Raw genomic sequence first — 71,919 nt, 5'->3', positions numbered from 1 at the left:
GGTCCAGAGCTAGGACAGAGGGGACACCAATTAGCACTGTGCCAGCTCCCCCTGGACCACCTCTGCCCTCAAACCCACCAAGGGAGCCCCAAGGAGGGACTCACCCTGAAGGGACCTGGAGGAAGGGCCTGAGCACCTTCGTTACGGTCTCATGAGGGTCCCACACTCTTCCCAGTCTCAGAGTCCAGATGTCCATTGAGCGTCCAGGGTAGACTGAGGTGCTTCTCCGGCTCCCCTCAGCTTCCCTGAACTGCCCTGGCCATCCCCCGAGCCTCCGCCCTGGCCCTCCGAGCATCATCGGGCTGTTCCCCAGACAGCTCTGTGTGCTGAGAAGCACACGCGCCAGGATCTCACTTCAGTTGGCAAAAGTAGCAATTAACATCTAATGAGCCTTCTTGCTTTATTTTTAGGTAACCTCTGAGGCCCTGCCCGTGGAATTCAGCCCGCCATTGCTGGCACATAATTAAAGCATGTCACCATAATTTGCCTTTTTTTTTTCTTACAAAGCCCATAATTATGTTTTTATTGCAAGTGAAGGGGGAAAGGAGGGAAAGGGAAACAAAGCCAGGCGGGGCTGGGGCAGGGACCGGGGCTTGGCTTCCTTAGCGAGTCAGGCCCCCCTGCCTTCTGGGTGCCACTGCCCCCAGAACACCCTGAGCTTCCCTGGGAACTCCCTGCCCTAGCCCTTCCCGATGGCTTCCCCCAGCCGCTTCTTCCCCCTTTCTTCACAGGCTTGCTTCTGATTTTTCCAGCCCACCCAGGGGAGAGCAGAAATGGCTGTGTCCGAACTGATGATTCTTGAGTTGGGAGTGGGCATGTGGGAGTTCCTGCCAAGTTTCTTCCGCAGATGTTGGAGATTTTCCATAATAAAAAGTTAAATAAATCTCTGCTCCCAGGAAGGAGTCTGCTGGCTGCTCTGGGGGCCGTTGTCTCTCTAACTATGTGGTGAGGGGTGGTCTTTTCCCATCACTAACTAGTGCTGCTGAGTTGGGGTGGGTGGCTCCTCCTGATGGGACGGCTCCCACCCCCCAACAACTTCTCGGATGCTGCCTTTGGCGCCCCCCCCCCCCCCCCCCCGAAGCCCATTCACCCAAAACACACTGATCATTTGACAACTATGGAGTCCAGCATGGAGCCATCAGCCCTGAGGGCGAGGGACAGGAAACAGGTATGTTTTAGGGCATTCCAGGGACATTCCTTCCTTCTAAGGGTTCCTATGGGATATGATGGGGAGCTGGGGAAAGCATGGAACAGCAGCACACTGCCCAATCCCCTCCTGGGATGACAGGCACCTTGCGTGTCAGGAGACCTGGATTCCAGCTGAGGCTCTGTCATGGACTTTGCTGTGTGTCCCTGGACAAGTTGCTATCCCTTTCTGGGCTGGTTTCTTCACCCTTAAGACCAAAGTGAGTTCTGAGTGCAGAGCAGAGTAAGCATATAGAGTTCCTGCTCTGGTGGAAAGGGGAGGAAGAGATGCAGAGAAGAGGCTTCAGGGACAGTTGCTATGGCAACTGTGCCCCTAATAAAGGGCAGGGAGGAGCCTGAGTATGCAAATTAGGCCGTCCTTGCTCAGCTTTGGTGGTCTGGCTGAGACCAGAGAGGCCTTTACCATGTGGGGGAGCCGTGGAAGGGGATAGAAGAAGGGAATGAGTTAGCTAGCTTTGAGGCCAAGAGGAGATCTGCGCGAGGTGCTGTCCCGCTGGCTGAGGAGGCTGAGCTGGACGGGGCTGCTGGGACCATCCACTGCCCCATCTCATGCAGGAATAAGACGGGGGGGGGGGGGGGGGGGGGGGGGGGGGGCCTCAGAGGCCTGTCCTCGGCCTGCCACCTGAGGGTGAGGAGTTCTGGGAGCCTCTCCTTTCTGAGTCCTCAGCTCTTGAGCATTCCAGCCGTGCCGTACACCCTGACCTCTCCGAAACCCCTGTTCTGTTTGAGAGATGTGTGATGGTTTTAATTGTCAACTCGACACAACCTAGAACTACCTGGGGAGCATCCCAGTGAAGGGTTGTTTAGAACAGGCAGACTGTGTGCACAGCTGTGGTGAGGGGGTGGCCTAGATCGCCTCGTCTGACAAGACCCGGCCTGCCATTGGGTAGATCCATTCCCTAGTTTTGGACCTGGCTTTAGACTGTCTGGAGTAGAGAAAGTTGGCTGAGCAAGACACACAATCATCCAGGTCTCCGCCCTTGACTGATGTGTGAGACCAGCTTCAGGTTCCCACCACCTTGACCCCCCCACGATGGACGACAACCTGGAATTCTGAGTTACACGCAACCCAGCAACCCGTTCTCCTGTAAGACGCTTCTCGTCAGGGTATCTCCTCACAGCAGTGAAACCAGGACACGGGGACTCTGATGTAGCCCTGCTGCCCTGTGCTCACAATCCTCCTGCCTCGGCGTGTACCCCTGCACCTGGCTTTGAATTTCACTTTCTACATCTGTGAAACAGATCAATCTAGACACAGAAGGTGATTTGGACACCCAGCTGCTGGGGGAGGATGTGAGTGTCTCCGAGTCAGGCCGCATGCCCTCAGGTCCCTTTGTCTCCTGGCCCTCCTCGGGTAACAGGACCCCAGGCCTCTGCCCACCTTTTGTCTTTTTCTTCCATTTTAAAGTTCTGGGTGCCTGAGCTGGCTAGGGGCAAAGGTGCTTGGCACCCAGTGTGAAGACCTGAGTGCCATGTCTGGGATTCACATGATGAAGGGACAGACTTAAGTTGTCCTCTGATCTAATATATGCACGTGCAGTGCAAACCCATATGAGCATGCACACGTACATCAGATGAATGTGAAAATAAAAATAAAATACAGTCCATAACTTCAGCACTTGGCGACTTGTCCACACTTACCTGCCTTTCCCAGCCTGCCGTGTGGTCGGGTTAAGTCATGTGACTTGTGGGACAGTAACTGTGGGCCGAGATGACACAGTGGCTTCAGTCTGATGCATCTCTTCATGCTGAACCCACTTTGGCAGTCACCGGTCCTGATGACACTTGAGAGGAAAAACGTCTGGACCCTGGGTCAGGGCGGGGAGGGAGCCTCTGCCAACCCATGACCAGCTGTCCGTGAGCGAGGAATGAACTGCCAGGGCAGGGGGGTTGGCTTGATGGTTAAGAGAGCTTGCTGCTCTGCTAGAGGGCCTGAGCCCTGTTCTCAGCCCACCCTGGATGACTCACAAACTGCACCTCCAGGGGAATGTGACGCCTTCTCTGGCTTCTGAGGTCACCTGTAGTCATGTGCACACATACACACACACACACACACACACACACACACACACACACACACACACACACACCCCACACACAATTAAAAAGAAAGAAACTTCCACACTAAGAAGCTGCAGCTTTAGGGCTTCTTAGCAAGTAACTGCATTTCCCAGCATATCTGGTGCACTCTGGACCAGTGCCTGAGTCACACAGTGTCCCCACTGTCCTGGTCACTCCATCAGTCACACAGACTCGCCCACAGCATAGTCCACATTCTCTCCTAACTGCACTTTTCCTATCCCATCCCTCCCTCTGCTACCATCCTTGTCTGTGTCTGTCATTTCTGTCTGTTTTTGTTTGTTTGTTTGTTTTGGTTTTTTAAGACAGGGTTTCAGCCAGGCGGTGGTGGAGCACGCCTTTAATCCCAGCACTCGGGAGGCAGAGGCAGGCGGATCTCTGTGACTTTGAGGCCAGCCTGGTCTACAGAATAAGTTCCAGGACAGGCACCAAAACAGCACAGAGAAACCCTGTCTCGAAAACAAACAAACAAACAAATAAACAAAGACAGGGTTTCTCTGTGTAGCCCTGGCTGTCCTGGAACTCAGAGATCCACCTGGCTCTGCATCTGCTGGGATTAAAGGCATGCGCCACCATTGCCCGGCTCCCCTCCGCTCCGCCCCCGTGTTTCTTACCGCTGGTGGTGTGCCCCTCTTGTTTTGAAGAGTTTGATGGTGTGCCATGGGGCAGCATTCTTCTTGTGTTTGTGTTTGCCAAGTTTCTAGGACATTTTCAAATAAACTTTATTGTGTGTGCACAGCACATGTGTGGAGGTCAGAGGACAACTTTGTGGAATTGTTTGTCTTTACCCACCTTTAATGTAGTTCTGGGCATCAACTCAGGTTGCCGGCCTGCACAGCAAGCTCCTTTACCCCATAAGCCGTCTGGCCAGCCTGATCTCTTTATAGCGGCCATTCCACTTGAAGAGCCTGGGACCATTATTTCTTCAAAAATGTTTTAGTTGTCTCTTTCATGCCCTCTGTTCTGTTCTGGAGATTTCTGTCACACACGGATCCCAGGCTATGGTTGTCCCCCAGCTCCACGGCGCGCCTTTCTTCTTTAAAAGTTTTTCTTCTTGTTACATTTTATTTGTTTTGGGGGGTTCTTGTGAAGATGAGAGGACAGCATATGGGGGTCTGCTCTCTACCTCTGTTCTGTGGGTTCCAGGATCAACCTCGGGGGTTTGAGCTTGGCAGCAGGAACCCTTACCTAACTGAGCCATCTTGACGGCCTCCTCTTCTCGCTTCTTGTTTCGTTTATCTGTCTGTGTTTAGTCTGTCAGTCTGTCTATTTATCTATCTGTCCGTATCTCAGACACAGTCTCATGTAGCCCAGGCTGGACTCCTACTCAGTATGTAGGAGTATAACCTTGAAATCCTCCTTCCTTTTGTCATCCTGTGGCTGTCCTCAGGTTCACTAACCGCTGTGCTCTGGCCCCCACCCCCCAACCCCCACCCCCGTCCGCTGTGGGTCACACCCAGCACTCTGACAGCTTCAGCGGAGGAACGTCCCCACCCAGGAGCTTGGTGGGGCCTTTCAGTGTCTTCTGTGGCTCTAGCTACAGATTCAGCTCTCCGGCCGTCTTGAATGCACGTGTGTGATGATGAGCCTGTTTGGATATCCTTGGTATCTCTGCTGTCCGGTCACTCTGGGCTGGACTCTCATCACGACCAAGCCTTCCCTCTCTTTGTCTCCCAAAGCCTGACATGACCCCAGATCCCGACTCCAGACACAGTGGATGGCCTCCTGGGGTACCAGGTATTTTTGTCTACGAAGGAGTCATCTGACTTCATGGATATGAGCTGTTACTTGGAAACAGCCAGATGCTTTCAAGTCTGGCTTCAGAACTCCGGAAGATGCTGGGAGCGGCAGTCTGCCCAGGGTCCTGTGCACCCACAGGGACGCCAGGCCTTGCTTGATGGAGGATCATGGTAGTGGGAGTGTGGGGATGCTGGTCACACTGCACCCCCAGTCAGGAAGCAGGTACAGTCTGATGCTGCTGCTCACCTGGCTTCCTTCTCTCCATTCAGTCTAGGACCCTGGTCCACGGGGTGCTGCCCACATTCAGGGCTGGTCCTCTCAGTTAAACTCACTGGAAATGCTTTCACGATAAACTGAGATGGATCTCCTAGGTGACTCCTGGGTTGATAGAGGTAAAGCATCTCTCTAGGCAAATATGAAAAGGAACCAAGAGACTCAGAAATGGAAATAACGTTGAAACTGAAAACCCAGCAAAAGGGTTAGACTGCATGTTAGATACAGCTGAAGAGATAGCTGGTGAACTGGAAAACAGATCTGAAGAAATCATTAGCCACAATAGAGCACACAGAGAGAAATGGAGACAAGGAGGAGGCATGAGGCAGAGAATGGGGAGTTCTGAGACATGAAGAGAATTGGAGAGGTAATATTGGATGATATATATTGATGAGGAATTTTTCAGAAGTGATTTTAAAAAACACACTGAGAAGGAGGTGGAGGGATTCTAAGAGTAAACTAAAGAAGCCCAGAGCAAACATCATCACTGTGAGCTGCAGAAACCCAAGGAGATGCTCTCTCTCTTTTTATCAATTTTATGTGTGTGTGTGTGTGTGTGTGTGTGTGTGTGTGTGTGTGTGTGTGTGTGCGCGTGTGTGTGTGCGTGTGTGCACGTGTGCGCACGCACATGTAGAGGTCAGAGGACATTCTCTGCCTTCACTATATGGGTCCTAGGTATTGAACTCAGGTTGTTAGGTTTAGCTGCAAGCCTCTCTACCCACTGAGCCATCTCACTGGCCCCCAAGAAGGCTCTCTTGGTCAGACAAACCAGGCAGTGAGGCACACGAGAAGGCAGGGGTCAGAAGTTTAAGATCTTCCTTGTCTACTAGTTTCCAAATCAGTGCACACAGGGCACAATCACCCGGTGCAGAGGCAGGTCACCGATGTGACACCAGTGTGGGCTCTGGGGGACAGAGAAGGCCTGAGTCCTATCTCCAGGACCTTAGGCCTCTGATGTCCAGGCTGGATGGGGGGCTGCCTGCCTTACCCTGGAAGGCTCTGAGGAGAGGGGTGGTGGAGAGTGGAGGGTGGGGGATGGAAGAGGCTGAGAAGGGAGCATGAGGACAGATGACCTAGGGCATTCTTTTATAGTCTATCCTGAACACAGGCGCATGTGTACGCCTGCACGCACACACTTCTCACGCACACACACTCATGAACATACCCCCTCCCCCCCCCACATGCACACACAGGCACACACACGTGCACACACAGGCACACACACGTGCACACACACGTGCACACACACACGTGCACACACACACGTGCACACACAGGCACACCACCCTCTTCTCCATTCTTGCTATGAGTTTCTCACCAAACAAGCTCCATTAATCGTCTAATAACCGGATTAATTAAGGACGCTGAAAGTAAACAGCAAGAAGGTAATTTGCTCCTGATTACTGTGTAATTGCGGGAGGATGAACTCATTTGCATATGCAAAGAAGGCTGCAGGCAGAGTGGGACAATGGAGGAAGGAAGTGCACGTCTGACCTCACTGCTGCGGAGGGAGCTTCCGTCCTGGCTGGCGGGCCTCAGCCTCAGGCTCCCAGGACAGCCGAGAGGCGGTTTTGCTCCCCATGGGTAGCAGTCAGCCATCTGGCCCAGGCAGCTCCTCCAGAAGAGGGGGATCTCAAAATATGGACCAGAGAGTCCCGCCTTTGCCCTGTCTGGTCGGCTCTGGGCAACAGGTGCCCCAAACACAGGGTGATGTGCCACCAGGACCTGACTGCACATCTACTACGAAATTAAACGTAGCAGAGGCCGCCTTCTGCAAACTCTGGGGGAGTCGAGACGCGCTTACTGGGGGTCATTTCCCAAAGGCTTTCAGGCTCTGCCAACTCCGGGGTGCCTTCCAGAACTGTCCCGGGAACCTGCTTTCTTCTGGATGGGAAGTTTGCTCGCTTCTGTAGCAGACTGTCCACGACTCTGCTACACTGACCTCGCGGACTGGGGGTGTGGGGGGGAGTGTGACCTAACGGCCCTCCGTGCCCCCAGCCCCCCACGAAGGAAGCTCCAGCTTGCGGGGGCGTTGCCCATGCTGGGCGTCCTGGCCCACTGGGCCTTCTGACGCCAAATTGTTTTCTGATGGCGGCGGCTGTCTCTCTTGAACTCAATTTGCGTTTTCAAAGCAGCTAATAGACGTATTAAAAAATCCATTTTCGCTCGGGATTGAATCTGACTGAGCCGGATCAATCTGCAGACGCTCCCACAGCCCTTGCACGTAGCCCTGGTGCTGGCGACTCCGCTTGCCCAAGCCCACTGCAGCCCCTGCTGGGCGGGGTTCCACCCAGGGAGGACCCCAATTCCCCCCTCACAGAGTGACCCTCGTCCACACCGGTGGCTTGGCTCATCTACAGCTCATATGCATTCTCTTCCCCTGATCCTCAAGGCTCCCAAGGCCGGAAGGAGCGCACATGGGTCAGTGTCCGCTGCGCATGCTCAGCTGGTGCATATACTTGGCCACTGTATGTGAGAAGGGACCGTAAGGCCTGGGTTCAAATTCCCACTCTGCTTTTGTGGCCGAGCGCAACATCTTTGTAGCTGGGCTCTGTAAACAAAATACTGACACCTCCCTGTAGGGCTGGGGGAAGCTGGGAGGTCCCCCTCAGATTGGCAGAGATCCACACTTCAGCTCTGGCTTCTTTGGGGAGACTCACTTTACATGAACCCCTGCAAGGCAGTGGCTTCCCCACCTCAGCATCGGGAGCCCCCGACACCAAGCCCCAGGAGACAGGAAGTTTGCCTGGTGTCTGCAGATTTCCAGCGTGGGCCTCTAGCAGCAGCTCCCTAGAGGGAAGGCAGATTGAAGTCCATGATAAGACACCCCTGGGCTAGTAGTCAGGGATGGGGGGGGGGGCGCAGCAGGCCTCCGGACCCCCTTCTTTACAACTTGCTACTGTGGTCCCGGAGTGAACAACCTCAGCTGTTTCAGCTGACAGATGGTCCTAGGGACTGTCAATCATGGGATTTGAAGGAGAGGCTCTGGTGGCATTAAGGGGTTTAGAAAGAAGCTGGCATGAGGGGCTAGACAATAGGGTGTTAAAAACATCAGGACTATCCGAGAAATGGAAAAGGAACACATGTTGAATCATTTATTTATTGGCAGGGTCTTAGGTATCCTGGGCTGGCCCCAAACTCTCTACGTAGGCCCTCCGACTCTCCTGTTTCCACCTCCCAAGTCTGGGATTACAGGCCTGCACTTCCGCTCAGGTTTCTGTGGTGCTGGGAACGGAACCCAGCCGCCTTGCTGGCCTTTCTGTGGTTGTCTTGACTCTGAGGCCCTGTCCACTTTCAGGTGTGTTCGAGTATGCAGCCCCATCCCCTCGCTAAGCGCTTGGTGTCGTCCCCCCCCCCCCCCCCCCCCCCGCCCCAGCCCAGACGTCAGAGCAGGTGCCCAGTCTACACAGGGCCTCAGTCCTTAGCCTTGGCTGACCTGGAACATGTAGCGATCCTTTTGCCTCAGCTCCCAGAGTGCTGGGGTCGCAGGCGCCATTCCTGGCTACAGATCCTTTTAGAGAACACTGTCAATACTGACTCTTCTGGTCCAGGGGAATGGTCAAGCCCTCTTTCTTTTCCCTTCTCTCGTTCTGCTCTCCCCTCCCTCCCTCCCTCCCTCCCTCCCTCCCTCCCTCCCTCCCTCCCTCCATCCCTCCCTCTCCCTCCTCCCCCTCCCTCCCTCCCCTCTCCCTCCTCCCTCCCTTCCTCCCTCCCTCCTCCCTCCCTCCCTCCTGTTTTGTTTGAGACTGAATCTCACTCTGTCAACCAAGTTGGCCTGCTGGAATTTTGGACATGCACTACCGTAACTTACATTTAAAAAAAAAGTTTTAAATCATTTTTATTTTGTGTTTGTGGAGGTCAGAGGCCAGCTTGCAGGATTTGGTTCTTTCTGCCCATCACAGAGGACCTGGGGATGGGCATCAAGCTTGCCTTTACCCACGGGGCCATTTCACCACGCCCCACCCCCGCCCTTTCTTTTCCTTTTGGATTTTTTGAGATAGCTTCTTGCCGTGTAGCCCAAGCTCATCTAGAGTTCATCATGTAGCCCACGCCTCGAACTCCCATGATCCTCCTGCCTGTGCCTCCTGAGCTGTGGGATGACAGGTGTAAGCCGCCACTGCCGTGCTAGCTGCCTAGCGGCTGTCTTTAAGCCGCTGCTGCTGTCCTCCCAGCAGCCTGGCTTTTCTCTGTCTCCTTTGCCACCTGACCTTGGTCAACCATGCCGTAAACTGTGTCAGGCCAGCAGGCCAGGGCTGAGACCATTGGCCCCCAACCCCACAACTTCCGCAGCCTGGGAGGGCCAGGCCTGGGGTGGGGTGAGATGGGATGGTACCACTGGTGCCCCCAGTTAGGGCCACCTGCTCAGGCTTCCTGGCTGGCTCATTAAATCCTTGGCCACTCCAGCGCTGTCGCCTAATCTTTGGCTTTGTGCTGACAAAGCAGTTTCTTCTCAGTCATTCTTAAAGGGGGCAGGCCCTTTCCTAGGGAACATTTTAAATACAATTACACGGACGACAGTGATTCTAAAATACACTTTACTAAGCACTTTCCTTTTTATTTAAAAACACTTGGATGGCGCTTGTCAGGGGCTAAGCACCTTGCAGATCTCATCGCATTTAATTCTCACACTAACCAGGTCACTGTCACTACGGGCACATGGGTGACAGGCACTCAGAAATGATGGGGCCCAACTGAGTGGCTTGACTCTGCTGGAGGCCTGGGCACCTTAGGCCGCCCTGGGCTTCACTGGGATGCTCACACTGCAGGCTCTCCGCATTGGTCAGCTGCAGGGCAGAGGTAAGCAAGGTCCTCCACTACCACTCCTTCTGAGGGCAACCCCAGCCTCAGATCCAAGCTCAGGCAAGTCTGGCATTGTTTAGTTTTGGGGTCAGCACTCTGGGGACTTGGTTAAGAAATGCAATGGTGTTCTGGGGTCCTGGTTACCTGCTAAGCAGAAAAGTTCCTGGCGTGGTATGTGTGTGTAAGTTGGGAACCTGCAAGAGGAGCGTTAAATCTGATCCAACAATGTACTTCTTCCATGGTGCTGGGAGGGACTTGGAAAAAGAGGGAAAGAGGGGGGACCCCCCACCCCGCTCTCTCTTACAGCCTAAGACTCACCTCCTCTGGATATCCCTTCCAAGACAGCACACACTCCCCAACTCCTGAACTCTGGTTACCTTAGTAAGCATAGGAAAAATGTCATTTATCTGTTGTTCTTTTATTTCCGGTTGTCTCCCTCATAGACCATAAGGGTGAGGCTTTGACGGTACTGTGCCCTCAGTACTTTCCACATGGCCAGTGTGTGCTAAGTGCTTAGAAGGAACTGATGGGGGGGGGTGCCTCCAGGCCTGTGTGCGGCCATGACTCCATGGCTCTCTGTGGCCAACTCTGCTGTTGCCCTCACTGGCCTAAGGGGTTCCTTGAATCTTTGGGACCTCAACTCAGGAAAATAGGGATTCATGGCTTTGATGAAGAAAAGAATTCCAGGCATACCCTGTTTGAAGCAGAGTTGGAGATTTCATTAAAGGTAATAAAAATGGAGCCACATCCTCAGTTGCCCACTCTCTCCAACTCCTCGCTGCTTCCAGCCTCTAATGCTGGGCCCATGCCCACCTTTAAGAATCCAGTTCATCTTTCAAGACGTCACCAGGACCCCAGCAGAGCCTCAGCACCCTCTTCTGTGGAGAGTGGGTCACCACAAGGGCCACCTAGAAAGGTGGCCTGGGAGGTGCTGGGACGAGAACAGAGAACTCAAAAGGAACACAGGTAGAGGCGGGGTATTCTGTGATGGCCTGTCTTCATGGTCAGTGTGACTGGATTTAGAGTCACTAGGCAATTGGAGAGTGTACCTCTGAGTGTGTTTGTGAGGGTGTTCCCTCAGGATGAGCTGAGTGGAAATACCGTCCTGAATGTGGGCAGCAGCATCCCTGAGACCATCAGTGTAAAAAGAGGAGAGATTTGATTTGTCTGGGCTCACAGCTTGGACGGCTTCAATTGAAAGTCTGCTGGTCCATTTGGGGCCTGTGGCAGGGCAGCAGATCACGGTGGGAGCTTTCGGGAGAGAAAGCTGCTCACTTTATGGCTGGCAGGAAGCAGAGAAATGGAGGAAGGACCATGGCCCCAATCTCCCCCTCAAGGACACCCCCAACTCTAATTTCTTCCCACTGCCTCCCCCACCCAGCAGCACCGATGACTGGGGATTGCACCTGAACACATGCACCGTTGGAGAATGTTTGGGAGTCAAACTCTGCAGACCTGATCCTGTTCATGGGCAGCGGAGTGTAGGGGAGAGATGGGCAGAGGCAGAGGGCCAGCCTCCACTCAGAGACTGGGGTAGCTCCACTGCCGCAGCCTGGGGCTACAGTCTAGGGCTCTCTCAGTGGAGGAACAAGTCGTGCACTAGGCACATGATGCTCCTGTAAGACAAAGATGGCCTGTGTACTGTACTTAACACCACAACCCCTGCCACTAGGACACCAGAGGCTGGAGGGAGATGGAGAGACCGGGAGACAGAGACAGACAGAGGGACAGAAGGGAGACAGGGAAACAGTTCTTTCCCAAACTCATTTTGCTATGCAAATTTTCAAACATCAAGGGAAGCGAAGAGAGCTGGATAGAGAAGCCACCCTCTGGCCCGTGAGGTTTTCCCACTCTGGTTTTTGATGAAGTTCACAGTGAGCCCCAAACATCAGCATGAGCATTGGTAACAGGGCTTAGTATTTGCTTATGGTTCTTTGTGTGCGTGTTTGTTTAGAGCTGTGTTTACACAAGGGAAATGCAGATCTTGCGTGGATTGTTCTGGAAGCTCTGAAGAATGACACATCTGTATAATCCAACCTCAATAAAAATACAGATTATCCACATTCTAGAAATTTCTTTCATGCCACTTCCTAAGGAATTGTTCCTGTGCATCTTGTGTGCATGTGTGTATGTGTGTGTTCATGCATGTGTGTATCCCTGTGTGTGCATACATGCCATGGGGCACATATGGGGGTAAGAGGACAGCTGTGAGAGTCAGTTCCCCCCTTTCACCACCTAGGTTCTGGGGACTGAGCTCAGGGAGGTCAGGCTCGACCACAAGTGTGCCTTAGGGTTTCTGTTGCTGTGAAGAGACACCACGACCACAGCAGCTCTTATAAGGAAAACATTCATTGTGGTGATTTGCTTACAGTTCAGAGGTTCAGTCCATTATCATCACGGTGCGACATGGTGGCACATGGTGCTGGGGAGGTAGCTGAGAGTTCTGTACAACAGGAAGTAGTCTGAAACACTGGGCATCTTGAGCATATGAGACCTCAAAGCCTGCCTCCACAGTGACACACTTCCTCCAACGAGACCACACCTACTCCACAAGGCCACACCCCCTAGAGGTGCCACTTCCTTTGGCGGCCATTCTCTTTCAAACCCTCACACAGTGCCTTTACCCACTGAGCCATCTCAAGAGCTCCACGTTGCCTTTTGAGTCAGGATCTCTCACTGAACCTGGAGTTTGCCAATTAGGCAAGACTTTGCCTACATCAAGCCTGATGCCTGGAGTTCATTCCCTAGGACTCACATGGAGGAAGGAGAGAACCAACTTCCACAAATCGTATTCTAATTTCCATGTTCTTGACACAGTGTATAATTGCATGAGCATACATGCACACACATGTGTGTGTACACACACACTCTAAATAAGTAAATATAAATTTAAAAAAGATTCAACATAAATAATACGTGTTGATGAGGACCTCTGCTTCCTGTTCCCATCCAGTGGCTGGTAGTACCATGGCATGAACTGCTGGTAAGCACATAGGGTCTATGACACCTGGCGGGAACCCACATTAACTGACAAACGTCTGTGGGGCTCAGGCCAGCCACACCACAGCCTAGTCACTCAGCTCCCAGCTCCCTTGGAGGCCGTCCAATGATCAGTTTCTGAATATGAAGCGGGTCCTGGGCCTCACTTGAGACTGGTCAGGGGCAGTGACAACCTCTGGTCTGCACTGCAGGGACTGAGCTGTGAACACTAACTGTGTGGGGTTTCTCTGGCCCAAGGCAGAGAGAGCTGCCCACATATGGTGGGCTCCCAGCACAGGGCATCTCAGGGTTGGCCTGGGTTCCCTACTTATATTTGTGCCCTGGCTCCAAGTTGTCATCTCTGTCTCCAGACAACCCCTCGGCCCCCAGGGCCTTGCTGTCTGGGGATTTGGAGGCAAGGGCTTATCTGGGTCTGCAGCAGGCATCGTGCGGGCTCTGACCCTCTCAGTGACATCACAACTCGACACTCCGGGTCTTAATCCTCTTATCCTGGACTCAGTGTGGCCGTCAGATTCTGTCATTCCCCACCCTTGACTTACAACTCTGATCCCAGCTGTCACATTTCCAGTCCAGTCCCTGCTCCCCGGACAAGTCACCGAGTCTGAGCTTTGCCAATCGCTTGTGTCCTGGGGTGCAGGGGTGTTTGGATTTGGAAGCCTTTTTTAAAAACCGTCCCTCAAAGCCCTGGATTTGGGACTGGTAGCAGCCACTTATTGTTGGCAGTTTCTACTCTTAGCTCTTCTGGTTCTTGGCTCTGTGCTCTGGGGGGCCGCCACCCAGCGCCCAAATAATCGCACATGGAGACTTTTCCTTACTTATTATAACTGCCTGGCCTTATCTTGGCTTGTTTCTAGCCAGCTTTTCTTAAATTATCCCATCTACCTTTTGCCTCTGGACTTTTTCCTTTTCTTACTTCTGTATATCTTACTGTTATTCTTGCTCCATGGCTGGCTGTGTAGCTGGATGGCTGGCCTCTGGTGTCTTGCTCTCTTTCTCTCGCTCCTTGATCTCACCTTTTCTCCTTCTATATACTCTCTCTGTCTGCCAGCCCACCTATCCTTTCTCCTGCCTTGCTATTGGACATTCAGCTCTTTTAGACCATCAGGTGTTTTAGACAGGCAGAGTAACACAGCTTCACAGAGTTAAACAAATGCAACATAAAGAACGCAACACATCTTTGCATCATTAAACAAATGTTCCACAGCATAAACAAATGTAACACATCTTAAACTAATATTCTACAACAGCCACTAATCATTGTTACACAGAACTTCTGCCTTCTGGGCACCTGCTCAGTGACAGTGTCCTTACAAGTTCCCTGTGACTGTTGATGCAGAAAACCAACTCTCAGCTCAAAGGGAGAAAGTATCAGTTTATTCTGGAAACTAAGATGAGTGTCCATGCTGAGGAGCGCAGAGTCAGGATACCCTAACTACTATGTTCCGGTGTGGAATAGCTATAAAGGGGAGTGAGTAATAACAGATAAAATAAATGGAATTAGGCTTTGGACCTGTGTAGCATGAATCTTAAAAGTTCTTATTAATAAAATCAAACCCGAGGCCAGTTGTTGGGGTGAAATGCTGGATGGTCAGAGAGACAGAACAAGCCACAGCTATCTCACCTGGCCAACTTCTCAGCTGGTCCTGTTTCCTCAGACTGGAAGCCTCTGAGTCCTCATCCAGAATGAATCTCAGCTGAACTGTGTTGCTCCAAAGCCTGAATGCTTAACCAGGCCAAATGCTTAACCAGCCAAATGCTTCCAGTTTCTGGTCCTCACGCCTTATAAACCTTTCTGCTTTCTACCACCACTCCCTGGGATTAAAGGCTGCTTTCTGGGATTAAAGGCATGAGTCACCATGCCTGGCTGTTTCCAATGCAGCCTTGAACTCACAGAGATCCAGAGGGATTTCTGTCTCTGGAATGCTAGGATTAAAGGCGTGTGCTACCACTGCCTAACCTCTATGTTTAATATTGTGGCTTTTCTGTTCTCTGACCCCAGATAAGTTTATTAGGACACACAATATTTTGGGGAACACAATACCACCACAGACCTGCAGCATTCCAACTCTACAATCACAACCTTGAGGAATTTTTTTTTCTTTTTTGAGACAGGGTTTCTCTGTGTAGTTTTGGTGCCTGTCCTGGAGCTTGCTCTGTAAACCAGGCTGGCCTCGAACTCACAGAGATCCTGTGTCTGCGTCTGCCTCCCGAGCGCTGGGGTTAAAGGCATGCACCACTGCCGCCCGTTGCCTTGTGGAATCTTAACACAGGTGTGGTCTCCTCTCCCCGCTGCTTCATAAATGAAGAAACTGAGGCTTAGAGGTGTTAGGTGTGGTCTCCCCCCCACCCTGCTTCATAGATGAAAAAACTGAGGCTCAGAGGTGTTAGCCAGTCCTGAGACCACACAGCTCAGCTGAGGCCTGACTCCTTCAGTGCCCCAGCTGTGCCACCCAAAGCTCTGCAAAGGTCTGGCGTCCAGGGGACAGACCAGCATGGCCATACCTGTGAGTGGCCATTGCATCACCATGCACAGCAACATATGGTCTTTTTCCAGGGGGCAGTGCCTGCGTTTCTCCTGCATCCTGAGCTCTAGAGGCAGTGCACCCCTCGGGTTCCCCAGAACCCTGGGCAGCACCAGCCGAGGTGGTTCAAGTTGAGAGTTCAATACTTGCTGTGGAGGGACCCGAGTAGGAAAAAGAGGCCCAGGGGTTCCTCAGAGTGAGGCAGTGGAAGGGAGGGCAGGTGGGAGTGTAGAGTGGGCTCTGGTCACGAGGAGGAGAGACCGGAGCGGCAGAGAGGGGACCTGCAAGGCACAGTGTGCAATGGAGACTAAACCCAGGGTGACACCAGGCTTTAGCCTCTGTTGGAACCCCTCCTGACCGAAGGCTCCCAGTTCCAGCTAGCTCCAGCCACATGTGTTCCCCACTGTGTACCTCAAGGCCTGCTTGCTCCTCTGGGCAGTGCCGCACCCTCCTCAGACCTCAGGAAGCTTCTGACCCTGCTTCAGGAGTCTGAATGGAGCCTCTTCTGATACCCCTCGCCCAAAGACTTCCCCGCCTGCTCTAGGGTGTGGTGGGCAGTGGACAGTGGGAACCAGGGGGTCAGGAGGAGAAAGGGGAATCCCAAAGGACTCTGCTGTCCTCAGCTGCAGCCTGGAGGTGGGACCACAGAAATTTCAGAACAAACTCCAGGCTGTTTACCCATGGGCTCTGTTCCTGATGGTTATTTACTTTTATTCAATGCTGGGAGTGGAAAAGGAGCCCGGGCCTCGAGGGGCCTTAGCACATGGAGGAAAATCACCAGTGTAAACTGATTCAGTCGGCCACTCCGAAAACTTGCATCCCAGAGGCCATTGGCCTGCATGGCAGGCGCACAGGAGACTTGGTTATAAAATGGAGGTGGAGCTCTCAAGCACAGGGTAGAGAAGCCATGGCACCCCGCCCCCCAGTGTCCAGCCCAGTCAGAGGAGACCCTTTCACAAGGCCTAAGGGTCACTACCTGGAGAAAGAGCATGGGGGAAAAAGTGACCAGGCCCTCAGGTCATGGGAGCTCAGGGCCAGAGCCAGGCTGAGCCCTGCTACCAGGGACACTGGCTATTTCTCAATGATCTGGGAGTTCTGATGTCCAAGACTCAGTGGACCCCGGTTCTGTCCCTACCATGCTCTTAACCTCTTGGGTTTCTGTCTGTGTGACCACAGTACAAGTATCTTACTTTTCTATTGCTGTGAAAAGATACCATGACTAAGGCAACTTATAGAAGAAAGCATTTATTTGAAGCTCACGGTTCCCGAGGGTTAGAGTCCATGACTATCATAGGGAGCATGGCAGCAGGCAGGCAGGCAGGCATGGCACTGGAGCAGAGGCTGAGAGCTTTCCACAAGCACAAGGTAGAGAGAGCTAACTGGGAATGGTGTGGGTTTTTGAAACCTCAAAGCCTGGCCCTCAGTGGCATACTTTCTCCAACAGGGCCTCACCTCCTAATCCTTCCCAAAGAGTTCCACCAACTGGGAACCAAACAGTCACACATATGAGCCTCTGGGTCCATTCTCATTTAAGTAAGCCTCGGGATAACCACTGGACTTGCAAAGGCCCCCGAGGGCTCACATATTTTGGCAAGCTCCTTAAATTGGAAGCAACCCCATTTCTTCCCATCCCTTCTGGAGGTCATCGTGACTTTCCCTCTCACGGAGTAGATGCTCCATGCCTTCACCTGTGAACTGGGTGGTCAGAAGGTACCCACCTCACACATCGTCTCGAGGGAGAACAGAGCTCGGCAGTGTCGGTGGCAGTGCATAATCACTGCAAGCTTGTGTAGCTCCTCTCTACCCCGAAAGCTGGTGGCTTGGCAGGAAGGGAGTGGTGGCGCCAGGCAGCGCTGATGGCCGTGCCCTCTAACCACCACACACACACCTGCAAGGAGGGAAGAACAGTCTTACAAAAGACATCTCTGATGATTAGATTTCCCTCCTCTAGTATATGAGTCTTTAACATTCTGAAAACCACAGCGTGCTGGGGAGGCCCCCACTGAACAGAAGGAGGGAGACGGAGCTCTGAGCTGAAATTGCTCTCCTTGTGGAACACCGTTCTCTCAGCGTGGGGGACAGTCAGGGCCCGCGCGAGGCGGCTCAGTGAGTAAGGGCACCTGCTGCAAAGTCTGACGACCCGAGTTCAACCCCTGAACCCACATGATGAAAGGAGAGAACAACTGTCCTCTGACCTCTGCACGTGGGCTGTGGCACGTGGCGCACCCACCCCCACACTCCCACAGACAAGCCGGAGTTGCTCCACCTTGGGTGTTTGGCACCCATGTTCCTGAAAGGAGTGAACGAGTGTGCTTCTTTGAGGAAAACAAGATTTCCTGCCAATGATAAAGTTTGAGTTTTCAAGCCATAATCAGAATTCAGGAAACAGCTGGGCCTTCCGGCTTCCCCATCCTTGAAAGCCTTTCTCACAAGTGGCCAGGCATGCATGGTTACCACGGAAGCGGTGCACTCGCTTGAGCTACGTAAGGACTTTAACATGGGAGTGTGGAGCCTGTGATTGCATTTGTAAGATTCCAGGCTGGGAGCAGCCCTCCAGGATCTGCCATATGTTAAGGTTTGGTATGGAATGCCCACAGCCACTGACGGGCTCCAGATGTGGCAGAAGCCGGAACTTCTTAATCTCCTTCAACCAAAACAGCATATTGCCAGAGAGCTGATGCAGAAGCAGATAAGACTTCAGCTGTCTGCGCTTAAAGCTATGCGACACGCATTGATGGGTGCCCTTCCTCACTGCTGTGGCAAAATGTCATCCAGAGCCACTTCAGGGAGGAGGGTTCCAGTGTGGCTGTCAGTGTGAGGGGACACAGGCCACCACAGTGGGAAGGCATGGCGTCGGGAGTGGGAGTCAGCTCATCACACCTCCACGGGTGTGGAGAAGAGGTGAACTTCCTCCCTTTCATTCAGTCCAGGGTCCCAGACGTGGGATGATGTCATCCACGGTCAAGGCGAGTCTTCCCTCCTCAGGTAAACCTTTCTGAAACCCCCTCATAGATAATCCCAGAAGTGAGAGATGTTTCCAAGGTGACTCAAAATCCACTTAAGTTGATAATGGAGGTTAATTATCACTCCTCTTCCCTCTTGCTTTTAAAATAATTATCTTTTACAAAAATACATTACTTTATTAATATGAACTTAGGTGATTATTTTTATCTTAAATGAGTTAATTAATTGGATATTTTAAACGTTTCTTAATTGATTTCATGTGTTTTGCCTGCATGTATGTCTATACACCGTGTACATGTAGTGCCTACAGAGGCCAGAAGAAGGCGTGGAACCCGAGTTAACAGATAGTTGAGCGCCACCATATGGGCGCTAGGAATCAAACCTATGTCCTCTGGAAGAGCAGCCAGTGTTCTTAACGGTTGAGCCATCTCTTCAGCCCCCTTGATTCAAACATTTAAAAGCTTCTCAGCTTTGACTTTGATATAACAAATACTGCTGAAACCACACAACCCACCACTTGGGAGTCTTCGATAACTTATTTTGAGACAGGGTCTCATTATGTAGCTCAGCTAACCTGGAACTCGCTGTATAGATCAGGCTAACCTCCAACTCACAGAGATCCACCTGCCTCCTAAGTTCTTCAATCAAAGGTATGTGCTACCATGCCCACTGCAGTAAGTTTTGGTTTTTGGACAAGGTCTCATGTAGCCCAGGCTGGTCTCAAACTTTAATTTTAGTTAAAACAACAACAACAACAACAACCACAACCACACTACCTTGAACTTCCCGTCCTGTTGTGATAATGTGTGTACCGTCACACCCAGCTTTATGAGCTGCTTGGGGATGGAATCCAGGATTTTGTGCGTGTTATACAAGCACACTATCGACTCAGTTACATCCCCAGCCCAGTTTTTAAGATCACAAAGGGTCCTGGCACGCCAGGGTCTAAGAACTGGTTGTCTGGACATGTGAGGAAGGAAGAAAATAGGTATTCTGTAGCCCGTAAAGGCAGCTGAGGGTCTATGGCCAGGCAGAGGCCCCCAGGAGGCGTCCTGGTACCCCTGAGAAACATGGTAGACAGGAGCTTATCCCTATCACTGGGACTGAAAGACTGTCAAGGAGACCTCCACACATCAGGAAGACCCCACACAGCAGGGAGACCCCCACACAGCAGGGAGACCCACACACAGCAGGGAGACCCACACACATCAGGGAGACCCACACACAGCAGTGAGACCCCCACACAGCAAGGAGACCCACACACATCAGGGAGACCCCCACATGACAGGGAGACCCCCAGGAACTGTAGGATAGGCAGAGACCATGAGCACCTGTACAATGAGGTCAGCTACTTCCTATAGACAAAATCCAGGACCCATGTCCCCAAGTGTCAGGTCCAGAGGCCCCAGCATGGTTAATACCCAAGACTCTGCCTGCCCCTTGTAGAGTGGGTGGTGGGTGGGTGACATCTTTTGGAGAATGCTGCCCTTGGGTCCCCTCAATGCTGACATCTCTTACATTGGTTTGAACCACCGTGTTGCGGCTGGAAACGACCTAATGCTATCTGGTCCAGCTTCACCTCCTGCCCCAGCTCAAACCTAGCTGCTTCCCCAAGCCAACATCCCTGCAGTGTCTTGGCTGCCTGAGGTGCAAACAGCGATGTCCCCTCTGTCCCCACATCACCCTGTGCTTCTGTTGTAGCTCTAGGCCTGCCTCTGCCAGTCTCCTGTCCACTCTTCCCTCAGCCTCTCCTCACACCGGCCCGCCTGTCTAAGGACCACATTTGTCTGACTCAGTTTTGTAGACAGCTCCATGATTTGCCTTGACCATTCCTTGACCTCTTAGCAGTCAGACATGCTGCTCCCTAGTCTCCAAACCTCCGAGGGGGGCTGGTGCACATCCTGCTTGCCTGCTCTGCCCTAGTCCAAGTGATATCCCAGCTCCATTCTGGGCCCAGCTGTGCCCATTCAGAGGCCCTTACTACTCAGGTCACCAGTGACTGGTAGGTTCTATCACCAGACCCATGGGCATGAGGTGTCCTTGCCATACACACTTCCAAAGGGGCTGGGGCAGGCTGGGGGTGGGGGAATGCTCTCCCAATAATCTTTGTAACAGTCCTGTCTCTCAAAGTCCCCATTCCCCTGAGTGCTATCTCAAGTACTCCTAGGAAACACTATGGGCCACCTCTACCCTATGGAGGCTGGATGCCATGGCTTGGATCTCATCACCCACACATCAGGACATCTCACCCTGGTGTGTATGTTGGATGGGGCCAGCTCTAAGGTGATTCTTTCTGGCTTGTTTCTTGGCATCTGCACAGCCCACCTGTGCCTCAAACTTGAGGGGACAGGTGAATATTGAGATTGTTGGCAGATGTGACATCTTGCACCCTTGTATGGGTGACATCATCATTCCCCTGAATAATGGCTCCAGCCCTCCTGTTGGGTGGCGTTGCATGCATGATAGTTTGGGGTTCCCTGGAGCAGAGCCTGAGTTGAGGAAGGACTTGCTCTTTCTGAGGTGAACCCCAAGAACAAGGGTGGGGCAGAGTGAGCAAGAGGAAGGGAAAGGTCAGTCAGCGCAGACTGTGGGCACTGCGGCTCTGCCTCCCGGGAGCCGGAGGAGACCACACCTCGAGACTGTCCACTGGAAGTAGGAAGTTGTGGCTCTGGTTCACCAACTTCATCCTCTACCAGCCATGAGCAGCCAGGGCATGGCCTGCCGGGACTCCCTTGCTGCCTGGCGAAGGGCTGATTGGACAGAAATCCTGAGGTAGGGAGTGGAACACGGAGATGGGCACTCACTCCTGACTACTCCTGCCCAGCTCCAGCGTCCAGGAGTGGCTGCTCCCTCTGTCTTTGGAAAGCCAGCAGAGGGGAGGGTCTCTTCTGCATTTACCACTGGCCCTGTGTGGCAATCACACCCTCCCAAACTTAGCTTCTCTCAGAGGACTCTGAGGCCATGCGACCACAGCCAAGGTCCCACAGCTCTGCATGCCAGACCCGTGCTGCCTCCATTGCCCCCTTTTCCCTGACTCAGGGACTCACATCGTGTCCTCTGCTGCCCTAAGAGCAGGGCCTTTAGAGACGGTTCCGGATTGCTCTGTCCAGGCCCCTTCCCCTCTTGCAGCCAGCTCAGGACAGAATCCAGTAAATAACATGCTATCCATTGATCGGGGGTCACCAGGGCCAGGGCCAATCGATGGCTGCAGACAGCTGGGCAGGCCGGTAATGAAGTCCCAGCTCCTCTGCCAGGGCTGGCCAGCCTGGACTTAATCCCCTCACCTCCTCCGCAAGGCTTTGTGACAGGAAGGAAGGAGGGAAGATGGATGGACCAGGCTCTGAGGCGTGGGAGGGATGAGAGATGCGGAGTGGGGGCACTCACTGGCTCCCACTCGCTGTCTGCTCTTAGGGCTTCGGTCCAGTTCCGCCTCCGCAGCAAGCCTCTCTTAGGTACCAAGGACACAAGCTCCCCTCGGCTGCGTCCATCAAGACACACTGCATCCCTCCCTCATCCTCAACACCTTGGGGGTGAAACAGTCCACGGCAGGACAGAGCCAGGGACAGGGCTGGGGACAGGAACAGAACCGGGGACAGGGTCTGAACATTGTTGAACACATAAGGAGATTCCGACTCTGTATCTGGGGACTTTGCACAACTTTTAACTATTTAAAGTTTTTTTAGATTTATTTTGTGTCTAAATGTTTTGTCTGCATATGTGTCTATGCACCACATGCATGCCTGCTGCCCATTGGAGGCCAGAAGACGTCAGTAGTTCCCCTGGAACTGGAGTTACAGGTGGTTGTGAGCTGCCATGTGGGTGCTGGGTCCTCTGTAAGAGCAGCCAGTGCTCTTAGCTGCAGAGCTACCTCTCCAGCCCCGTCTTTGAACTCTTACTACACAGCAAGAGGGTGACCTTGAACTCCTCCTTCAGTTTGCAGGGATTATAGGTTTGCCCCACTATGCCTGGTTTACATGGTTCTGAAGACCGTAGGCGGCACTCTACCATTGAGCTACAACCCAGCCCTGTACATGTCAACTCACTCCAGCTTCATAGCTCGGCTTTCTCAACCTTATCAAGCCATCCCATAGACAAAGATACTGAGAGAAGAAATGTCTGGCAGTCACCTGACAATGGACCAGGCCAGGAGGCCTCATAGGGTGGTGAGACCCCCATTACTCTAGGTATCCAAGCTGAGCCAAAGGGCTAGTCCTCAAAGGGAAACGGAAGAAGTTCTGCAGAAGGCGGGCTTCAAACTGCATGGCCATAGGCATTCCAGGGAGGCAGAAAGAAGCCCCAAGAGAAGGTATCACCACGTGAGCTGTGGCTTCCCTGGATGCCTCCGGGTGCAGCTCAGAGATACACATTTGGGCCTGAGCTCATCGCCAAGGCTTGTGTCTGACACAGGCACAGGGGGGGGGGGGAGTGCAGGGGGTACAGCGCTCGGCACACTGGACCCCGCGAGCGGGGCAGTGGGAAGGCCCAGCGCTCGGCACACTGGACCCCGCGAGCGGGGCAGTGGGAAGGCCCAGCGCTCGGCACACTGGACCCGGCCAGCGGGGCAGTGGGAAGGCCCAGCGCTCGGCACACTGGACCCCGCGAGCGGGGCAGTGGGAAGGCCCAGCGCTCGGCACACTGGACCCCGCGAGTGGGGCAGTGGGAAGGCCCAGCGCTCGGCACACTGGACCCCGCGAGTGGGGCAGTGGGAAGGCCCAGCGCTCGGCACACTGGACCCCGCGAGCGGGGCAGTGGGAAGGCCCAGCGCTCGGCACACTGGACCCCGCGAGCGGGGCAGTGGGAAGGCCCAGCGCTCGGCACACTGGACCCCGCGAGTGGGGCAGTGGGAAGGCCCAGCGCTCGGCACACTGGACCCCGCGAGCGGGGCAGTGGGAAGGCCGCAGGCTCATGGTGTCCTGTAGCTGATTTTTCTTCGTTCTCTTTGTAGTACTGGGAATGAGCCAGGGGCCTCAAGGATGCTGAGCCACCCCCGCCCCTCACTGGGAACACTAGGCCAGAGCTCTCCTGCAGAGCCACACACACACACACACACACACACACACACACACACACACACACACACACACACACACCTGCCCCTCACTGGGAACACTAGGCCAGAGCTCTCCTGCAGAGCCACACACACATACACACACACACACACACACACACACACACCTGCCCCTCACTGGGAACACTAGGCCAGAGCTCTCCTGCAGAGCCACACCCCCGCCCCTCACTGGGAACACTAGGCCAGAGCTCTCCTGCAGAGCCACACCCCCAGCCTCTCACTGGGGACACTAGGCAGGTGTTATGCCTCTGAGCGACGCCCCCAACTCTTCCCTGGTAGACTCTAACAAGCCCACTACTACTAAGCCCCAACCCCAGCCCTCCTGAATCCGTATTTGATTGGAAAGCATCGCAAGAAGGGGTAGATGGAAATGAAAAGCCCCTCACTCAGCTCGCAAGTAATATCTGTACGAGTAAACAATAGCTCCCAGCACAGATGTGAAGCGGAAACGTCGGAGGCTGCAGCTGATGCAGGAGGGAGCTGCCTCTGGTAATCCTGTGTTTCTGGTTTATATTCCCCGAAGCAGCCTTGTCCCCATCTTATCTGATGTGTTCGTAATTGCTCTTCCCATTATGAGAAGAACGCGGCACACGTGCAACATGCCAAGGGCGTCTGGCCTCGAGGAGCGTGCCTCTGATTTGTGGCGCATCACACGCATCTCTATTTAGATTTCATTTGTAAAGGAGCTCAAGTTAAGTGTGCTAGCCACCACCATGGTGGGTGACCCAGGTTGCCACCCCTAGGCTTTTTCTAAGAAAGGTGGGGAGCAGTAGTGGGAAATTGGGGTTCACAGCCCTCTGTCTTCCCACACTCAGGCCCAGCTTGTGGTCCATAGCTGGAGAGGCCTGGCAGTTCCCAGTGGAAGAACAGGTCCCAGGAACCCACGGCCACTCCTCTGTGAGGGTCGGGGGTGAGCAACAGTAGTGCTGGTGACAGGGAAGTTCAGTGGTCTACCCAGGCCAGCTATAGCTCCTGACCCAGAAGTCCATGTACCAGAAGAATGATGGAGGCCCTGACGTCAGAGAACTCATTTGGCCAACACTGGGATTAAATGAGCAGCTGGGCTAGTCTCCAGGATGGGACTGCCATCTTGTTCTATGGCTGACAAAGAGACCCGGAGGCTAAGTCTGTCCTGGGCCCTGAACCTTCCCTGCCTCCAGGGCTGTGGGGCAGCTGAGGCCATTTCTGGGGCCGTGAAGGTGCACATTGGCTTGACACCAAAGGACCCTATCTGGACCAACCAGCAACCCCAAAGCCCTCTTCTAACAGGTCTGGGATTGACCCTGCTTGGGCCGGGTTAAGGGGTCAAAGGGCGAACCTTAGCTTCTATCATTCAGCCCTTCTCTCATGGCCCTTCAGCAAGCCTGGGCTTCAGTCAGCCTCTCCAGCTAGCCTCCAGGCACCTCCTACCCCAAGATCTTTGCACAGGATGCTAAGATCTTCATTTGAATGTCTCTTCCTACACAGCAGCATCGTCTTAGCCTCAGGTGTGACGTCCTTGGTCCACTTCACCCAAGACAGTCAACCTTGGCCCATGACACCTCCCACCCCGCCCTGCACCTCTAGGATTCTCTTTTCCCCGCACCCACATCACCGTTTGCCTCTTAGTCGGTTCTTCACCTCGGGATGCCAGCACAAGGACAAGGCTTGACTCCTGCCCTCCTGGCTGTGCCTGCAGTCCTAGCGCCACACCTGGTACACAGAGGGGGCTCAGCGGACAGCAGTGGGGCCTGGGAGTTCGTTTGGAGTTGTGTAAGGCTTTGGGGGTGTTTGGCTGAGAAATGGGCTGTTGGAACACGGTCCAAGGATGGATTCATGTGAGGGGAGTTCTGAGAGCCTGTGAGAAAACTCTAACTAGACAAGAGTCTTGGGACCTCAGTTTCTTTAAAACCACGGAGTCGCCCTTGGAATGTGCTCTGGGCTCCTCCCAGGTACCGCGGATGGGCGTGGGTTTGCTTTAGATTATTCATCACAGCTGACTGTTATCTGGTCATTTGCCTCCACGGAAGGACACGTGCGGCTTCTCCTAGTGATTGGACACTTCATTCATGTGGCGCTTAACCCTCAGAGTATAAATTGTCTGACGCTCTGCCTAAAGTTGGCTCTTTCATGAGACTTTAGTCCGCCTCATTTTTAGGCTCCGCTCTCCCAGGTTCAAACCGCCAACTAGAGTGGTAAACAATGGCAATCTTGGTTTAAAATGCAACGTGGAGCTTGAGCAGGGACAAAGAGGGAGGGTGGGAGGAGAGGGAGGGTGGGAGGAGAGGGAGGCAGGCAGAAAGCCTAAACGTGGGGTGGGAATTTTGAGGTCCATGAGAACTGACACCTGCTTTTTCAGAAGCCGACTGAAGTGGTGGTGGGGGCAGGGCTCATGTGTGAGAACCAGATGAGGAGAGAAGGCAGGCCTGACTCTGCCCACGGCCTCCGTGGTCCTCTCAGTCCCTCTCTGGGGACAAGTGGCTCCTTGCTGAACCGGAGAGAGGGACTAGAAATTTTGGCAGGAAGGAGAATCTATAAAAGATCTCTCCTGACTGCAGAATGTTTGGGGGCATGGCAGCGTACACCCACAATCCCAGAGCTTGAAGGCAGAAAGGCTGCAAGTCTGAGACCAGCCCGGTCTGCACGAGACCCTGTCTCAGAACAGACAAGGAGAAGCAATTTCAGTATCACGCTCAGTCGTGTTCTCATCCATCCTTCCCTTCCTGGGGCCTCACCTGGGGACTGTTGGTTGTGCCTGTGAGGATGGAGAGGCAGGGCTGGGGGGGGGGGGGAGGCGCAGCGGCCACTGGGGGCCTGGCCGGGCAGTGCCTACTCAGGGTGTATGCTTTACAGCTGGCAGTGTTTTAGTCTCTCCCTCATCCCCGGCTGAATGGCAGCCGCCCCTCAGTTCTCTCTCAGGGCCACCTGCCCACCTCCCCCCTGTAATCTTGTTTGGCAGCAATTAAATTTTAAAGTCCCATCAGTGCACATGCCGGCCTTTTCCCAGACAGCATTATTTAATACACGGAGGCTCCAGGGCCCTGCTTGGGACTGCAGACCCACCATGGTAGGAAATTAACAAATGCCATCGCCTCCTGGCTGCCTCTACCAGGCCTTCTGCAGAGCCAGAGGCAGTGGCCGGCAGAAAGGCTGAAAACTCTGGGGACCTTGACAGTGATCTGTGGACCCCAGGTCTGTGTGGGTCCCCCCGCTGCCTGGTTAGTGGAATGAGAAGGGACACCGATAGCCTCTGTCTGTGGCCAGAAGGATGGGGTCAGGACAGGGTCACGGAGGTAATACATAAAGGACAGGAGCTCAGGATGCAGCGCTCTCTCCCCTTCCCACAAAGTGTCACTTGTGTCCTAACTCCAGTAGTGACCAGGACCATAGTGTGTGTGGGGGTTGGGGTGGGGCTCCTGGGACTCAGTTGTGGGCCGTCAGTAAGAGTCCCCAGGACCTACCATCCTGGGTGGGAACTTCACTCTCCCATGTTTTTCAGCGTGCCATTTAGCTTCTTGGCCTGTTTCCTCAAGCATAAAATGAATACGGGCTAGCGGCTTCATGCTCTTTATGAGATGGTCGGGTGACTCTACCCCGCCTCTGCCGCAGAAGTAGGTGCACAGTTCTCCTGCTGGCCCAGGTGTCCCCTTGTGCTGGTCCTGTGTAGTGCCCATCCCACACTGGCAACCACTAATCTCTTCTCAAGAGCTAGAGTGTCACCTTTCCCAGAATGCAACAGGAACGAAACGGTGACGTTTAAAACCTTTGGAATTGTCTCCTGTCGCTTGGCACAGTGCCTTTGAGAGTCATGCAAGTTGCTGCGTGTGTCGGTGGCCCCTTTTCGTGGCTGAGAAGTGTTCCACAGCATGTGTGGGCCTGTTAGTTTACCCATTACTACCTTATCGAAGGTCGTTGAGCTGTTTTCAAGTGTAGGTGATTGTAGGTAGAGCTGCTGTGCACATCCTTGTTCTTTTTCTTCAACTGTGAAAACGTGTGCTTTCTTTTCTCCAGGGACAACGTCACGAGTGGGATTGGTGGTGCACATATTTTGCTTTATAGGAAACTTGTTGCTGGGTATGATGGCATACCCCTGTGGTCCCAGCACTCAGGAGGCAGAGCCAGGGAGATCTTCCTGAGTTCACAGCCAGCCTGGTCTACAGAGTGAGTTCCAGACCAGCCAGGGCTACCGAGTGAGACCCTGTCTCAAGAGAGAGAGAGACAGAGACAGAGACACAGAGAGACAGAGACAGAGAAGAAAAAGAAAAAAAAAGAGCCCAGAGAGGGTCTGGGACAGCTCAACCCACCAGCCAAGTTTTGTGCCAGCTCTGGCACTAGACATTTAAATTTTGAAAAAGTGCATTTTTATTTATTTGTATGTGCACCATGGTGCGAGTGCTGGGATTTAGGTTGGTAGAGTGGGTTGAATCTGTACTCACCTGAGTCTTCTCCATCATGCCTGTGCTGTGCCTCTCTGTCTGCTTGGATCTTTCCAATCCAGGAACATGTCATGTTTCTCTGTCTATTTGAGTCTTTCATTTCTTACATCAGCATCTATTTTGTTTTATTGAAACAGGGTCTCTCCATGGAGCCCTGGATGGCCTGGAACGTACTGCATAAACTAGGCTTTGAACTCAGAGATCTGCCTGCCTCCGCTGCTTTAGTTCTGGAATTAAAGACACACACCACCACATAATATTGTTTCGGAACTCTCTATCTGCAAGCACCTGCTGGCTGCCCGTGGACATGGGTGGATTTCTGTGTGTTGACCCTGCTAACTTCAATCACTGCTGTGTGGGGCTCTTAGAGGCAGGTTGTATGTGTGTTATATAGACAATTACGTGGCCTGTAAAACAGTCTCATTTCTTCATTTCCCATCTGCATGCCTTTTATTTCCTTTCCCTGCTTCATTGCATGGCTAGCATTTCCCGTGGCGCGTTGCAGGAGGAAGGTGCGTGGACAGCCTGCTCCTGGTCTTAGAGGAAGGCTGCCAGTCCACTTGTTTCCTTCCTAACGCGGCTACAGAAAAGCTCTACCTGGTGTGTTCTAAGTCATTATCCATGTGAGCAGTCCATTCATCGTCCAGACAACATGCCCATTACTCTCGCTCCCTTAAAGGCGGGAACAGCACCGGTGGCCTGTGGTCTCCCCGTCATAGGGGGCCTGGTTCTCCTCTGATGTGTGGGGACCAGCTATTCCTGTGTCATCCAGGCTTCTGCTCTGGCGGCCAGACTTTTGTATTCACCCTACCTTCTCTTTTCTTTCTTGACTTGCTCACCAGGTTCTCTGTCAAATAAAGGCAAGTTTTCAGATTATCTCTTTCTTCGGTAGCTGTCTGAGAATTAGGAACGGTTTCAGTTAGCTCAGTAGAAACTCTTCAGATTGCCAGGTGTGGCAGCAGCTGATGCAGGAATTGCCACCTTCTCCATGGCTGTCACCGCGTGGTGGCCCCGTGCTGTGCTGTCCCCACCGCAGATTCTGACTCTTCAAGAGATGACTCTGCCTGTCCGTCTGCAGTGTGGCTTTATTGTCTGTTTTATTGAAGACCATTTTAAATTGCAGTCATGGCCTTGGGCCACTCGTGGCCGGTTGAGTGCCTGGGATGAGCTCAGCAGCTTCAACTCCCAGGGGTCCCAAAGGAATTGCTGAAGAGGCGGTAGACATCCCCGGGCGTCAGCAGAGTGGCACAGCAGCACACTGGCGGGGACCTGTCCCCGCCCCTTTCTCTTCCCGCTTTCCACATTCCTACTTCATGTGCAGTCCCGCCCTTGCTGGCAGTGCTGGTGTCCATGACATCACCCACTATTCCCTTTGCTTGGACCCCCTCCCTGGCACCAGGGGATGTCCCCACTCAGGTCCTGCAGGCTGCTGCCTCTCTCTTCCCCCATCCAGGAGACTCCTGGGGACCAGTCCCTTGACGACACTGTCCTGAGCCTGCTTTAGTCTGTCTTCTTTGCCCCTAAAATTTACTTTCTATTTTTTGAGTATGGGTGTTTTGCCTGCACTATATATCTATGCACCGTGTATCCACTGTCTGAGGAGAGAGGCCAGAAGAGGGTGCTGGAGCCCTTGGGACCGGAGTTGTAGATGGTTATGCGCAGCCACGTGGGTGCTGGGAATCTAACTTGAGTCCTCTGGAAGAGCAGCCATTGCTAACTGCTGAGCATCGCTCCGGACTCCAGTCTGTCTTCTTAGCATCTGTTGTCATCATATGCTCTAGCGTGATTATTAGTTCCATGTTTGTTGTCCCCTCCCTTCCCTGCCTCCCTGCCTCCCTGCCAGAGTCATTGTGTTCACCCCTGTCCATCAAGGAATGGCTGTACACACACACGGTTGAAATAATCACAAGACTGAGGTCCTCAGAGAGGACATGATTTTGGTGTCCTTGGGATTCAGCATACCCCTGCCACCCAGGAAGCACAATGTTATATGCTGAGGACACTAGGGGACCGACATGGAGACAGTCAGGCACCAGCCCCCACTCTGAGAAGCCCTGGGGCTGAGGGCCGGTGGCAAGGCTGGGGAAGGGCCCCAGGGAGGCATCACCTGGGAAGATGAGGAAGCAGAAGCTGCAGAGACCTTCACAGGATCCTGGCTCTCGTCAGGGGGATTAGCGATGCCGGAAAGCCGCTTGTAGATGATATCAGGCACAGGGAGGTCTGGCTTGGGAAGCACTTTCTGCTTGGGGCAACAGGAGCCTGGACTTGTGACTTAAGCCACAGGGAGCTCCTGAAGTGTTACAGCAGGCATGATCGGATTTGTAACTGAGAAGGATCTCTGCTGGGGTGCAGGAGAAGGCCAGGAGGGATCCTGAGTCCAGCCAGAGCATCTGCAGACGTGTGTCAGCAGTAGCAGCAGGCTGGGAGAGGGGCTGGGGCTGGGAGTGGATCAGACAGGGAGTACTGGAGGAGTGAGAGGGTGTTCTGCTGGGGTGTGGTGGGGCGCTCCTGCCTGAGCAGGTGAGGGGTCCAGGAGTTTGGGTCTGGACAGCCTGGGTGAGGAAAAGCTGATATCACTTGGGATCATTGGCTCCCTTATGGGAATTTCTTTTTGCATTTATCTATCTATCTATCTGTCTATCTATCTATCTATCTATCTATCTATCCATTTATTTATTTAATTTTAGTGCATGTGCGTGCACACGTGTGCGGCACGACATGGAATGCATGTGTACATGTGGAGGTCAGAGGACAACTTGGGGAAGTTGGTGCCTCTCCTTCCGCCATGTGAGCTCCAGGGACCAAACTCAAGTCGACAGGATGGTGGCACCCACCTGTCCCTGCTGAGTCATCTTATGACGGTGTCAAGGTGGCTGCAGCAGAGCAGAGCACCAATCCACAGTTGGCAGAGGAGCCTGGGCAGGGAAGTTCAGCTGCTTCCCTGGACCTCACGCCAGCTGGCCTTAAAAAGCAGAAATGCCCGCAGGACTTGATGTCTCACCATGGTCCCCATTTCACTTCAGACAGTCCCTGCTGCCATGTGGCCTTGGTGAGGCTGGACTAGGGTGAGGTCACAGATGCCAAGGAACAGGATGCAGGGCACAGGGGAAGGAGCGGGGGAGGTGTCTCACTGCAGAGAGGGATGTGTTTTGGCTCCAGGATGGCAACCGGAACCTGGACAGTCCTCCTAGATCCAGAGTGGACTGGAGGATCTAGTCAGTGCCAATAAGTGGGGTGTTCTGTGTCAATCTGAGGACCCAGTGCTTGACTTGGCCCCCAACCTCTTTGCAACACACAAAGTAGCAAGTGGGAGACTCTGCAAAGACCTGTGGGACTTCACAGAGCCCAGGGTGGGTGTTAGCCAGGTCTGTGGTGTCGGGATCTGACTCAAAGAAGCCTGTGACCAGTCACAGTGAGAACGGAGGAGGCCCAGAACTCTTATATGTCACTCAGATGTTCCCAAACCAGCCTCTAACCTCTAACCTTAACCCCTAGCTCTAACCTCTGACACTAGCCCTACCCTCCAGCCTTGTGATGGTTTAACTGTGAACTTGACACACTGTAGAGCCACCTGGGAAGAGTTTTAATGAGGGACTGGCTAGATCAGGTTGGCCTGAGGGCATGTCTGCGTGTGAAGGGGATCGTCTTGATTATGTTAATTAAGGTGAGAAGACCCACACGATGTGGGTGGCACCCTAGGGTGGATTTCTTGGACTATAAATAGAGTGGAGCCAGCTAGCTGAACACGGCTTGCTGGCGTTCAGTGCTCTCCGCTCTCGACTGTGGGTATAAAGTGACTAGCTGCTTCACGTTCCTGCTGCTTTGATGTCTTCACTATGACTGACAGTAACTGGGAGCCGTGAACAAAAAGCGTTCTTTTCCTCTGGAGTTGATTTTGTCAGGGTGTTTTATCCCAGCGACGGAAGCGAAATGAAGACACCTTACCCAGAACCATAAACTCTGACCCTAACCCAAACCACACCTTAGCCTCACTGCTTACCCTGAATGCTAATTTGAACCCTAAATCCTTACTCTAAACTAACACTATCGCAAACCCTAACTTTAAACTCCAACCCTAGCCAGTAACCACTAACCCAGACTCTAAAAATCAAATCCAAGTTTAACTCCTAACCCTAAGCTAAAACTCTAATGTTAACACGTAATCTAAACCCTGGCCACTACTACCCCAACCCTAACCTTAATACTAACCTGTCCTTAATCCCTCACTTACACCCTAACTCTAACATTAAACACTAATGCTGACCCCTAACCCCGGGGAAACACTAACTACTAATCCACAACCCTGGCAGGATGCACCGCACAAGGTCATAACATTGTTGGCTTTCGCCGTGGGCCAGTTGCACAGGGTCTCATAGTTATTGTCATTTGATCTCCCTAGTGACCTTCAAAGGACAGTTGCTCCCTGTCCGGCTATGTCCCCGCACTTCTCCTTCCTGGGTGTGTGACTGACCCTGTCTCCTGGCCTGCCTTGTGGCTAAGTGTGTCTGTGTAACCCCTTGTCACCTGTGGAAGCTGGGCAGGGTGTGGGAACCACTTCAGGCAGGGCCTTGAGATGGCAGCCGAGGCCCTCCCCTCCGCCGGTGGGACTCTGGTGGTGGAGACACAGGAGGAGCCGAGGCCCTCCCCTCTGTCGGTGGGACTCTGGTGGTGGAGACACAGGAGGAGCCTCGGGGTCAAAGGCAAAGAAAGTGGAACAGGACAGGAACAGCTTGGGCCCTGTGACTGCACAGCAGGGACACCCGCACAGCAGACAGAGAACTGTCACCAAGCTTGTGCCATGACACTTCGGGTCTGTGATAGAGGCTGTCACTCTCCTAATGCAGCAGCAGGGAAACTGAGGCACCAGCAGCTGAGTAACTAACTACCTAGGGTCACACAGAAAGCAGGTGGCCAATGTGCCCGAGATGGCAAGGCTGTCATGCCCTTTGACCTCAGCAGGGTCTGATGGTTGTGGAAGCTGAGAGCCAGACTGTTGGGACCTGCAGCTGGCCTTGGGGGTCTGCAGAGGACTAAGAAACAGGCTAGGCCAAGCTGGGGGGGAGGGAACACCCTTGAGGGCCAAGGCAGGAGGGTGGTGCTCAAGTAGTTGGGAGAAAGGCAGGAGGCAGATGCAGGGCGTGAGAGATGAGGCAGCTGCTCTGTGGCCAGGCCATATGGAGCCCATGGCTGGCACTTGAGGGAGTCATGCAAATGTGCTGCCTTCAAGCATGCACTTGGCAACCCTGGTGGCCCAGCCCCTTCTGAGGAGGGAGCTTGTGAGCCTGGTAAGTGGCTTGCTAGAAGTCCCAGCCAATGTCTTTCCATTGCAGTAGACACCTTGTGAGGTACATGCTCAGCCTGACCCACATCTGGAGCCTGGGCATCCCCAGGGCAACCCATTTCCACAGCTGGCTCATGCTGGCACCCTTTTGCCATTATTTCAGTCCTCACTTTCAGAGCGATCCTGCCAGCATGTTAAAGACCGTGCTCATTAATTAACCAGGCGCTTCACTGAGAGTCAACGGCATAATTGTTGTTCGCGGTGGATAAATACTAATTGAATATTAAGGACATATTTGTGCAGAAGGAGCCTCATCAGGAGCAAGCCATGCCCTTTGTCAGCCAGATGTTTGGCTTGTTAGGGAGACTGAGTCGTGAGTGAGCACCCTGGCATCTGGGCCACGCTGTTCCACATCTGAGAAAACAGGTGGGCAGCCCTGGGTGGACCGGCTGCCAGGAAGGGGATGGCATCTCCTGGGAGGAGCAGCTGATGAGCATGTGATAAGCTGCAACTTGGGCAAACCAAGGCCCTCAAGTGTAACGAGTCTTTCTCTGTACTGCCAGTTCCCAAGTAATGACACGGAGACTTATTAATTATGAAAGCTTGGCCTTAGCTTAGGCTTGTCCCACTAGCTCTTACAACTTAACCCACTGATATTAGTCTACATTTTTGCCTTGTGGCTTTTTACCTTTCTTTCATTCTGTATGCCTGACTCCCTCCATGTCTTGTTGACATCTGATGTGTGCATAGATTCATCTCCTACTTCCTCTTTCTCTGCCCAGAAGTCCTGACTATACCTCCTGCCCAGCTATTGGCCGGTCAGCTCTTTATTAAACCAATCACAGTAATATATCTTCACATAGTGTACAAATCTCCCCCAACACTCAAGACTCTTGTCTCTTTGGAACCTTCATATGACTGGTTTGATCCTGGCCAGTGCAGCAGGCGAGTGGCCTGTCCTGCCAGTTTACAGCATGGCACACTCACTTTCCACAGGGCCAGGTGACTGTTCAGTGTCCCTAAGCCAGTCCCCACCTGCTGTTGCCTCATCCTCCTGTGCAGGTGGGTCGGGCTTGGCTCCTAGACTCCAGGTCAGCTCAAGAGGGGCAACCATCTTCCCCTGGTTCTCAGGGTCCCTGCCTCTCCCCTCTTCCATTGACCAGGAGTCTAGGAGCTTCCTTGGGCACAGCCCTGCAAGGCCGAGGACAGTTAGCAATGCAACCAGAATTCCTGGATTCTGAGCTTAGCTGTGTGCTGAGGAATTGTGGGAAAGTTGCTTGAGCTCACTATCTCATATAATGGACGAAGTAACTGCCTCATAAGCAACTTGGTGGGTGCACACACTGGACTTTTAAATAAACTAAGAAACCCCCCTGTGGTGGTTTGAACGGGAATGGCCCCCATGGACTCACATATTTGGGTGCTTGGTCCCTAGTTAGTTGAACTGTTTGGGAAGGATTAGGAGGTGTGGTCTTGTTGTAGGAACAATGTCACTAGGAGTGGGATTTGAGGTTTCAAAAGCCCATGCCATTCCCAGTTAGCTCTCTCTGCCTTATAGTTATTGTCTTAAGAAGTGAGCTCCTGGCCCTGAGGGTGTGAGAATGAAACAGCTGGCCACACCCCCTCATCTGCCATGTGCTGGTGAGGGCGACCTCACCGCAGGTGGCAGGGGCACTGACCCCTCCCCCTTGCCAGCTGCAGCACTCAGGAAAGTGGGCTCAGCACCTCACCTGAGCAGCACAGTAGAGCTGACCCTTTTGACAGGGATACTGACGAACTGCCCCTAGAACATGAGTGTGGGAGATCTGGCCCCGCCCCTCATCTGCCATATGGTGGTATGGTGGGGAGAGGGTGAGGGGAGATGCCCCCCATCCCTTACCACCAGGCAGGTGGGAGAGAGGGCCCAGAGGCCATAAGAGCAGGAGAGTGGTCCCTGCCCCTCACCAGCTGCAGAGCTTGGGAGATTGGTCCCTGGACCTTGCCTGGGCAACACAATAGAGCTGGCCCTGATGGTCCAGGTGTGGGAGAACCAACCCTGAGGACACGGAAGCAGGAGAACTCAGTGCTGTAAGAGGTGAACTAGCCCAGGCAATGCTGGAGAGCCCACCCTGGTGGTGAGGACAGGGCAGAGCTGGAGGGCTGACCAGCCCTGCAGCTACCCAGGCCCAGAACCAGGGTTATGAGTTGGCCCACCTCAACATCCACCCCATCTATGATCTGTGGGAGCACATGAAGGAACCAGTCCTGTAGACCCAAAGCTGCAGGATCTCCAAGACACAGGACAACAACAGGATATCCAAGAGGAGCCCTAGTGAGGGCCAGCATCAATAGTGAAGCAGAAACCAGAGGTCTCATACCAGACCAATGACTTTTTGCAATGAGCACTTGCAAGTAAAGATATATGAACAAAAGGTTGTACTGTGTGACTCACTGTGTCACACTACAGCTTCAATGATGAGATTTTTTCCTTTTTCCTTTTTTTTCTCTTAAATTTTATTCTATTGGGGGGTGTTGAAAGGACAGAGGGTGGATACAAAGGGATAGGGAAATGAATGGGATTGAGATGTACGATGTGAATGACATAAAGAATAAATAAAAAGAAAGCTAAAAAAACAAATTTTAAAAATCAAAACAAAACAACAACAAAAGTAAGCTCCCAGCTTCTGCCCCAGCACCATGCCTGGCTGCTGCCATGCTCTCTGCCATGATGGTCATGGAGGTTTCCCTCTGAAACTGGAAGCCCCCAGTAAACTCTTTTCTCTAAGTTGAGTTGGTCATGGTGTCTCATCACAGCTCCCCTCTCCTCCCCACTGAAGGATGGATGAGTACAAGGTACATAGCTTGGTGGCTGCCCTCTTACCTAGAGATCTTTGTGTAGCGATGGTATGTGGCAGCACTGTCTATGGAGTTGCTACAAAACACCTTAGTGAATACCGTAGGTGGAGTTTTCCTATCCCGACTGCCTGCTCCCAAATAACCGACACAGAGGCTTAATATTACTTATAAATGCTTGGCCAATAGCTTAGGCTTATTACTAACTAGCTCTTACATTTTAAGTTAACCCATATTCCTTATTTACGTCCTGCCATGTGGTGGTTCCTTTATTAGCATGGCACATTCATCTCCTGCTCCCTCTGCCTCTGGCTGGCAACTCCTCTGACTCTGTCCTTTTTCTTCCAGAGTCCTTGTGTGTGGCTGTCCCACCTATACTTCCTGCCTGGCTACCCGCCTGTCAGCTTTTTGTTAACCAATGAGAGTAATGCATATTCATAGTGTACAGAAGGATTATTCCACAGCAGAATACCCCATGCTTGTTAGTCATGTTCTATAGTTTTCTGTATGATTTTGATGCTGCCCATGTGTTGCTGGCTGCCTTCTCTAGAAGATGACCTTGAGAGGTGTATGATAGTACGTGCCTATAATCCCAACATACTGGAGGCAGAGGCAGGAAGATGGCCAGTTTGGGCAGCATAAGATCTTCTCTTAAAAAAAACAAACAAAATCCAAACAAACCACACTGACAAATGGACAAGAGGGCTCTTGTCACAGCATTAAGACCAGTGGAGGGTCTGCTGAACTTGTTGAGTTGGGGGTTGTGGCTCAGTTGGCAGAGTACCTGTCTAGTATGCATGAAGCCTGGGCTTCAGTGCCCAGAACCACATAGATGAGGCGTGCTGGTGCATGCCTATAATCCCAACATTCGGGAGGTAGGGCCTGGAATATCAGAACTTCAAGATCATATTCAGGTATAGAGTGGGTCTGAGGCTAGCCTGAACTACATGAAACCGTGTCTTTTAAAAAAAAAAAAAAAGCACCCTCTCCCACACCAAATTCAAGGAGTGGCCAAGGGCCCTAGCCCCACTCTTCCAGCCCCTTCACTGATTGCCTCCCAGGAGCAGACAAAGAGAGGGTCCTGCTGAGTGTCCATATGCCATTGGGCTCCTCCTGGGTAAGGAAGGGCAGTTTCCCAGTTCCAGTGTTGAGGACCACAGAGCCACAGGAGGCCATACTGTTCCATCCTCCAGGCTTAGGAGGGACCGCAGGGAGTCACATGTGTGGCCCCTGCAAGCCCTGGGTCCCCCAGAACCTGTGGGTGAGGGAGACTCCTGTGCAGATGCCTAGTCCCTCAGCCCAGCAGCTAGGCAGGGGACTCATGGCTCAGAGTGCTAACTGGATGGAACATGGCCCCGGTGCAGGGCCCTCTGGAAGAGCCCCAGCCCCCTTGTCCATCCTTTCTCTTCCTGGTACCGCCAGGGTCTGTCTGGGTAATTCCCTCCAGGAGCTCTCACCACAGAGACCCCAGGGACATCACCAACAGTCCTTTCCGAATGTGTGAGGACCTCATCTGATAGGGGAGGCTTGTGAAAGCAATACAGACTTCATCTTAGGGGAGTACCACCATTTTATACCACCTGCTGTACTCAGTTCCAGGAAGGACCTCAGGAATGTGCCATGACAACTCAACAGACACAGGGCAGTATCCTCCTGCAGACATCCTGTCTGCAGTTTAGGACCTTGAAGATATCTAGATAACCTTGCTGAGCAGTCCAGATAATCCCGCTGAGCAGGTTGTGGTTCCCCGCCAAAAGTATAACCCAACAGTTTCTAATGTGGTTTTGCACCCGAAGTCTAGACCAATAGTTTCAAAACATCACCTTGCCCACATTCCTTCTACCTAATCCCAAGTTGCCAAAGCATGTAATTCCCGGCTTGCAGGTTTTCCTATAAAAACTCTGCCCCTGGGCGTGCTGCCGCATTTACCTCCATCTGCCTGGCGGTGGCCCAGGTTGAACCTGACAATAAAAGGACCCTTATGTGCTTGCACTGGAAACCAGCTCCTTGGTGGTCTCTGGGGGTTTTGAGAAGCGGTATGATAGGCTCAGCTCTGGCTCAGAGGCAGCTGTGTCCACCACTTTGTGGCTGGGATACTAGCAACACGAGGGAAACTGAGGGAGACTGAGGCTTGGTCCAGTGATCTGGGGTTGGGTGGGGTGGGTAATGAGTGTTGTCCTTCCGGGATGGGATGCCCCAGAGGTGAGGGCCAGGAGCTCCCCTCACAGGCAGGCAGGGAGCAGTGCAGAACCCAGGGGACCCATAGCTAGTACCATCCCAGGGGCTGTGCTCTGGCTGAGTGGTCTGTGGGTGTCACAAAAATGAACCCCTGTAGGCACTTCAGTGGGGCTCAAGCCCTGGCCACTAGGACATGCTGGAGAGGTCACAACTGGCCAAGGTGTGGAGACCCCAGGCACGTCAAGGTGACCTCTTATACGGCAACGCACAGCCTCAGGAAGCCGCCCGCCCCAAGGTGACAGACAGAACTATTTGTGTGGAAGAAGGCAGCCTTGTCACCTCCACTCGGAGCTGCCTTCTGCTTCCCTGCTGGGGCTCCTCCTTGTGGCTGCTGCAGCCTATATTAGGAGTCAGGCAGATGGAAGCGGCAGGACCCTCCCCCAAGCTCAGGCGCTGGGCATGTGCCACCCCCTCCCAGCCTGCAGGAATCTGGCCCACCACCCTTCCGGAGCTCCCTTCCAGCAGCAGCCTGGCTCCAAGGAACCAGTTGGGCTGGGGGGTGTCCACAGAGAAAGGGGTACTTGGGTGTGAGGTAGTGGAGGAAGAGAGGGAGGAAGGGGCAGAGTGAGCAAAGCCCAGAGACTTGGGGACTTTGGAGCCGGAAGCGGCGGTAAGAGGTGAGAGCAAGGTGCAGAGCAGAGAGAAGGAGGCCCAGGTCTCAGAGCCCTGCCTCAACAGGTGGAGTCCATTATGAAGAGGAGCCTCCACTGGTGTCCACGGGCCCTGTGTGAAGAAAGCCACCCTTCTCCACACGACACAACTCCCTGCCAGGCCTTGAGGCTTTGGGGAGGGGCCTGCTCCCATTCATTGCCTCTCCATGGAGCTGAGTGCCAGGCAGGCCTGGCCTGATCCCGGTGGAGAATGGATGTGGAAGCTGGGCTGCCTCAGGCCTGAGTGGGTGCGGGACTAACTTAAGTCACCCTCAGTCAAGACCTCCCAGCTGGGGGCACCACACTGACCCATCTGAGCAGAGCGCCTAGGAGACCTGATGGTTCCAACTTCATCCCCCTGCCTGGCTCCTGCCTCAGGGTCTCATTGCCTCCTCTGGCTGCCAGGGTGGACTCCATGTCCTGGGTGCTCCAGCTGCCTTGGTTCCAGGTAGACTCCATGTCCTGGGTGCTCTAGCTGCCTCCTGCCTTGGTTCCGGGTGGTGTTCCCTGACTTGGGTACTCAGAAGATGCCAGAGACTGAAGCACAATTTGCATTTTAATAAAGAAAGTTGGATTTCAGTCATTTGCATTTAAATAAGGTGCGGCTTCCTTCCCTGCGGTTGGCACCTTTGGGAGAAGGTTCCCAGGCCTCCCCAGTGAAGCTGGGTGCAGCTCCTCACCCAGCCAGCTCCAGGAAAGGGAAAAGCTGGCAGCAGCACCCTACATCTCTCTACAGAGATGTCACCCAAGTACGCACATGCATAGACCCACACACTCAAGAATGTACCTACAACATGCATGTACCCACACTCAATGCACGTGAGCACCCGTGCATGTATACACACTTGTGCACTCACGAACGTTCACTGGACGTGCAGGCACACATACACCCACCTGCATATTTATGTGGATATGCAAACACAGGCACAAGTAACCCTGTGGGCTCCACGACGACAAGATACTCGATGCAGGTGAGCAGTGACAACAGCAATGGCATCCTTCCCTGAGGCGCATGTGGTCCTGCATCCTTCCCTGAGGCGCATGTGGTCCTGCATCCTTCCCTGAGGCATGTGTGGTCCTGCATCCTTCCCTGAGGCATGTGTGGTCCTGCATACTTCCCTGAGGCAAGTGTGGTCCTGCATCCTTCCCTGAGGCATGTGTGGTCCTGCATCCTTCCTTGAGGCATGTGTGGTCCTGAATTCTTTCCTGAGGCATGTGTGGTCCTGCATCCTTTCCTGAGGCATGTGTGGTCCTGCATCCTTCCTTGAGGCATGTGTGGTCCTGCATCCTTCCTTGAGGCATGTGTGGTCCCGCATCCTTCCTTGAGGCCAGTGGAAGGAGGTGCTGATGAGCTCCCAAGGCCCTGACACGGCTGCCTCTTGCTTTTCTCAGCTCATCTCTGTCTTCTGTAGCAGCGTCCCAGCACCCCCTCCTCCAGTAGCTCGCCCGTCCTTAACACCTTTCTTCCTATGGTGCTATGGGGCAGCTATGGCCATGTAGAGCAGGCCAGGCTGGACTCAGGGTGCTGGCACTCAGCCTCAGTTCCCTTATCTATCCACGGGATATCTGAGACTCTTCTTTGACTTGTGGAGACTCACAGGTCACAGTCACACTTGGCATGCAATGGAGGCTTGCTGGGTGTCCCTGCAGAACCCCTAAATCCACAGCTGCAGGACTTTGGAACCCATGTGAGCCTGTGCCAGTGGACACTGCAGCACGAGGCAGAGGCTAGCGTGGGAACTGCAAAGGAAGCTGAGGCCTGTGCAGAGTGAGAGGACCTAGGGCTGAGCCATCTAATCCCCTGGAGCCTGGGACTCTAGCTGTAAAATGAGTGTGCCAACATCAGCTGGGTGCTTGGGAAACTGTGTGTGGGCGGCATCCCCTCAAGACCCAGAGGGCCCACCCCTTGGTGGATGGACATCTGATCTAGGACAACAGGTATGTTTTTCCCTAGTAGTCAGAGGTGTCTAGCAGAGCAGGGCAGGGCATCAGTCTCAGGTTCCCACCATGCCACACCTTCCTGAGACTTGGGAAGGGGTAGGCAGGGCCCACTATGGAGCACCTACCAGGACAGATTTAAGGTCGCTGGGGTTTTCAAAGCTGTTGCTTTCATCCACTGACTCACTGTGAAAACACCCAGGGAGTTCCTCACACAGCTCTTTCTCTCTCTCCGCTCCACTGTCATGGGCATCCTCTGTACTCACTTCCCAGGAGGCTCAGAAACATCTTTGGCAACCCACGACAACACTTCCCTCCTCCAGGGACAGTTCCACAGACAGCTGCAAGACCAGGAGCCTTGGTCTCAAACACAAGCCACATGGAGGGACAAGCTTGTGGACTGAATGAGACTCGAAGGACGAGCAGAGACTCTCGGGAGCTTCCCTGCATCTATTCCTCTGTGTTTGCTTAGACGTACCAGGGCGGGGGTGGGGAGATGGCTCAGTTGTTGAAATGTTTGCCATAATAGCATAAGAACATTTATTCGTCCCCAGCACCTACCCATGCGCAGAACAGGAGGCAGAGACTGGTGTGCCTGGGCTTCTATTCAATCGAGTTCCAGCCAGTGAGAGACTCAACCTGAAACACAGGATGAGGTTGGGCATGGTGGCGCCCACCTTTATGAGAGGCAGAGCCAGGCAGATCTCTATGAATTCAAGGTCAGCCTACTCTACATAGTGAGTTCCAGGCTAGCCTGGGCTTCATAGTGAAACCCTGTCTCAAACAAACACAAAGGTGAACAGCTGCTGAGGAACAGCATCCCTACACACACACACACACACACACACACACACACACACACACACACACACACACACACACATCCTATACACATAGGCACATAAAATACAAAATTTTAAATTTAAGGGAAAAGTCCCAGGCAGCAGACATAGCCATGTCACAGGTAAGTGTCAGGAGCTGTCCTGGGTGCCTCCGACCCCTACCCTGGCCTCTCAGTTGTCTCTCCACCCACTGTGGGCCTTGCTGCCTGGACACTGGGCTCTTTCCAGCACAGAACTCCATGGGGGACTTTTAACTCCCCTTTCATGGGAAGCCACATCCCAGGAGTGTTCCCTTCCCAAGTCCCACAGTTCCTCAGGCCCAGACCCCACATCTGAACCATGCCTGTGGCCACAGCCCACTCTTACTCAGTTTTGTGCAATTCTTAAGCTGACAGTGGCTTTTATATTTTTAGACAGGGGATAGAGAATTCCACTGAGAGTATTTGTGACATGTGAAGTTGTATGAAATTTGGATCTCAGAGCCATAAATAAAGTTTTATTGGCATATGGCCATGCTCATTTCACGCCAGGCAGCTGTAGTTGCTCTCATAATTGCTCAGCAGTGTGTGGTGGAAGGGTGTGCAGGCTGAGGCGGGCTAGGCTCAGACACTCTCTGGCCCTCCCCAGACTGAGACTGAGGACTCCTGGCCTGGAGCACTGTGGCCTCTGGAGTCAGGGTTCTAGAGTCAAGGGCAGGTCCACCATCTGCTTGCTGGCAATGGAGACATGTTCTTCAGCCTTCCTAACATGAGTCTCTCCACATCACGCCCCCGCTAAGGTCACCTGAGGGTTTCAGGAGAGTGGTCTTGGCGACATGTGACAGGTGGAGGGACACGGTGGTGCTTTTCAGTCCCCGGAAGTTGCCCTCAACAGGTACTGTTCGCTGGGGAAAGTAGTCACGAGGACCACAGTGGGTGGAGAGGGAAGCCTGGCAAGGGAACTGTCACAGTGTCTGTCCTGAGAGGCATGGCGGCTGGTGAAGGCCTCTGAGCCTCAGAGCAGCGGACAGTCATGAGGCTGGGCGGCTGCTATCTGCCCAAGGGCAGGTGGGAGAAGGGCACAGATTACATGGCAAAGAGAGCTTGTCAGGTGTCCCTGGTGCATCCTCAGTGACATCAGCAGAACAGGTACAGCCCTCCACCTGCAGGTCTGCAGATGGGGGCCCCCAGCTTTCACCCTTTATGTCTCTGGCACCCCCTACTTCTGACCACCACCCTGCAGGCTATCCTAGGAGCCAGCCAATGTGCCCTGTGGGAGATGGTACCCCTCCCTCTGCCTCCCACCATGGCTTTATTAATTGTTTATATTGCAGTCTGTTAATTGGCAATAAGCAGTGTGCTGAAGTGTCTTTTAATCACCCCCTCTCAGCCCCTGAGGCTGTGAGGGATTGGTGGATTCAATAACGTGAGAAGGAATTAGTGACCCCCCTCCTCTTCATTATCACAGTTAGATAAACTGCCAACACCTGTCAGCACAGCAGGGAAGGAGGGGTCCTGCCCAGGCTCCCCGACACTCCCACTGACCAGGAGTCTCTGTGATCAGGACTCCGGCAGCTTACCCTGGGAAACAAACAGGAAGCCAATGCACACCCGTCTGTACAGGGCAGGGACGCACACCCGTGTATACAGACACAGATGCACACAGTGTATACATGGACAGATGCACACCCGTGTATACAGACACAGGTGCACACCCGTGTATACAGACACAGATGCACACCCATCTATACAGACACAGATGCACACCCCTCTATATAGACACAGATGCACACCCCTCTATACAGACACAGATGCACACCCCTCTATACAGACACAGATGCACACCCGTCTATGCAGGGCACAGATGCACACCCGTCTGCACAGACACAGATGCACACCCCTCTATACAGACACATGCACACCCGTCTATACAGACATAGATGCACACCCCTCTATACAGACACAGATGCACACCCCTATATACAGACACAGATGCACACCCATCTATACAGGGCACAGATGCACACCTGTCTGTACAGGGCACAGATGCACACCCGTCTATACAGACACAGACGCACACCCGACTATACAGGGCACAGATGCACACCTGTCTGTACAGATACAGATGCACACCTGTCTGTACAGACACAGATGCACACCCGTCTATACAGACACAGATGCACACCCGTCTGTACAGGACACAGATGCACACAGTTACACAAGAACCCCCACACGCTTGCCCATGTGTGCACACATTTGGACGCACACACTGTGATCTGTTTGCTCTGGAAGAACTGCAGGCCCAGAAGAGACAGACTTGACAGGGTTGCACAGTGACACCAGGACCACAACAGAGGCCACCTAAGGTGGCTGTGGAGACAGTTAGCCCAGGAAGGGTTGAGGATGATGGGACCAGAGTTGGTTCTGGCAGCTGGCTGCCTCTCCCCATGCTCCTGTTCTGTGGATGCAGCAGTCGGCTCCAGAGGGAGGCTCCTTGAAAGGGTGGCCCCACCTACCTTTCTTGTCACCACTTACCAAGTCCCAGAGGTAAATATTTGCTCAGACCAGGTACTGGGGACAAGGACCTGAGAGTGAGTGAGTGAGTGAGTGTTGCTCCCTCTGAGGACAGAGGTTCTGTGCTCCCCTTCGCTCCTCCAGAGCACTCCTGGAGAGATGAGGCTGCATCAGCACAGGGCCCCTGCTCACTCTGGTCTGGTTCCCTCCACATCTAAGATCTGCAGCCCACAGCTGCTCCAACAGTTCACAGCTCTTCCCTGAGACCCTGGGTGGGATGCTGCACTCAGCCTTCTCAAAGAGCTTAGCCCTCTTCCTTCCTTCCTTCCTTCCTTCCTTCCTTCCTTCCTTCCTTCCTTCCTTCCTCCATTCATCAAATATGTTCTTGTATTGGGGTAGGCCCTACCTTCTGGCCTCCTGTGGGAAACAGCTCCCCAGCTTTTTCTGGGCATACTGAGTCCAGCAGGGTTGGCCTTACTCCTGGCTCTATATAGACCCCAGGCCTCAGACCCCCAGTTCATCTTCATCGTGTGTGGGAGAAGTATGATTTCTGCAGCTGCTTTCCAGCTCATGGAAGGAATACCTGGAGCTACCTGGGGGTGGGGGTTGAGGGTGTGGGGGGAGGCTGGAAGTGAAGCTAGCCAAGGAGGCGTTGGGCTAGACACCTGGGTCCAGCCAGACTTGAAGCTTTTCATCAACTTGAGCCAATGAATGCACCCCTTGATATTTTGACAGAAAATTTGATTAATACAGGGTTTACAGTGCCACCAGTCAGTGTCAGATTTACATTTAAAACACAGTGGACTGACACACTGGAGGACCTAGAGATCTCCATCCCCCCAGCTTAGTCCCACCTTGGTCTCCAGGTCTGCTCTCCCTCTATTCAGATCCCCTTTCTAACCTGAGCTACTTGCCATCCGACTTCCCACTGGCTCATGGGCACCAACCTCAACATAACCAGAAGCCCTTTCTCACCCGGGGAATGCCCTCCCCAGCACAGGCTCCTCCTCGAGCCCCACCCTGAGTCCTGCCTTCCTTCCTGACCCTGTTCTACCATGACCCATGTGACCCACATGACCCGCTGTTATTTGCTTACCTTGGTCCCCAGCCTCTACCTGTCCCTCTGCTGCCCTCTGAGCCCAGCTGCCAGGACTCCTTGGTCCTGCAGATTTGGCAAAGTCTATGCCTAGGGTCAAAAATAAGAAGGAATGGGCTGGGGCAAGGCCTGGAGGGATTACTGGTGTGTGTGTGTGTGTGTGTGTGTGTGTGTGTGTGTGTGTGTGTGTGTGTACGTGCGTGCGTGCGTGCGTGTGTGTGTGTGTGTGTGTGTGTGTGTGTGTGTGTGTGTGTGTTGTCTGTGAGGGAGGCTGAGGGCCTAGTGTCCCAGGGGGGCAGAGAAGTGCATTCTACCTTGGAGGCCCCTGGGGGTGGAACATCCCAAAGAGAATATCCCATCCTGCTCACTGCAGGTTGATTGGACCAGACCTCCTCACTCACCCCTCTTTCCTGAGGGGTCCCATGGGGAGGGTGACAGAGGAACAGGGATTCCCTCCTGACATCAGGGGTTGGTCAGGTGAGGGCCTGAGGGACCCTGCTAGAGACAGAGCTGCCTCCAAGGAGCCACAGGGAGGGCATGCTCAATAAAGCCTGAATGCGCACCTATTTCTCACTCGGCAAGCCCATTAATCCCTGAAAGTCCTGCCCCTAAATGAAAAGCCATTAAGTGAAGAAATATTTTCATTAATTTTAATGAAAAAATTACCAAGAATTCAATCCCAGACCATGACAGCCAATTTCTCAGACACAGGGAAAACACCGCCACTGAACATGGAAAACACGTCTATGTAAGTAATCAACAGCTGCCTGAAGTCAAAGGCCCTAGCTTTGGGATTGACATGGAACTGGGGTTTCTGTTCCCACAGAGGGAGGGCAGAGCCACCAGCCCTGAGACCTGGGCCTCTGGGGCCTCACAGGGGCAATGGAGTTATAGAAGAGAACAAGATCTTTGGGGCAAAGTGAGCGGGGAGGGAGAGCCGTGAGCAGGGGAGGATCTCACAGACCTGTTACCTAGCTGAACTTGCTGCTCTTGCAGAGGACCCGGGTTCAGGTCCCAGCACCCACATGGTGCCTCACAATCATCTGTAACTCCAGTTCTGGTGGATCTGATGCCCTCTTCTGGCCTCCATGGGCATGGCATGCACATGGTGTACATACATACAAGTAGACAAAGCATTCATATACAGGATTAAAATAAATATTTTAAAAAGAAGAGCCTTGTCACCAAGTGGGGCTCTGCTGCTCTGCACCTGGTGGCCTGGCTTGGGGGGCCGGTCTGTTCAAATCTGGCATGATTTAGATGGAGCCACAGGTCTATGACCTCCCACAGCCCATGAGTTTCCCTCTGAAATCAGGAACACCTCTGAGAATCTTTAATTATTGGGTTTTATGGGGGGAAAAAAGATGAGGATAACAGAGTTGACTGAAGTGGGATGTGGCTTGTCTGGGGTAGATGAGCCCTGTTCCATCCCCAGCTCTGCATGAAATAGGTGTGGAGGAGCAGACCTGAGCAGACTCAGGAAGTAGGAGCAGGAGGATCAGAAGTTCAAGGCCATCCTCAGCTATATAGAGAGTAAAGGCTAGCCCAGGGCACATTATACCCTGCCTTAAAATAAAACAAAAGAAAAGGAAAATGATAAAATAAAATACTACACTGGGAAGAAAGTCACCACTGAATCCCCGGAGGAAGGGCCTGAGAACTTGCTTCCTGGTTTGTTACCAGGAGAACTCTATGCCCCCAATGTCCAGAGGACTAGAGGTTTAGGGAAAAACTGGATTAGGTTGTGCAGAACATTTGCTCTGGGACCCCTTCCCTGGTAGACACACACACACACACACACACACACACACACACACACACACACACACACACCCCATTCTTCATCCCAGCAAGAACACCTAGGGAGAAAAAAACCAGAAACATGGCTGGAGTCTGAGTCTTCAAAAATTCAGCCAAGGGACTGGCAGGATGGCTCAGTAATTAAGAGAACATACTGCTCTTACAAAGGACATGAGTTTGGTGCTCAGCACCCACGCTGGGAGACTCACAGGCACCTGAACTGAACTTCAGTTTCAGGGGATCCAACACCTCTTTTAGCTGCTGCAGACACCCCATACACCTGACATACACTCACACCCAGACCCAGATGCACACAAATAAATAGAAATAGATGTTTAAACATATATTCAGCAAAACACAGGACAAGGGTCTGTGACTCTGGCCGTGTGGGAGGGTGTACAGTTATGTTTCTGTTGTGGTAAAGTACCATGACCAATTCAACTCAGAAAAGAAAGAGTTGATTGGGGCTTACGGTTCCAGAGGGTTAGAGTCCATAATGGCTGGATGGAGACAGCAGAAGGCTGGAGCAGTAAGCTGAGAGCTCACGTCTTGAATCTCAAGCAGGAAGCCGAGATAGTGAACAGGAAACAGTGCTATGGCTTTGAAAACTCAAAGCACGCCCTCCAGCCAGGCCACACCTCCTAAACCTCCCCAAACAGTGCCACCAACTGGGGACCAAGTGTTCAAATGCCACAACCCATGGGGGCCACCATACTGGGCAAGCCTGAGTCCCCTCACTTCCTATCCCTCTCTGTAGCCTGCTGCTTGTTGGGCCCAGTATCCACACTTCACTTCCACTGGAGGGCCAGACCTCTTCTACTCTGTGTAGTTTGGATAGCATTGGCCCTCAGTCTCAGGGATGAATCTGGCTATCATCCCCAGGATCCTCAAGGATCTGCTTCCTCAAGGGAGAAGTTATTTATCAAAAGCTGAAAACCCGCTGGGATTCTGTCTTATGCAACTGGATCCGAGGCTACTTTCAAAAGCACCTCACCTCCTCACACATGCCTGCTCATTCCCGACCACGAAGAGAACATTCCAACAGGAATACTCCACTGGCCCCCAGGATCCTCTCTGAGACGTTGGGTTTCTCTTGCAGATCCATTCTTCCCATAGCCCACCTGTGACTTCCATTTTGTCAGACTCTGTTAAGGCAAATCTTATCAACTTGCCTGAAATTAGCCTCAAAGACACCCCTAGAGGTGCGTTTCCATGGTGATTCTGTTTCCAACAAGTTGTAACTGAGGAGGAAGGAAGACCCACCCTGAATATGGGTGGCCTTAGCCCATGGGGTCCTAGACTAAACAAAAAGAAGAAAATGAGCTGAGCTGAGCACCAATGCTCATCCCTGTCTGCTGGCTATGGTGTCATGTGACCAGCTGGCTGTGGTGCCATGTGACCAGCAGCCTCACACTCCTGCCTTCATGACTTCTCTGCCAGGATGGACTGTATCCCATGGAGCTGTGAGCCAGAATGAACCCCTCCATTCTAAGTCTCCTCTGTTCATATTTTGGCACAGCAAAGAGACAAGTGACTCACCCAGACTCTTAGTGTGTTGCTGTTAATACATGGCCCTTGATTTCCAGGGCTTGGCTTATGACCTTTTGGCTTCCTGATGCTGTGAAAGGCGCATGGGTTCAATAGACAGCACTGAGTTTTGAATGTGGACATTTTTCCAGGCTAGCAGTGGCAGTCATATGCTCTCCCGCAGCACTGGGCAGCAGCAACATACCGTAGCACCCAGCCGGCCCTGTGATCTGGAGGGGAAACAAGATGCCCAGGTGAGGTGTATGTGGTGGACGTAGGTTTCGACTTGTGATGGGCTCGTCAGGATGACCCCAGGGTTAGTCAAGGAGCCTCTGCCCTGAGAAAAAGCCTTTACTGAATTAAAGCCAAGGGTATGGGAGCTGGTTCGGGCTGCAGGAGGAGCCCACAGGCCTGGAGCCTGCCCTACCTCCAGCCCACATGCAAGCAGAACCACTGCTGGCACTTTCTGTCACACTTTCCATTTTCCAAATCAGCAAACAGACATGGAACCCAGAGGCGCAAGCTTGCAGGACCAAAGCGATTGAGGGATAAGCCACTGCTGGAGGCCCTGGGGGAGTGGTGATGTACCACCATGACAAATTTGCTGCTCCTGCTCCAGACTGGCCACCCATGGGTCAGAACTGTATGAAGACATTTCTGTGGTTTGGTGGTGACACTCAGTTTTCTGGTCCCTAGGAATAGGAGGTCACTTTCGGTTTATAGTGCGTGTAGCTTTACGGTCACACCTGGCTTCCTGACTCTTCCTACTAGGCCATGGCGCTGTGGCTGGGAAGCCTGTGGTTTTCCTATCCCCAGGAAGAGCATCTATTTCCCCTCTCCTCAAAATTAGCTACTGGAAGGAGCTGAGGTCATATAGGGGCTGTCTGAGCAATTGGGTGCCAGGCTGCCCTGCAGGGTCCAGTAGCAGTCTTGTGCCTGGAGGGACAGAGATAGCATAGATGACCATCCAGCTGCCCACCTCCCATGTGCACAGTAACCCAGGTGAAGGGCCACCGGCATATCAGCTGGAAGACCCCACGTCATGTCCTGGGTGTCAGTCTGTCCCACTTTCGAGAAGCCCTGGGTCTGCCAATGCGTGGAGCGTGAATACCCATGTGGCAGGTGTGTAGGCTACCCAGGGTGCATCAAGGCAGAGTTGCTGTGTTATTGCCTCAATCAGGGTCACACCGTCACAGGCCACACGAGCCTTCTGCGCCTGGTGACAACCTAGTCCTACATGGGGTTCAGACTCCTTCCCTCAGGCTCCCCCGAGGCCTTGTGGAAACTTTTGCAAAGCCTCCAGCGGTCTTAAACTTGCCTGCCTTCCATTATTCTCTCTCTGCCCATCTCCCACTGCCCTTCACAGCCCTAGGCCTGGTGGTAACACAAGGGCCCGTTCCCAGCCTCCACCTCATCTGTTTTCCTTCACAGAGGCTCTTTACTATCCAGGGGTAAATCTGGCTATTCCGCATCTCCAGTGGGGTCAGCACCTCACCTGTGTGCTGCGTTTCTGTCTCAAATATCTAACTTTTAAAAGGCAAAGGTAATCACTGCTGGCATCCTCTAAGGAAGGAGGAGGGGATGGCCTCTCGATTGACAAAGTCTGGCAGACACTTCAGCAGTCCTGGCTCTGGCTGTTTTGACTTTATTTATGTCACAGTACCGAGAATTTTCTGGTCCCTTTTTGCCAATTATCACAGAATAATTATTTGGTTCTGGTTCACATTAGTGACTTCTGCAAAGGGTCAGAGCTCCTGCCAGCTGCCCGAGAGAACGCCCTGAACATGAAATTTCTTGTTACTACACCGTTATTGGTAGACATCCAAGCTCACAGTTGTCTTCCCACCTTGACCAAGATAGCTATGCCCATCCCTTGTTCCTCTGTTCATCAGCAAGTCTTAGTGAATTTTTTTGAGGCAGGCTCTCATTGTGTAGCTCTCGCTGTCCTGGAACTGGCTGTGTCAATCAGGCTGGCTTTAAACTCACAGAGATTTGCCTGCCTCTATTTCTGAGTGCTGTGGTTAGAGGTGTGCACCACATGCCCAACCTCGCCACTCTCAGTGTGATTCTTATTTTCCCACTCCAAGTCAGCATTTTCACATGTAGACCACACCGGACTGAGTCCAGATTCTGAATATTCTGGAAGAAATCATGAGAGGTTAGTGAGTCATGAGGGAACTGAAGGAGGAGCAGGGGTGAACCTGAGGGCTCAGGGTCCTCTGGGGCCTCAATCTTCCCAGACAGCATTATTGTGACAAAATATTAGTATTTCCTGGCCTGTTCCCTCCCTTTCACAAAAGGGACCTGGCGAGGCTGCAGATCCAACCAACACTGTAATTCAGTAACTTTAAAGCCTATCTCTAAGTTCAGTCATGAGCAATTTCAACTCCACAGCTATGTGCAATAAAAGATTTGCTCAGTATGGCCATGTAATGGCCCTGAATTTCATTCTGTGCCTTGAGGTGAACATTTTGATTTAAGCCTATCATTTTTTTTTTACTTTAAATTATACAGTGTCCAATGGAAACAGAGTCCTCATCCTTTATAAATTGGCTCATGGCAACTGCTACTAACTCTCACTTTGACTCTTACCTAGTCCCAAGTGGCTGGAGGGTATAACATGATTATCTCACAACTGTGTATCATTGGCAACCACCTTCCTACCCAGTAATATGAACCCAAGCCCATTCATTATTTTTGTTCCAAGCGACTCCTGTGTCCCTCAGGGTTTTTCATGAACCCCACTCCTGGTACCAGTTTCCACATCAAGATTATTTGATTACAAACACCAAAAATTGGCTCTGAGAAAGTCAACCAAGAACAGGGGTACATTGATGAGCTGGAGAAGCAGGCCCCTGCATAGAAGGAAAAGTTACGCCATGAGCCTCAGGATGGATAGGAGCAAGAGCCACATGGAGGTGGCAGTGTGGACTGTCTCTTCTAGGATAGGGCCATAAGATACCTCAGCCCTCACCACCTTCAAACTCGGCGTCTCCACTAGAGATCCTGGTTCTCAGGAGAAGCTCTGATTGAGCCACACTGGGTCCTAACCTCACGGTAAAGGAAAAAGTGGTGTCCCCATGGTTGGTCACCCCCCAGGACCAGAGAAGCTGAGGACCACAAGAAAAATGCTAAGCAGACAAACTCTAGTATAAGTTCCATGGACCATTTGTTCCCTCTCTGTCATGAGCCCCCCAAATACTCTGGCTCTTTTCCTGGAGGGCTTTGCCTTCCTGCAGGTCTTGACATGGCTGTCTCTTCCTCTGAGTAGTCGTCTCTAGCTTGGAATGAGTGCCGCTCTAATGGGACCATAGCACTGGTCTCCAAACATTCTAATTTTCTCTTGCCCATCTCTTTGTCATTGGGTTGTGAGCTCAATGACAAAGGAGATTCTGTTTCCTTGTTCACAGTTGTAACCCCAAAGTGAAACACTTGTGGGACACAGTTGTCCCCAGTAGCTCTGGTTGCATGAACCAAGGAGGGAGACCTGGCCCTATCACTGACCTGCTGTAGTACTGGGCCTGGTCCTTCCCTCCAGACTCAGTCTTACTCATTGAGCAAAGGATAGCTGTGTTCAAAGATCATTCTAGTGGGAGAAATAGCGCCACCAAAATGGTGTTATCAGCATCATCAGAACCCAAGGGCTGGGAGAAGCGGCCTAGTCACCAGGGAATACCTTGGACTCTCCATGGATGCTGGGCCCACCACTCACCCTCCCTGGAGCCAACTGGCCCCCAGCACCTTCATCTCCCTACACTATAGGACTCTGTCACTCTGCAGCCCAGAACCTGGTGTCTGAGCTGGGCCCTTAGATGGCAGGCTCAGTTGGAGTCCCTTGGGAGGCTGTTTCATGCTCACACCTGTGCAAGCACAGGCAAGGACAGAGGAGTGTACAGAGGGGTGCCGTGTGTGATGTCATTCCCATATGCCCAGCTTCCACCTCAGTACCTGGGGTGTTGACAGGGACCAGGCCTTCATGAGCCCTCCTATTAGTTACTGGCTGTGGGATTCCCTGAAAAAAGACTGTGAGTGAAGGGGTTGACCTCGGCTGAGGCAAGCCCTCCAAAGGGCTGGCAGCGGGAACATCTTGAGTCAGAGCAGCTGGGTACACGCCCTTCATTCTTCCCATGGATCTGAGCAGCATATCCCGAAGTCCTGTGCATGAGATCAAATCCTAGGCTTGGTTCTCATCCTAGAAGGATTTAATTGGCCTGGATCTTGGTCAGGGGTTCATTCAAGGGTCCCCATGCTGGGCTCAGGCAGCTGCTGTGTTAGTGGGGACAAGTGGCGTTTCAGTGAGAGATGGGGGGAAATGGAAGAGTGTGAGGGCCCTAGTGCTGAGGAGACTCACCCTCTGCTTCTAGGGGGGCAAGATGGCACAGCCACTTTGGGAAACTTGTCAATGATGCAGCAGCCACATTCAGCCAAAGTAGCTAGAGATGCTCCCACAGCAAGACTCGCACACCATGTTTCCAGCAGCACTACTCAGAGCCACTGAACCTGAAAGCAAGACTGTCCTGGGAGGAGGTGGATAAAATAGCTGTGGTATGTCCAGACAATGGGATATTGCTCTGTGCTTAAAAAAAAAAAGGCTGTCAAAGGTTACAGTTTACATATGAGATGTCCCCCGTGAGCTAGTGTGTTTGAACCTGTTTAGAAAGATTGTAGAACCTGAAGGAAGCAGGTCGCTGGGGAGGCAGGCTGTGAAGCTCCTAGGCCAGCCCCACTTCCCATTCACTATCAGCTTCCTGATCTACGCAGATGTGAAGGAGCTGGTGCTAGCATGGCTTCTTCGCCACGATGGACCGAATTCCTGGAGAGACATTCCTGGAGATGGCGAGACAACCTCGTCCTCCTCTCCTTGGCTCCTCAGGTGTCTTATCATAGCGACAAGAGTGACTGACACACAGGTGTGACAGGACCCTGGGGTCTCAAAGAGCTCGGCGATGTGTGACTCCATCCCTGTGGCATTCTTGAAAAGTCAAAAGTATGGAGACAGTAAAAAGATTGGGGACTGTCAGGGGTTGGGATTGAGGGGGGTGAGTAAGCAGAGTGTGGAGGATTCCAGAGCAGCCACACACCAAATGCCACAATGGCACATCTGGCTCATATCCCTGGAAGGGATCCCACCAAAGTTAAACCTGAAGCAAGCAAGCACTTTGGGTGGTGATGATGGATGTGTGTAGTATCCTATTATCTGGCCAGGGCTTTGGGAGTAGGGGAGGGGCAGGAAGTATGTGGGAAACAGACCACACCTCAATTTTGATGTCTTAGTCACTGTTCTGTTACTGTGAATAGAGACACATGACCAAGGCAACTTTTAACAAAACATGTAGTTGGTGACTTGCTTACAGTTTCAGAGGATGAGCCTATGACCATCATGGTGTGTAGGAAGATAAGGCCTATGAGGCCAAGAGATGAGCTAGCCTGGAGTCTGCCTGAGAGCCTAGCAACAGGTGCTGTCAGAGGTCCTGATCATTCCTGACCAATGAGGGGTGACCACACAATGCCTTTCGATCAGGACACAGCCTGGGTGCTGGCAGGAGGGTATACAAGGCTTTCCCCATTGCTGAGTAAACAAGTCTGTTTGCCTTTTGTGCCCTTGACTCTGGGCCTTCTCACCCCCTCCACCAAGGACGCCATTAGGACCCAGCGACATCTGGAGCTTGGACAGGGACTTCGGGCATGGGAATTGAGCTTACCTGGCTCAGGATCTTTTTCATGGCAGTTGTAATTTTTGGGTTTTGATTTTTGTCTGTTTTTGCTGTTGCTGTTTATGGTGTGAGTAGTTACTTTTGCTTTCCTGGAGCAGATTCCAGTCGTCTCCCTCACCTCACTTGCGGTGCTGGACAGCGCCCCCAAGATAGTGTGTTTCAGTGAGAAGGCCCCTCAATGCCGTATGTTTTCGGCCCCCTTGGCAGGTAAGCATTAGAGCCCCCTTCCTTTCCTTCTTTTGTGTTGTCTGTTATGTTTGTCTGCCCATCCGCTTAGGAAGGCACATTTTTTGTTTTGGTTCACCCAACGCCTCCACATAAGAATTGACCCCCCAGGAGGCGGAACCAAGGCTTGGCTCCTAAACACCATCCCTCATCCAGAGACATCATGTGGGCATACAGTCATGGCCTAAAAAAAGAAAGGAAGCCCCCCACTAAGCATAAAACATGAAGGTCCGACACAATTTTCCACCTGTTGACTGCCGTCTTCTCCGACTGCTGTCTCCCTCTACAAATGGGTGACCTCTCCATCACCTCCACCCCTCCCATGTCTGAACTAAGGCATCCAATGATGAGGAAGCAGATAGTTCAACACTTCAAAACCTGCTGAGGAGAGTGTGGCCACAGTGAAGACCTCAGGTGCCGCTTCCCCATCAGCCCCATTCCCGCTGCAGAGGTTGCACCTCTGCTGCGGTACCCCAGGAGTGAAGTGCCTCAATGCCCACTGAAGGCAGAAATTTCCTCACACTGTGGTATGTCCCCAGCTGCCATCCTCCCAGTCCCTGGCTTGGGCCTCAAAGGCCAGCAGAAGCCTTTCCGGTCAACCTGGAACAAAATTCCACTAACCAGCAACCTGGGACAAACCACTAACCAGCCCTGGATTCCCATAGCTAAGTTCTCCCTTATCCGGAAGGTGGCTAATGAGTCAGGCCTGGATTCACCTTACTTCAAACAGGTCCTCACTCAATGGACAATGCAACCACAGACTTCCTTTGATTGGTATAGTCTGCTCACAGCTGTGCTGGAGCCGGCCACCTTTCTTAGCTGAAAATCGGCTTATGATGATCAAGCAGAAGCTCAAACAGGAATGTGAGTGATTAATTAACATTGTTCCAGTGACCCTTGACATGCTCACTGGATGAGGTAACTTTGTCCATCCCATCTATCAGGCACAGATTGGCCATCAAGCCTACTACCAACAGGTTCCTGACCTGGCCTTCAAGGCTCTTAAGGCATGCACCCCATGGGACCCTTCAGCTTACTTCCGCAATCTTATTCAACAGCCAGGGGAACTTTTTACTGATTTTCTCGCATGTGTCAATGAGACAGTGGAGCAGAGATAAACCCAGGCCCCACTAGGGAAATATTAATCAAACAGCTGGTTTGGGAAGGGCTTAATGCCCCCACCCACAATGCAGTTGCAGCAGTCCACAATGAGGACATTCACAAGTGGGTACTGGCCACAAGAGATCTTGACCCCAGTAACAGTTCCATTGCTGCCCTCACCGCTTCCCTGGATGCCCTCCTTGGAGACTGGCAACACACCAATGACACACCCAAGGGCCCCCAAGTAGACAGATCTTGCTGGGGATGTGGCAAACCAGGCCACCTGTGACTGTCACCAGGCAAAACCCAATGTCACAGATGCAATAAGGGATTTTGTTGCAGATCACAGCCTGCTGAAGCACCGGCCCCTTTAAACTCCAGGCAGTGTGCTCTTCAGCCCTGCCAGTAAGAGGAGGCTCTGGTAATCCAAAAATCGATTGGACACTGCCCATTTTTCCACACTCCTCAATGCTGACCATCTTGATGGACAAGCTGTTAAATATGGGTGCAGATGTCACCATATTAACAGAAAAGGAGGTGCTCCACTTCCCCCACTGGAAATTTAGACCTGGCCCTCACATCAGTGGAGTAGGAGGCCAACAAGATTCAAAAATTACCACCTTGCCGGTCCATTGGAAAGACCTTGATAGCAACAAGGGAGCCATTCACCCTATAGTTTCTACAGTACTGAGATACCTCCGAGGCAGAGACATCCTGAGGGATATGGGTGCTGTTCTAACTACTGATGATAGAGCTTTCTTTGATGACCTTTAGGTCTACGAAAAGACAGGTTTGGCAAACCGTGATCCTACACGTGAGTCTCACCCCCAATTCTAAGGCCACTGTGCCTCAGAAATCCACCATGATTGAGCCCCCTAGCCCCATTCCATTGACATGGCTCTTGGATCAAGAAGTATGGGTGGAACAGTGGCCTATAATTGAACCCAAGCTGTCAATCCTAAAGGAATTAGTTGCAAAACAGCTAAAGATAGGGCACACAGAACTGACCACAAGGAAACATAATACCCCCATATTTGTTATTCCCAAGAGATTGGGACACTACCACCTCCTGCAGGATCTTTGTGCAGTTAATGATCAAATGGAAAAAATGGGCTCCACACAACTAGGCCTTCCCCACCCTAGTGCTATTCCTCCATCTTATTATATTTTAGTTTTAGATATTAAGGATTGTTTTTTAAAACTCCCCTGGTGCCACAGGATTGAGACCACTTGGCCTTTGTAGTATGGGAACCTAATATGCACAAGCCACCAAGAGATGGACTGTTTTACCCCTAGGAATGAAGATAGCTCCACAATATGCCAATTATGTTTCTCAGGCCTTGGTAAATATTCCCACGGCCGTCCTCTTAATCCATTACATGGATGATCTCCTTCTGGCACATCCAGATACAGTCTACCTGCAAAGGACTGCTGAAAGAGTGTTAAAAGATCTCTCATCATTACATCTGATGGTGGCTCCAGATGAGGTCCAAATTATACCCCCCCCCTTTGCCTTTTTAGGCTTTTCCATTGCTAAGCAGGTCTGCCCCCTTTCCTTTAAATTGGAAGTGAAGGACTTGTACTCACTCTCAAAATTACAACAATTCTGTGGCACAGTTAATTGGCTTAAACCCTGTCTTCCCACCCCTGATCAAGAGATGAGATACTTCTTTTCATTGTTGGAGGGCTCTACCTGCCCATCCATCAAGGTTAGGCTTACTCATGAGGCTAGTGATCCACTACAAAAGGTTTTGGCCATTCTAGCCTGCAATGCCACAACCCTCAGAAGCCCTTGTTGGCAATGACCCTCTGGACACCCAGGGGGGTTGGGAGAGTGTTATGGCAATCTGGGCCCCTATCATGGATGCATCAAGCACATTCTGATCTGCACAAAGTCACATTCTGATCTGTGCAAAGTTACCTCTCAGTTTGATCAATCCTTCCAACTTGGCCTTAAGGCATGAATGCTGGCACAGAGAATATATGGACAAGAGCCAGATAAGCTTGTCTTCCCCCTTTTCTTTAAAGAATGCCCAGTCCCTCTGGGTGAATCTTATCTTGTTCCAGAAAATGGTTGCAAGATTCACAAGAACTATTGACAATCATTTGCCAAAAAACAATATCTTAGCTTCCAATAAAGATACAGCTCCATGTAGTTCCCTCCTCCACTCCCATTCCTACAGCTGGAAGTTACAGAAACATGTCAGATGGAGAGGTAATCTTCATACACTCCATAGACCTAGAGGATACGGCATTAAATGTTTTAACAACTTAGAATTCCATTGATGTGAGACACAATTTCTCCTGGCAGCACCGATCTGATCCCAAGAGAATGTTGGGCTTCTGAGACATTTCCGTTTGGAAGTTTGCTGTCTTCTTGGCACAAAATGGCCTACTGGGCAAAGAATTGCCCTTGCCTCATCTGTTGACAGTATGAATTCTGTCATTTCTGGATGAGTGGGACATAAGGAAAAGTGACTTCTGAACTCTGCCAAGACAAAGTAAGATAGTCTTCCAAAATACCTGCTTCTGAAAATGGTCTGACAGGTAGATACTCTAGACCTGTAGCCAATTTGAATGCACCAACAATACTGAGAAACTCCAGTGACTGTCCAGGCTGCCAGCTGTCTCTGTCTACTCTCGCAAGATTCCCAAAAGTTGCTTGCGTCCATCTCCTGTTTTCTCAGGTATAATGTTCCTTCTCAGGTCTTTGATGGAGTTGAAGGCTATAGTTATAGTTACAATCTTCCTGTATCTTAGCTAGAGCATATTAAGTACCAGATTCAGGTTCTTCAGGATAGAACACTTTTTGGAATCATTTCTGTAGTGTGCCATTTACCTATGTTCCAGACTTCTCTGGATTTTAGTATGTGTCTCTTGTTTGATGTTATTCTTGTTGGTTGTAGTTCCATTTTTGTTCATGTTATTACCCTTTATTTTTTCTGGACAATATTTGATAATTATTCTTATTGTATATTTGCATTGTATATATATATGTCTTATTTGCATTAAGATTAGAACCTTCTTATTTAGACAAAAGGGGGAACTGTAGTGGTATTTGCTCCACCCATGACCCTGGGCTATATGCTGGTATGTGACCTCTAATAAGGATCTGGAGAAGGGACACAGACCCCTTCTCCTGGCTCCTGGCTCTGAGGCGGATTCACTCCCAGTCAGATCAGAGGACAACTTCTACTGTCTACTCCATTCTGCAATTGTGAGTATATTTTCTCAATTTATATCTGTTATATATTGTAATTATATTCTGTTACCCATTTAATAGATTCATGTGGATTGATCATAATACATTCTGCATGCCACCCTGGTCTTTTCAGATTCCAATAAAAACAGATATGGTGTTTTTATCCAGTATCTTGGCTCCAAAAATGTTACATATGTTATCCCTCATCCTGGTTCTGTTCAATTGGGTGAGCTATTGGTCCTCCAAGTTTCTAGTGGAGTGCCATACTGAGCCCGTTAACTTTTTCTGACAGGCAGTACGCTGTACAGGCAGTTCGTGTGCTGGCGTTTTCTTGAGTCAAAGACTCACTGACCTCCATTGCCAGCAGCATGCTGCTCATACAAGATATCCCAAATCAGAGGACTGAGCCCTGGTACCTGTCACATATTAGCTCTCACTCCAAATTACCTGGAGTGGTAAATTGGCTCAAGTAATGAGGTCACAGACACCTTCATATTAACAGCCAGTATGGATCTCCTAGAGCAAGCCAGGGCTCTTCACCAGCAGTTCCATCTGTCTCCACAGAATTTGCATAGACTTCTTCCAGAATTACCTGTTTCCCAATGTAAACATTTGTTCCAGGCATGTGCCACTTGTGCTCCTCTTGCCCCCTTAGGACCACTTCAATGTGCAAGGGTTAATCCCTGGGGCTTGTTGCCTAATGCCGTCTGGCAGATGGATGTCATGCTTCATGCCCCACTTTGGTAATCTTAAATATGTTCATGTGATAATAGATACCTGTTCCTCCTGTTTATGTCCCCAACCTTTCTAGGGACAAGGCCGTCAATGCTATCAAGTCCCTTAAGTTGACCATGGTAGTTATGGGGGTACCTGGGGCTCTTAAGACTGACAATGGCTCTGCCTATGCCTCTCAATAATTCAGTGACTTTCTGGAGACCTGGAAGATTTCCCATACTACTGGCATCCCCTATAATCTGCAGGGACAAGCCATTGTGGAAAGGACGAACAGAGTTCTTGAGCTATTGGCTAGGACTATCTCAACAGAGGCTAGGAGAGATCCTCATCTGGCCTTAACAGAGGTCCTTTACCATATAAATGTTTGCCGTTTTGATGACAAGGGGCTCAGCTTGGCCTACAAGCACTGGGTGTCTCTGCCAAGGAACATACCCCTGTCCCTGGTGAGATGGAAAAATCCTATCTCCCTCCAATGGCAGCCACCAGCCCCCTGCTGACCGTCGGCAAAAGTATGTTTGTGGTTTTCCTCAGACTGCCATGAAGTCAATATGGGTCCTGGTTATACATGTGCACCTGGCCACAGATCAGCCTTCTTCCACCAAGGAGGAAATAACCCAGGATGGGTAATGTGTGTACTCCCCTTTCTTGCTCTTATTGCCCCTCTAAACAATTTATTAGAAGAAATTGGCACTTTAAATACATTGATGAGACTCAATTGTGACCCTCACTTTCCCTCATTTTCTATGATGCCTTTTGAGGTGAGGAATGTTAGTTTAGCATGCCAGGAGCTGGCTAAATATATTAAGGGGCCCATGGTCAACTAAGTTTCTATATTATTCATTACAGCTAACACATGAAAATTAAGTCACACAAGGGGAGAGGTTATGGTCTTTGACTCTTCATTTTTTGAAAAGGTTTGACATAAAAAGGCTATTTGATCCCTCTTGGATGCTCATATATGCCTTAATTGGTGGGGTGGCATTGTTAATCCTTATTCTCTTTAAATGTCTCCTGCAGCATATTCAACAGCAGTGTGCAGCAACTAAGGTGACTCTTCAGGTATTAATGGCTCTTAGGCATCCTTCTCACAGTCCTGCACAGGAGGTTATGCGTGCCTGGTTATCTGAAATTCAAAAGGCTACTGCCTAGTTCCCCAACCCTGGCAGTTCTCCAGGAAGGGATGCTCTTTGAGGGCTGGTAGTCAATGATGGGAAAGAGCTTGTTTGGCAAGCCAACCTAAGATAGGCACAGTCCAGTTGCTGAGCCATCCTGAGGCAAGGTCAACAAGGCCTGAGCAAAGAACTCTGGTTTCTGCTGAGCGCCCACATAATGAAGGGTGGATATATAGATATATAGGAAGATAAGGCCTACGAGGCTGAGAGATGAGCCAACCTGGAGTCTGCCTGAGGGCCTAGCAACAGGCACTGTCAGAGGTCCTGATTGTGCACAGCCAGTGAGGGGTGATCATGCAATGTCACCAGATCAGGATGCAGCCTGGGTGCTGGGAGGAGGGTATATAAGGCTCTCCCCATTGCCGAATAAACGAGTCTGCTCTTTGCCTTTTACCTGACTCCCAGTGTCTGTGTCAGTTGACTCTGTGCCTTCTCACCTCCTCCTCTGAGGGAGCTGTTAGGACCCAGCGACAATGACAGGGAGCATGGCAGCAGGCATGGCGCTGGAGGAGTAGCTGAGAGCTTATATCCTCATCTGCAAGTTGGAAGCAGAGAAAGCTAGCTGGGATGGAATGGGCTTTTGAACCCCAAAGCCCACCTCCAATGGCACACCTCCAACAAGCCAAACCTCCTAATCCTTCCCAAACAGTCCCACTAACTGGGCACCAAGCATTCCAGCATATGAGTTTATGGGGCCATTCTCATTCAAACCACCACGTGATACAAACCTAATCTACAAACCTATTCTTTTTTGGTGCATATGTGTGTGAGGTGTGCACATGTTCACATGTACACAGACATGTGGGTACCTGTGGAGGCCAGAGAACTTTTGTGTCTTCCTCTGGTGCTGTCTTATGGGGTGTTCTTGTGTGTGTGCACATGTGCATGTCTGAGTATGTGTGTGTGCACATGTGCATGTCTGAGTGTGTGTGTGTGCACATGTGCATGTCTGAGTATGTGTGTGTGCACATGGAGGCCAGAGAAATGCGTCTTTCTCAATTGCTTCTCAACACTGAACCTGAAACCCATAAATTTCAGCTAGATTGACTAGCTAACAAGCTCCAGGAATCCACCTGCCCCTCCCCCAACCCCCTCACACCCCAGGATATGCCACCATACTTGACCCTTTTAAAAAAGTTTATAATTGCCGGGCAGTGGTGGCGCACGCCTTTAATCCCAGCACTCGGGAGGCAGAGCCAGGTGGATCTTTGTGAGTTCGAGGCCAGCCTGGACTACCAAGTGAGTCCCAGGAAAGGCGCAAAGCTACACAGAGAAACCCTGTCTCGAAAAACCAAACAAACAAAAAAAAAAGTTTATAATTTAAAAAATGTGAATCTACGGCCCAAGTGCATAGATGCTCAAGGATGCTAACAGAGGGTGTTATATCCTGGAGCTGGAGTTACAGTTGTGACCAACTGACATGAGCATTGGGAGCCAAACTCTGGTCCTCTGGAAGCCCAACCACTGAGCCCTCCTCAAGCCTAGCTTTTTAATGTGTTAGAGACCCAAAAGGTCCTCATGTTTGTGTGGCAAGCACTTTGCCAAGTTTAGCCCCTAAAACTACTAAAACTATTGTCTTTTTAGAGATGGGATCTGGCTATATAGTCCAGGCTTGTTTTGAACTCTTGGCAATTTTTAGTGTGGGATCACAGATGTATGCCACCCGCTGCCAGTTTAAAAAAAAAAAAAAGGTGGGGTGAACTATCCTTAAGAACCTTCACAGACTGATAGGAACAGACTTTGAAGGGACTGTGGAGTCAAACTGGGTTTGAATCTTATCAGCTAGGAAAGCCCAGAGAATAATGGGAAATGCCAGCTGAGGCTTTGACATGGGTGAGTTCTCCTTGGCTTGTGCAATCAGAAGTCCAGGACACAGCATTTCTGAACCGATATAGTAGCTCAAAATGTCACCAGGGACTGTGATCTGTTTCCTGCTCCTGCGTATGTCTCGATGTCCTCATGGTTACAGGTGGTAGCTGTGACTCTGGTTATCAGACTGTTTCTCTATACAAAGGCAGATGAGAAGGGAAAAGAACGGAGAAGGCAGAGATGGCTTTGCGTTTATTGTCTGAGAGCACTACTTACAGCAGTGTGGGTTGCAGGGCTCTAGCCAGAGTCAAGGACACACCTGGGTGCAACAATGGCTTTAGGGTGATTCCTCCACTGTGGACGTTGCTGACTTTTATCACCTGTCACCTGAGGCAGGTCTCTTCACCTCTTCAGCCTAGGCTAGTGAGTCTAGGCCTGAGGCAGAGGGTGTCCTCACCAATGGACACTACTGTTCTGTCAGTGATGGTGTCGTCACAGTGGCAGGGACAGGCCACTCATTTCAATCTACAAGGCTTAGGTCAGATTGACCTTCTTCCTTAGGGGTCAGGGTGCAGCGTGTGGCAGGGGAGAAAGGTCTGCTGCGCCTCTTCTGGCCTGGAGGGCTCATTGCAGTGAGTGAAATGTGGCCTGAAGCAAATGCCTCATTTCACTGTAGGGGAATCAGAACCAATTGATTGTGAGCAACTTTAATTAATTCAATTTGGTGAACAAAAAGGAAGAATGTATTGCTCACAGCCACAGCACCAGTGGTTAATCTCAGCTTCATAACTCCATTCCCATGGTGACTTAAATAATTCAGTGGAGTAAAGGTGACTAAATTATGTGCCCTCCCTGAGGTTACTCATAGAGAGTCCATGGCCATATCATTAGTCCACTCAGCTTCCCAAGCAGTTGTCCTCAGAGGTCTGGGAGCTGGTTCAGGTTGGTGCCCAGATGGGCTCAAAGCAAACATGCCCAAACCAGTTGCACAAACACATGTACTTTTACATATATTCTGCACACTTGTGACTGGCATCCTCTCGCACACACATGCATGCAGCACACATCACATCCAGACTTGGAGGTGAGGAGACACTCCTCCCCCCAACACATCTTCAACATCTGTTCTCACCCTCCAGCTCATAACTATGGTGGCTTGAGAAGTTGCCTGGAATACCTCAGTATGTCCAGACTCAGTTTCCCCACGAATAACCTGGGCATCGAAGCCCCTGAAAGCCCCCAGGCAAGGACAGAGCGCTCTATGAGCAGCAGCCTCCATGTTACTTGCTTCCTTCATGGCTCCTGAAATGTTTGTTCCTGGCCATAGGCGCCTGTCTTCTCCCAGAACTGTCCCTTTCTCAGGTCTAAGAAAGCTCTGCTCTCCGCATGTCTGAGCAGCTCACTCCACCTCTGCCTGGGTTTCTTCCACTATAAACCTGGTCAAAGCAGTTGACTCATAGCTTGAGGATATGACATATGTGAAACCACACCTGACCCGCAGACAGCACCACACCTGGAGGAGCAGGTGAGGTGAGGGGTCCTGGGTGGGCAGGACATCGAGATGGTTGGCATTCTCTAGGGGACTCTATAGTGTGGCCAGGGCAGTGAAGCATCAGGCCAGACAATTACAGAGAGGGCAGGTGCCCATGACAGGCACAGCCCAGAGGGACAGGCTGTAGTCCCAGGAGCGGACGGTGGAGGCGTCAGGTCAGGGCTGACTAGGTGGGGCTGGGTGTCTTGGGGCTCCTGACTTCCTCCAAGCCCCTCCTTCTGTCACACCTACCCTGCCCTGGGACTGGCTCCTCTCCGTTGCTACTGCTGACAGTGACAGCCACCCAGCCGCGAGTGCAGGAAGGGATAGTGCTCCAGCTGGTACCGCCTTGTTAATAAAGGCAGATTGCTGCTCAGCTCGTCCCTGGCACTCCTGACGGGACCATTAATATTCCAGGGAAGATTAAGTCCCATTCTGCTCCTGCCTGCAACCTCTGGCACTTCCTGACAGATCTGATCGAACCAAGGTGCTGGAATGGGGGCAGGCTGCTGAGGGGACTCCTGGATGTTAGAGGGTCCTTCAGACTCCACCACAGAGTGTATGGGGCGGGGGAGGAAAGAAGAGTGGAGGGGAGAAGAGGGGAGGAGGAGGGAGAAGGGATGAGGGAAGATTAAACAGGGTGGGAGGAAGCTGGCTTTCTTGTTCTCCCCTGGCAGGTCCTTTAGAATCCTAGAGTCTGGTTTTGTCTGTCCTTTTCTCTGGTGCACAGAACACAAGTGACCCACCTGCCATCACGAAGAGGTCTCCTGGCACAGGCAGAGAGGAGGAGGCAAGGTCAGGAGCCTGTGCCCTGGGAGCCTCCAGGGGCTGTGGCTGCCCTGCCAGCAGGAGCCTTGGCCCCTGCCTGGTTCTCCTCAGGCAGTCTCTCTTTGCCTGAGTGGCCAGGGAAGGTGGCAGGGTCCTGAGGAAGAAAAGCATTGGCAACGGGGGGGGGGGGGGGGGGGGGGGGTAGTGGAGCCACACGGTCTCATTTAAAGCCTCAGTAGACCCTAGGGTCCAACTGAGCATCTGCCCCTCACATGTATTCATACAACATAGACTCCCACACACGCCGCACACCAGCATTCTCCAGTGCCCACCGGTGCCCAGGACTCACCTGTTCTTGGAGTGTGTGTGACGGTCACTTCAGCTCTGCGGCTGGGCCTCTGCCTTGTATTTGGAACTTCTGCGTGTGGATGAAGTCATTAGGAGTCTGGGGGCCCTTGGGAGTAGTTCTAGGATAGGGCCTGGTCACCAGAAAGACCCAGGTAGGACTAGAGGAGTGGGGCTTCCTGCCTCACACTGCGTGGTGATGGAGAGGGCTGGAAGATGAACTCTGTCACCAGTGGTGATGGCTACATAAAGAAGATCCAAAAATATTCTTAAATGATGGAGCCTTGGAGTTTGGGGTTGCTGAGGTGGAGGTGCTGGTGTGGGGACCCCTGAGAGGGCAAGGGATCCTATGCTCCTCCCTACACCTAGTCCTGTGTGGCTGTGCCTGGGTTGCAGCCAGTCATGGCAGCCCTGGTCAGAGTCCTGACTGGCTCTAGAGTCCAGTAGTGGCTTTTGCTGCTGCACAGTCACGAGGCAGCCTTGACTCCAGTCTGATGAGCTGCCTGGGCCTTTCCCCTCACCAGCGCGGTCCTCAGAACCCCTTGTCACAGGGAACCAGGCTCGCTTTTCATAGTCACAGAGGTTGAGACACTTACCTAGCATCTTCCAGGCAGTGTTCAGATGCAAGTTAGCCCCACCTGAGCTGATGCCTTGAACGGGTGGCTCGCATTTATGTCCCACGAGGTCCTCATCCCTCACATTCACCCCACACACCGCCCAGTGCAGATCTGTCCTCCCTCAGATCCAGCAGGCCATTCTTTCCCCTCTGTGGGATCTCAAGCACTCACTCCAGTTGCTTCCGGTGCCTGCCAGACTTCTTCCTGTTGACCCAGGACTGACCTCTTCCCATCTGTGAAGTTCCCAGCTTAAATGCCAACTTCCCCTGAGAATGTAAAATGTGGGAGGGCTTTGGAAAACTGTGTGGTTGGGTTTTGTTATTTGTTTTGGCATTTTGGGTTTTTTTTGTTTGTTTTTGGTATTATTGTTTTTGCTTTGTTTTTTGGTTGTTTTTGTTTTTGTTTTGAAGGAGGGTCTTATGCAGTAGCCCGAGCTGACCTTGAACTCCTTATCCTCCTGCCTTCCTTCCCCAGGTGCTGGGAGTATAGGTGTGTATCATCCTGCCCAGTTGTGCGGTCATTTTAAAAACTGTTAAAGCATTTCATTCCTGGACATTGATCCCAGAGAGGTGAGGATGCATGTCGCCACCCTGAGTGTTCATTGGACACCAGGTCATGCTCTAACTGTCCATCAGACATTGGGTACTTACCTCTTGTGCTGTTATACCCAATGTCACAAGGAAGCTGCTGTCTAGACCCATGCTTTCAGTTCTTGTGGGCATCCGCCAAGGGGTGTGATTGCTGGGGCCTGCAGCCATTCGGATACCAAGGAGACCTCTTTCCCAGAGGCCGGGTCTCATTCTCACCCGAGGAGCGGGCTTTAGACTCTTCTACTTCCTCACCAACCCTTCTAGAACTTTTGGAATTGCACCTTCCCCGTGTAAAGGGGCATCTTCTCTGGCTCCGACTTCACTCCCCCGGAGGCTAAGGATGCTTCGCACCTGCTTATATTCTTACTGGCTGGCCATTCGGATGTGGGAGGAATTTCTACTCATATCATTTGTCTCTTGTCTTGTCCGAGTCGTGAGTCCTTTATCAGATGGAATCCGCTGGTAGATGTGTAATTTGCAGCTAGCAACACCTGTACCTCTTCTGCGTGTTGTCTTCACGCTCGTGAGTCTTTGAAGGCCACAGTTCGCTTGGTGTCTTGTCTTTGTTGCTCTAGCATTGAGCCATCCCGGCTGAGAGTCCATCGTGGGAGCAGAGGCTGTCAGTCAGCCTCCTGCCGCAGCAACAAATACCTGGTACAACCAAGTTATAGAAAGTTGAATACGATGGTACAATCCTGTAATCCCTACACTCAGGAGCAGGTGGAGGAGGGTACGGAGTTCAAGGCTGGCCTGACTGTATAAGAGCATCTCAAAAATTTTTTTAAGCCTACACCTGTTGAGGCTGGGCCCTCTGACTAGGTGGGTGCATTGCTTTTAGACCTCTGTTGGGATGGACGGCTCATCGTGGTGGGAGCGTGTGGTAGTGAGAAACCATTCCCCTTGTGGTCCAGAAGTGAAAAAGAAAGACTTGAGTTGCATACTGCCCTGGAGGGGACAGACACCCCAGCAGCTCAAAGGACCACTTCTAGGTCCATATCTCAACATCTCTAGGACTAGCGGCAAGCTGGGGACCAAGCTTTTAACACATCGGCCTTTGAGGAACCTTCCAGACCCGAATAGCAGACAACACACAGACTTCCCTTCATTTTCTAGTCTCAGCTCTTACTGTGTCTTTGCTCCATCACCTGCCTCTCCCCTCCGTTTAATCAGTCCTGAGGACTGACCCCAGGGCCTCACTCGGGTTTGGCGAGTGCTCTGCTGCTGACTTGTTGTTACACTTTGCTGTATGATGTTACTGGTTGTCAGCCCCATCGCGTTTCCATGTTCAGGAAGTGAGACCAGCACCTTCACTCTTCTTCCCGTCTGTCTTCCGATCCTTGGGCAGGAGCTGCTCTCCAGCTGGGAAGCTAGGTCGCCAGCGTGTGACAGCTAGAGTCTGGGCTGTCTGCTCGCCGTGTGGCTTGGGACCGCTTTTTCTTAGGCTGGGCCTGTTTCCTCACGGGTAAGACAGCAAATTGGACGGATGGCCCCTGGGCCTCCACATAGTTCTCCAGCCACAGCGAGCTATCTTCTTGGAAAATCTTGGCCAATAAATGTCCTTATTTCACCAGCTTCCCCCCCCACACACACACACGTGCACACACATACACACAAATGCTCACACATTCATCCTTCATGCACACAGCTATGACTCATTCAGCCTCAAGTTCCTGATTCAGCCATTTAGCTCAGCAGCCCCAGACACTTGGACTTCATTCCCTGGCAAAAATCTCCGAAAGATATTTTGGGGACCAACATAGGGTTGCCAATGTTTTATTTTGTCAAATAGGACATTCAGAATAGCAAGTCCGACCACCTGTTACAAGCGCTGAGTCACAGGAGAAAGGACGACGAAGGACAGCCCCCCCACACCCAGGGAGAGTGGACAGCTTCTCTTCTTACTGTGCTCAGAACCGGCTCCTGCCTCTTTAGTTCTTGATAAAATGCAAATTCCATCAAAAGCAACTTCGGTGGGCCTCACAGGAGTGGGGGCCTTTTGAGGGGTGGGGAGCTGGCAGGCCCAGCACAGGGAAGGCCTTGTCTGGTCTCAGAGCCAGGTCTCAGTTTGCCTCACCTGGCAGGAACTGTGCCCCAGGTGGTAGCATCTCAGCAGCTTCCCCACCTCTGTGTTTCCCCAAACAGAAGTGGGGGGGGGGGGAAATCTAGTCTTCCCCCACCCCCACGGCAGCCTTGCAGCTGAGTCCTCTCATGCCTTCCAGCTGCTGCCTTCTGTTTACAGTCATTTCCACCTTATATGTGAGCCCCAAGACTGTGAGAAACGCTGGGCCCACCTCAGATGTGTTCTCTCTCAAGGCTGTGAGGAATACTGGTTCTACCTCAAATGTGTTCCCCAAGGTTGTGAGAAACACTATGTCCATCTCATATGTGTTCCCTCCCCAGGCTATGAAAAATACTGGGTCCATCTTAAATGTGTGCCCTCAAGTCTGAGAAATAACTGTTCTCACAAAGTCTGTTTGGGTCACAGGACACTTGGCATTGGTGGCTCGGTCTGTCTGGACTGCCAAGAGCTGCATTTAAGGAGAGAAAGCCCACCCTACTTCATTCCACCACCCATTCTCCCAGAGCCTTGGCGCACACGGTGCTGCTGTTCCTTTAAGAAGCACTCTTTTGCTACCAGAGGAAACCAATCAGAAAGCAGAGGGAGGAACTGCTTGGGAGTGTGACCACTAGCTGTTCCAATAAAGTAAGCATCTGTAGGAACCTTCCAAGAACCAGGGCCTGCCCGGGCAAGCCTACTTAAAGGGACAGTGTTGTACTTGGGCCGCTGCAGTGGAGTGTTCCGAGGCCTGGAACTGACCAGTACCTTCAAATGGCTGCTGGGCTACAGAACATGGGAATTTGCTCCAAAAGATGAGTGATTTAGCTGACTAATTGGGCTTTTATTTGCATTTTAAATCATGCTCTTTTGCTAAACTAATGGACCCCCTATTTATAGATGACTCCAACACAAAGCGACTACTAATTACTACAATTAATATCACGTTAAGGGCTTGCCAGCCAGCTTCACGGCAACTTGTATCGCCTACTCATTTTCAATGAAGGCACACTGACGGGGGAATACTGGTTATTAAGAGTGGGCCCGAGGGTGTAATTACTGCTCACAAGGTCATTAAGCTGCTGCCCTGCAGGGCTGGCCCATGGTGCCTGGGGCTTCGGGGCTGGGATCTATGTCCTACCTGGAGGCCATAAAGACTCAGAGCTGCAGGCTGCCCACAGATGGTGAGCCTGACCCAAGCTGCTAGCAGAGGAGCAGATGAAGTTGGGGTGCTCAGTGGCAAGCTGAGGCAGATCCAGGCAAGGAGGCTGAGGCAGCTGAGGGGGCTGAAGGGGTGGTCCTTCCTTCAAAACAGCTGTTGCAGCAAAGACAAGGGAGCTGACAGGCCCCCAGCCTCCCCCGGGCAGCAGCAGCAGCAGCAGCAGCAGGTTGCGGCCTCCTCCGGGACAGGCCTTGACTGTCATAGTGCCCGCGGACTTTACAAAGAGAATCTGAGAAGGGATGGCTGCGGGGTGCACAAGTCAGCAGAACACAAGGCAGAGGGCCTTGATCCCAAGCCTGGAGGGTGGGTGGAGGGCGGGCTGGGGGACACCCTCTGCTCCTGGCCTCAGTTCCACAGAGCTCCTCACAGGGCACCAACCCACTCCCTTCAGCAGCTCAGGGGCGCACCTCAAGGAGCACTGAAGAGCTAGAAAGTTGCCGGGAAAGCCTCAGAGTTCTAGGAGACGACTGGGTGGCTATGGGGCATGTGGGCATGTGTTAGGTAGAAACTGAGGCCAAAGTTGTGGGAGGCAGATATTCACACCAGTCCAGTACAAGCCAAAGGCTGGCTCACTGCTCGCAGACAAATGGGTGGAGATACTAAGTACCAGAGATCTCAATAAACCCAGAAGTCCTGAGGAGAAAAGACCAAATCCATGACTGTCCAATTAAAGCAAGCTGTAGTTTGGTGGGCATCCGGGACTGGCCAACAGGCTGCCTCCGCCTAAGTTGGGATTTGAGAGAGCAGCCTTTGCTGACCTCTTGAGGGTCTTTTTTATAGGAGAGCTAAGGTGTTCACAGGGCTGTTGTACATTGTTAGAAAAAGACAATGAAAGGGAGGAACAGGGTAAGGATGTATATCACGTGGATGGGGCTGAAGTTTAGTGTAGGCAGAAAAACGTGTTTTGTGGTTTACATCAATCTAAGAAACAAGAACTTATTCTTAATTACAAATAGAAACCTTAACTTGCAAGGACTTAAAACACAGGACGAAGAAGAACATATTCAACTACAAAGAAACAATCCGTAAGGTGTACTGTTCCTACTTCGGTCTCATTCTCTGTTAGGGGCTACACCGGAGCCGAGTCGAGCAGGGGAAAGGATGGCCAGACTCTGGGCAAGGCCAGCAGTCACGTGGCAAGTCATTTGTGTGACAGGCGTAGAACTATCTTCCAAGTTGGTCAGAGTTCGCAGTTCTGAAGAAGTCCCCTAGGCCTCCCCTCCTTTTCATCTTGTTTCGTTTTGTCCTAGGACAAAGATCCTCTTGTTCTTTGCAAATTTGTTCAGTGAACTCACTGAGCAGGCAGGCTGCTTTGCAGCCGAGACTCGGAGAAAGCAGGGTTAAGACAAGAGGGAAGCCATTGCGTGCGACTCAGAAGTGGTCTGCACTGTGGTCTTCGGCGTCCTCACCATATCCCGCCTGTTTCCTGCTAGTATCCCCGCCATCCCTTCACCGACCGACCCGCAGTCCCCCTCTCACCTCCGTTATCTGGGCCCTTGACATCCTTGCCCTCCCTAAATGGCCTCTAGTGGCTTTGCTTTCCATAGGCCTCCTACAGGACGTCACCGCGGCAAGCAGGAGGGAGAGACGTATCTCTGTGTCAGGATAGATATGCCTGCAAACACCCCCCCCCAAAAAAAAAATATCCAATAGAACAAAAGTGGTACAAGACAAGTGTCTTCTTCCCTTGTAGCATAGGAAAATCCAGGGCTAGTCTCGGGGTGTCATGGACACATGATCCTTTACCATGCTCACTATATGACTTCCACCTCCTGCTCCAAGATGGCAGCCATCACTCTGAGCCTGAGGGCCAACCACTTGCCACGGCCTAGGTAGGCTCCCTACTCCTGGCAGCCCAGCCAGAAGTGCCAACTGCCTGGTAGGCTCGGCTCGAGTCTCCTTTTACCTGACAGGCACTGCCCCAGGCTCAGGGTGGCTTCCTTTGCTTCCAGGGCCAGGAGCGGTCCCAAGAAGGCAGCATGAGTTAGCAGGGCACCCTGGCAGGCCTTGGCCAGGGCAGCCAGGGGGCACTACAGAGGGCTTGCCTTGTTGCTACCACCGAGGGAAGG

The sequence above is a fragment of the Peromyscus californicus genome, unplaced genomic scaffold, assembly GCF_007827085.1.
Source record: "Peromyscus californicus insignis strain IS unplaced genomic scaffold, ASM782708v3 Scaffold_19__1_contigs__length_69161282, whole genome shotgun sequence".
NCBI lineage: Eukaryota > Metazoa > Chordata > Mammalia > Rodentia > Cricetidae > Peromyscus > Peromyscus californicus.
The sequence above is the reverse complement of the archived record's forward strand: the minus strand, read 5'-3'. Positions refer to the sequence as shown.